This window comes from Phoenix dactylifera, unplaced genomic scaffold, assembly GCF_009389715.1.
Source record: "Phoenix dactylifera cultivar Barhee BC4 unplaced genomic scaffold, palm_55x_up_171113_PBpolish2nd_filt_p 000121F, whole genome shotgun sequence".
In the NCBI taxonomy this organism is placed as follows: Eukaryota; Viridiplantae; Streptophyta; class Magnoliopsida; order Arecales; family Arecaceae; genus Phoenix; species Phoenix dactylifera.
This window is the reverse complement of record NW_024067689.1, coordinates 460,351-531,276: the sequence shown is the minus strand read 5'-3', so window position 1 is coordinate 531,276 and position 70,926 is coordinate 460,351. Positions and strand designations below refer to the sequence as shown.

The 70,926-nt window shown below is 44.4% G+C and overlaps 4 protein-coding genes across 7 annotated transcripts; 2 read left to right on the top strand and 2 right to left on the bottom strand.

Moving 5' to 3' along the window:
• Window positions 1–35,834: 35,834 nt before the first annotated feature.
• Window positions 35,835–38,180, top strand: LOC103713491. Its single transcript, XM_008800445.4, has one exon. It carries the CDS (start codon window positions 36,601–36,603, stop codon window positions 37,561–37,563), a length of 963 nt encoding a protein of 320 aa, XP_008798667.2. The 5' UTR covers window positions 35,835–36,600; the 3' UTR covers window positions 37,564–38,180.
• Window positions 38,040–42,914, bottom strand: LOC103713493 (cytochrome B5-like protein). Of its 2 annotated transcripts, XM_008800446.4 has the most exons (6): window positions 42,648–42,894; window positions 40,898–40,989; window positions 40,779–40,816; window positions 39,410–39,487; window positions 39,219–39,310; window positions 38,040–38,405 (listed from the first exon to the last, which is right to left on the bottom strand). In XM_008800446.4, exons 2-6 carry the CDS (start codon window positions 40,974–40,976, stop codon window positions 38,339–38,341), a joined length of 354 nt encoding a protein of 117 aa, XP_008798668.1. In that variant the 5' UTR covers window positions 40,977–40,989; window positions 42,648–42,894; the 3' UTR covers window positions 38,040–38,338. The 2 variants fall into 2 exon arrangements, with proteins under 2 accessions (XP_008798668.1, XP_038972638.1); XM_039116710.1 differs by lacking the exon at window positions 39,410–39,487 and having other exon boundaries at window positions 42,648–42,914.
• A 9,368-nt stretch (window positions 42,915–52,282) lies between these two features.
• On the top strand, window positions 52,283–58,881 carry LOC103713490. 3 transcript variants are annotated; one of them, XR_605073.4, is made up of 4 exons: window positions 52,283–52,875; window positions 54,892–55,007; window positions 55,238–55,363; window positions 58,398–58,881. XR_605073.4 is itself a non-coding variant. In XM_008800444.4 (3 exons), exons 1-2 carry the CDS (start codon window positions 52,463–52,465, stop codon window positions 54,995–54,997), a joined length of 519 nt encoding a protein of 172 aa, XP_008798666.2. In that variant the 5' UTR covers window positions 52,283–52,462; the 3' UTR covers window positions 54,998–55,007; window positions 55,238–55,543. The 3 variants fall into 3 exon arrangements, 1 of the variants encoding a protein (XP_008798666.2); XR_605074.4 differs by having other exon boundaries at window positions 58,301–58,881; XM_008800444.4 differs by lacking the exon at window positions 58,398–58,881 and having other exon boundaries at window positions 55,238–55,543.
• Window positions 58,882–59,884: 1,003 nt separating this feature from the next.
• Window positions 59,885–68,292, bottom strand: LOC103713508 (ABC transporter C family member 10-like). Its single transcript, XM_039116708.1, has 11 exons — window positions 66,053–68,292; window positions 65,325–65,645; window positions 65,159–65,245; window positions 64,172–64,768; window positions 63,913–64,077; window positions 63,513–63,807; window positions 62,615–62,829; window positions 62,218–62,523; window positions 61,190–61,253; window positions 60,849–61,088; window positions 59,885–60,087 (listed from the first exon to the last, which is right to left on the bottom strand). Exons 1-11 carry the CDS (start codon window positions 68,078–68,080, stop codon window positions 59,960–59,962), a joined length of 4,446 nt encoding a protein of 1,481 aa, XP_038972636.1. The 5' UTR covers window positions 68,081–68,292; the 3' UTR covers window positions 59,885–59,959.
• Window positions 68,293–70,926: the final 2,634 nt, after the last annotated feature.

The following is a 70,926-nucleotide window of genomic DNA, read 5'->3' as shown; positions in this document are numbered from 1 at the left end:
CGCTTCTTCCAAGAGGTCCAAGTTTCCTCGGAGTTGCTCCGAATTGGCCTCGGGTCGGTGCGTAGCCACCCGGGGCGAGGGGAGTCCGAGCTCCACGGGGACAACCGCTTCCGTGCCATAGGTTAGGCTGAAAGGCGTCTCCCCGGTAGGGTCCGATGCGTGGTCCGATACGCCCAAAGGACGTTCTCGAGTTCTTCGACCCAAGCTTGCCCCGTCCGACCGATTCGCCGCCTTAATTCCTTGGAGGATTGTCCGGTTTGTCACCTCGGCCTCACCGTTGGTTTGGGGATGCGACACAGATGTGAACCGATGCTCGATCCCGAATTTCTCGCAGAAGTCACGGAAATGCTTGTTGTCGAACTGTCGACCATTATCCGAGATGAGGACCCGGGGTACCCCAAATCGGACAATGATGTTTTTCTTCACGAACTTCCGGACTTGCGCCTCCGTGATAGTGGCCAGCGGCTCTGCCTCCACCCACTTGGTGAAGTAGTCGATTGCAACAATCAAGAATTTCCGCTGGGCGGAAGCGACGGGGAATGGTCCGAGGATATCCATTCCCCACTGTGCGAAGGGCCAGGGTGCGGTGATTGGTGCCAAGGGGACAGAAGGGACTCTCTGGACGTTGGCGTGGCGCTGGCAGGCGTCGCATTTCCGTACGTGATCCTTTGAGTCCTCCAACAAGGTAGGCCAATAATAGCCTTGCCTCATGATCTTGTGCGCCAAGGACCTAGCCCCCGAGTGCGATCCGCAGACGCCCTCATGGACTTCGCCGAAGACGTAGGCCGCCTCCGAGGGGCGGAGGCACCTTAAGAGGGGGGCGGTAAACGAGGTCCGATACAGCCTCCCTTCATAGAGTACGTAGTGGGTGGACTTCTTGACGAGTCGCCGAGCTTGATCTTCGTCTTTGGGGAGGATCCCTTCGGCGAGGTAGGCGACGAGCGGGTCCATCCAAGACGGCTCCGGATCAATCGCCATCACTGCTCCGGCCTCGCCGATGCTCGGGGCATCCAGGGTCTCCAGGTAGATTGCCCTCGACAAGTTGTGCGCCTCTGCGCCCACCAAGCGGGACAACCTGTCGGCCCTGGCATTTTCACTTCTGGGGACTTGCTGGATGTCGACACTGCCGAGGTCGGGAATGAGTGCTTGCACCTTCCGGACGTAGTTCTGCATGGTCGGGCTCCGGGCCTCGAACTCCCCACGGACCTGCCCGACCACCAGCTGGGAGTCGGTGAAGACCTTCAAACGCCGGATGCCGAGCTCCCCGGTGAGTTTGAGTCCTGCGACTAGGGCCTCGTATTCCGCCTCGTTGTTGGTAACTGGAAATCCAAACCTCAAGGCATACTCGGCTATCACTCCATCAGGACTGGTAAGGACCAGCCCGGCCCCTCCACCCTCGGGGTTCGACGATCCATCGATGTGAAGCGTCCAGGTCGGGAGGTCGAGGCTGGGCGTTTCCGGCGGTCTAGGTTCCGCCTCCTGCACCGTGCACTCAGCGAGGAAGTCCGCGAGCACCTGGGCCTTGATGGCGGGTCGAGACTGGTAGCGGATGTCGAACTCACCGAGTTTCTACTGCCCACTTCACCAGCCGTCCCGCATTCTCGGGGTTGCTGAGGATCTGTCGTAACGGTTGATCAGTTAAGAGGGTGACAGAATGGGCCTGGAAATAGGGACGGAGCCTCCTGGTCGCGGTCAACAGCGCGAAGGCGATCTTTTCGGCCTTCGTATACCGCGTCTCGGCGTCCCGTAGGACCCGGCTGATGTAGTACACAGGCTTCTGGAGCTTTGCCTCTTTCCGAACCAGCACCGCACTGACCGCGGTTGGGGAGACCGCCAGATAGAGGTAGAGCATCTCCCCTTCTTGCGGCTTGGACAGTAGGGGAGGAGACGCCAGGTATTCCTTGAGCTGGTCGAATGCTGCTTGACATTCGGCCGTCCAGAGAAAGTCTTTTGGGTGTTTTAACACCTTGAAGAATGGTTGGCAGCGTTCGGCCGATTTTGCCACAAATCGTCCGAGCGCGGCGACCCTTCCAGCGAGCTCCTGAACTTCTTTTACTTTGGTCGGAGGGGACATACCTTGGATGGCCTTGATTTTGTCCGGGTTGGCTTCGATACCCCGTTGGTTGACAATGAAACCAAGGAACCTCCCGGCCGAAGCGCCAAAGGCGCACTTCGCTGGGTTCAGCTTCATGCGAAACTTCCGTAAGGTGGTGAAAGTCTCCTCCAGATCCACGATGTGCTGGTCTGCCTGGTGGCTCTTCACCAGCATATCGTCCACGTATACCTCCATGTTCCGGCCGATTTGCTCTTTGAAGATTTTGTTGACGAGGCGCTGGTAAGTGGCGCCAGCGTTCTTCAGACCGAAGGGCATTACCTTGTAGCAGTACAGCCCCCGGTCCGTTATAAAGGCAGTTTTCTCCTCGTCCTGTGGGGCCATCATTATCTGGTTGTAACCGGAGAAGGCGTCCATGAAAGACAGCAGCTGATATCCGGAAGTCGCGTCGACCAGTTGGTCTATCCGCGGAAGCGGGAAGTTATCCTTAGGGCACGCCTTGTTCAGGTCGGTATAGTCGACGCACATCCTCCACTTCCCGCTCGCCTTCCGGACAAGTACAACATTTGCCAGCCACTCGGGGTAACTCACCTCCCTTATGAATCCTGCCTCCAAGAGTTTGTCTACCTCCTGGTCGACCACCCGGATCCGATCCGGGGCACAGTGTCTCTTCTTCTGCTTCACTGGCCGGTGGGTCGGGTCGACGTTGAGGGCGTGAGAAATGACCTCCGGGTCGATCCCAGGTACATCGGCCGCCGACCAGGCAAATACATCGGCATTGGCTCGGAGGAATTCCACCAACCGAGCCCGAGCTCCCGGGTCGAGATTGGCGCCGACCCGGACCACCCGGTCCCGGCGGCCTTCCTCGAGGGGAACTTCGACCACACCCTCGGCCGGCTCCCCCTGCCGCAAGGCCACCTCGTCTCTGGCATCAAGAGACTCGACGCTTAGGGCTTCTGCGGGCTTCTTCCCTTTGAGGGTCGCTAGGAAACATTGCCGTGCGGTCGGTTGGTCGCCTCGGACCTCCCCGATCCCGACCGCCGTGGGGAACCGCATGAGCAAGTGGTACGTAGAGACCACCGCGCGAAGGGCGTTCAGTCCGGGTCGTCCGAGGATAGCGTTGTAGGCCGAGGGAACACAGACGACCAAGAATCCGAGTCGCACCGTGGCTTCTGCGGGTGCGACGCCCGCAGTCACAGGCAGCTCAACGACACCTTCCGCCGGGACAGCGTCACCGGTGAATCCCATGAGGGGGGTGGATATTTTGTGCAACAATTGTCTGGACAAGCCCATCTTTTGGAAGGCCTCGTAAAACAAGATATCAGCTGAGCTTCCACTATCCACAAGAACACGCCTTACATCATAGTTTGCCATAGTGAGGGAGATCACCATGGCGTCATCGTGGGGGGTCTGAACCCCCTTTACATCCTCATCACAAAAGGTGATTATGTTGCCGACCCTCTGCCTCTTTGCGACGGCCGCCCCTGACGCTTCCGTCGAGCCCCCTGAGTTCCTCACGGGCCGGGGGCAGCCCCCAGTGATAGTGTGGATCACGCCCGCAACGGGTCGATTCTGCTCCCGAGGCTCCGGAGGGGCCGGGTCGGCCGGATGCGGGTCTGCGGGGGGACGTCGGTCGCTCACATATCGACCGAGACGCCCCCGGCAGATGAGAGCCTCGATCTCGTCCCGAAGCTGGAAGCAGTCCTCCGTGTCGTGGCCGTGGTCTCGGTGGTACTCACAGTACGCCCGGGAGGGCCTCTTCTCAGGGATCCTCCGCATCTGTCTCGGGGCCGGGAGGTCCTCCCGCCCCTTGATCTCCATAAGGATCTGGGCCCGGGGGGTTAGGAGAGGGGTGTACCGGTGAAAACGTCGGGGCGGAGAACGAGGGCGTGGGGCGCCGTGGTTCTTCGCCGGCGACGGGCTTCTGCGCCGACGCTGAGGCGTCGGGCTCCTCCTCTGGCGTGCCTCTTTTCGCCTTTTCTTCCCAAGCTTTTGAGGGATCTCGGCGGCCTCCTTGCTCCGGTGGGCGGCCGCCTCCTCGGCGTCCGCATACTGGTTCGCCCGGGACAACAGCTCTGGGAAGCTCCGCGGCAGGCGTTTGTCTAGGGAGAAGGTGAGTCTGCCCTTCCGGAAGCCACGCTTCAGGGCTGAAAGAGCTACCTCCTGACTCAGGTTCCGGACCTCCAGCGTAGCCCTGTTGAAGCGGGTAAGATAATCCCGCAGGCTTTCTCCCTCGTTTTGCCGGACATCAAAGAGGGAGTCGGAAACCAGTCGCCGCCGGCTACTGACGGCGAAATGAGTGATGAAGAGGCGAGTGAACTGGTCGAAGGACCGGATTGAGTCAGCCTCCAGCCCGGCGAACCATGCCCTCGCCGGGCCACGAAGGGTTGCCGGGAAAGCCTTGCAGAGAAGGGGATCTGATGCTCCGTGGAGGAGCATAAGGGTCCTGAAACTCTCGACGTGATCCCGTGGATCCGCCGCCCCGTCATAGGGCTCGATCGCCGGCATTTTGAACCCCGGCGGATTCGGAGTCCGCAGGATCCTCGAGGCGAGCGCCGGCTGGGAGGAGATCTCTAAGTCGGCGAAGGGATCTTTGGAATGGCCCTTCAGGATCTGGAGTTGTCGGTGGAGATCGTCCACCCGCCGGTCCAGGGAGCGCGACCGGTGGGTGGGAGACAAGGAGCGGCGAGAGGGGGACCGACTGGAGCGCGGGTTCCTCGAGGACTGGGGGGTCTGGGAACGCGCCCGGGCCCGCCTCTCGTACCCCGCGCAGCTCCGGTGGGAAGGTCCCGGCAGAATGGAGCGTGCTCGAGAATCCTCCTCGCGCCGGCGCTCCTCCCCATGGGAGAGGAAGGAGCGCGGGTTGAGGAGGACAGGCGAACGCTCAGGCAGCAGCGGCTCCTGAGCCCGCTGCGGCGCCCGGGACATCGCACCCTGCAGATTCTGCACCGCATCCGCGAGGGTGCGAACCTGCTGGGTTAGCTGGTCAAACTGGGCGGCTTCGACCATCTGAATGGGCGGTGGGGCGGTGGAGTGTTGCTGAGAGCGTGTTGGAGATGCAGCGGCCTCCCGGCCAATGGCGCGAGAGGCCCCGCGATCGGAAGCATTGGAAGCTCCACGACCACCTCGCCGTGCCATTACGATCGCTCTGAGATCCGGGCCCTTCCTCTAGCGCCAACTGTTGCTGGGGGTCCAAATCGAGAATGATTGGCACAGCGGTGTGAACGGGGTTCCCTTTGAATTGCTTTGGTTGCGCTCCACCTTCCGCCGGGAAACCTGCAAGCAAGCCTCGCACCACCACTGGGGTAGTGGGGGCCCTCCGACGATCAAGTTAGAGGGAATCGAAGGAGAAGGAGAGGTAGCAGGTAAGATGATGCTATGGAGAATCTTGCTTACCCTCCCCCTTCCCCCCCCAGCCCCATATATATCAGGCTGGGGGGTTTTTCTGGGGATTGGTCATCGTGTGGCATGATGGGGTTGCCACTGACATGGCCGTTACAGGGCGTCGTGGGGCAGCGCCGGGTACGGCCATGGCAGGGCGTAGTGGAGCCCCGCTTCGTACGGTTGTTACAGGGGATCGTGGGGCAGCGCCGGATTTGGCCGTTGCAGGGAGTAGTGGAGCAGGGGGCCGCGACGTGCCTCAGGAGAACAGTCTGTTGTTGTCAAGAGATTGCCGACCCGAGGTCGGATTGCTGGATCAAGGGGCAGCCGACTCGGGGTCGGACTGCGGAGCCGAAGATATCCGACCCGAGGTCGGATTGCTGGATCAAGGGGCAGCCGTAGTCTTTCTGGGCGCGCGTGCCGGTCACGTGGGGCATGGTGGCTAAGTTCCCCCGTAACAGCAGGAGTTGAACATTTGGTCAAGGCAATCGGCTCGGCAGGGGTGCCGAGCCGAGCTGGTCGCCCAATGGGGTGCCCTGTGGCGGGGTTGCTTCTAATGCTTCTGGTCAGCGTCTTCTAATCGAGCGCTTTTCTGGTCGGCGTCCTCTGGTCGGCTCTTTCAAGCCGAGCATCCCAACTTGGTTGTGTTGGTTGGTCCGAGCGCCTCTTCTTGGCGCTCCCTCTGGTCGGCACTCTTGGGCCGAGCATCTTTTCGGATCGGCGCTCTCTAGCCGAGCACCCCTCTGGTTGGTGCTCTCTGGTCGGCACTCTTTGGCCGAGCGCCTTTCCGGTCGGCGCCTTTTGGCCGAGTGCCTCCGTGGCGGTATGACTTGGGGTTTTTCTCCCAACACTACCCCCCGACTCCCGAGTTCCAGTTGGCTACCAGCTGGAGCGCGGGAAGTAGCTTTAGTTGGGTCGTTACGAATTCCGAAAATTTTAATTTATTGCGCATTTTGAATTATCGGACGCTTCGAGATGCCTTTAATAGGCGGCGTCTCTTCTTTCCCGAAAATCCTCATTATTGGGACACCTTTTGCGAGGCGTCCTCGCGCCGTGGGCTCATGATGGGGCCGCACGATCCGATGGGGCGCTTCGGCGTTCGAAGCGTTAGCCCTAATTAAATGCGTCGTTCTGTCTTTTGGACCGACACGTGTGGTCATCTCAACGGGGTGCGGCTTTTCTTTTTGCCGATCGGGGCCGTTGGGGAGGTTTATATAAACTCTCCCCTGGCCCTTCGTCCCCTTCCTATTGCCTTCTGCTTCCGACTTTTCTTCCCCCAGCTTTTCACAGTCCGAAGTTCTTTTCTCCGACATCTTCCTCAGGTCCCCCTTTTTCTTTTTAATCTCTCTCTCTCAATGGGTTCTCTTCCCAGTGAGGTTGTATCTACCATGAGCATCCTGGAGGTCGAAATGACCGAAGAGTGGTTTTTCCCTCTTCACGGGTTCCGTTTGGAACCCGCCAGGCGTGGGGATCGGGTAACCGATCCTCCGGTAGGCCGGATTGGAGTGTACCTGGAGTCACTCTGGGCCGGTCTCCGATTTCCTCTTCACGGCTTCGTGAATGAGTTGCTGATGGTATGCCGGCTGGTTCCGGCGCAACTCGCTCCGAATGCCTGGAGGACAGTGATCGGTTTCCTGTCACTGTGCTTACTGCACGGGATTCCGACCTCTGTCAACGTTTTCCGGCGACTTTTTATTTTTAAGTCGAATCCGGGAGACGGTGAGTGGCTCTACATCGCCCTTCGGGCGGGTCGGCCACTCTTTCATGGTGCCCCCTCGTCCATTCATGACTGGAAGAAGAAATTCTTCTTCCTAGGTTCTGAACGGTCCTGGGGGTTTGACCCCAGGTGGGGGCCGGCCCAGCTCAGGTCCATCAACAAACCCCCCCAGCTTTCTCCATGTGAGCAGGGGATCATCGACACCATCCGCGGCCTCGGGGACGGCATTTTGCTGAACGGCCTCATATGTGAGGACGCTCTGGTGAACGTGGGCCTGAGCTCGGCACGTCTCCACGGTAAGGATAGTTAGTCTCTTTCTATTTCCTTACTGTTCTAATGTTCTAATCCTGTTCGCCTTTGCAGATATCGCAAAGATGGTGACTGAAAGCGAAGTCCTCTACGCCCGCTTCCAGAAGAGGGCAGCCGAGCTCTCGAGCGAGCCCACCGAGCCGAGGAAGAAGCAGAAGGTCTCGGCGACCTCAGCGACCGCGGCGACAGCAGTGGCCGAGGCGGGTCCTTCTCGCCCCGCGCATTCCGAGGCGGGGCCTTCTCGTCCCGCGCACCCCGATGCGGGTCAGAGGGAGGGCGCGGATTCCAGGGGCTCGGGCTCCCGGGGAGCTTCAGCAGTGCTCCCATGCCCGGTGCCCCTGGCACAAGTTCCTGGTCGGCAGGACGCACCAGTTGCCGACCAGGGGAGGAGTCCTGCGGGTCCCGCGCTTGCGCGCCCCGCCTCAGTCGTGCGGCAGTCAGATCGGCCGCTTGTCCGACCCCAGCCCCCTAGCTCCGAGCCGGGGAGCAGTCAGGGAGCCTCGGGGTCGGCTCCGCCGAGGCCAGCCAATGCTGGCCTTCCGGGCCCATCAGGCTCGGGGGAGCGAGTGCCTCTTGCACTCACCTGGTCGGTATTCGAGGGCGATTCAGCCCTCGAAAACCCTCGAGTGGCGCGCGAAGTATTTCGGGTCGCGCTGCTCCCGGCCGACCGGGCCACGATACAGTCCATGAGCTACAATGCCTTCATGGACGCTACCCGCTGCAACGCCGTCCGGGTAAGTAAAATTTTTCATCTGCGTAATTTGTAAAAGATTTTTACTCGCAGCGCCTTATGTTTTTCTTTTCGTCTCTTTTACAGCACTTGCACGAGACGGAAATGCTGATGCACATAGTCCAAGACTACCGGGAGCGGGCCCGGAGGTGCCAGTGCGGTTACGAGGAGGCCGAGGCGAGGTACCTGACCGCCGAGGCGAGGTACCAGGCCTCCGAGGCCGAACGTCAGGTGCTCCAAGAAAGAATTGGAGCATCCGACGAAAGAATTCGAGCTCTGACCGCTGAGCTCGATGAAGAGAAGGGCGCGCACACATTAACAAGGTCCGAAGTGCGCGCCGCCGAGGCTCGTTTGGCCGCAGCCGAGCTGGCGTCGGCCTCCCGCGAGCAGGAGATAGGGAATGCCCGCCTCTGACACTTGGAGCTTGAGCGGGAAATAAAAATCCTCGAGCGGAAGGCCGCATACCACGAGGCTCGGGAGCTCGCGGCTCGGGAGCAAGCCCAGAACACGGTGAGGCTCTTCCGCGAGTCGGAGGAGTTTCACGACCTCCTAGCAGAGGAGGGCGTGAACGGGCTAATTCAGGGCTTCCGGGACTTCCGCAACCAACTGCGGCGGCTTCTCCCGGATTTCGATGTAAACCTGCTCCAACCGGGAGCAGGGGTCAAGAGGCTGGAGGCGGAGGCAGAAACTCCGGGGGCCGACCAGGGAGGTCCGGCCGAGGCGACCGAAGCCGCCCCCGAAGCCGCCCCTGAGGCTACTCCCATTGCTGCCGAGGCTACTGAAGCCCCGACTGCTGAGCCTACCGCTCCCGATACTGCCGAAGCCGAAGTGGTCAAGCTCGAGCCTTGATGTAATTTTTGTTATTTTGTAAAGTCGGGATGGCCCCCCATACTTGTAAGGGCCGAACCCGAATTTTTGTACTCAGCCTACGGGCTTTTTGAAATGAATATACTTTTTTGGAAACTCGTCTGTAGTAGTCCAAGTTTCTCTGCTCGGATCCATTTTAGGTTCCGAGGATATGGGCTCTAGGGCCTCAGCTTTACCCGCCACAGGGTTTGGTTTTAGGTTTGGCTAGCCGAGCTCCATTGCTCGGTCCTTCGACCAGTGGTATAGCAACGCTTATGCTTATGCCAAGGGGATTTGGGCTCGGAGAATTTTTTCGAGCCTAGTCCAGAATTCGACCAAGCCCTGGGGCGGTCGCTAGGACTTGGATTTTTTAGCGTAGTGAACTTTGAATCCGAGCCTCGGGTTGCCGGGGCGGACCGGATTCTTTTCCAACGAATGGGTCGAATGCTCGTCAGCTCGTGACGGGGATTCAACAAACTAGGTTTATACCAAGTTTGTTGGTATCGTGAGTGTTTCACGCCGAGGCGACTAAAACATTCTGCTCGGAGTCCACTCTTTGAGGACGTCGGCAGAGAAATCCAAAACAGATAAGATAATGTAGAAACATTAAGTAAATGGGTACCTTGTACCGTGTGCGTCCTTGCGCCGAGGCGACTGAAGACGCTCCTCTGCTCGGGGTCCGTTCTTTGAGGACGTCGGCAGAGATCCAAGATTAGATAAGATAATGTAAAAATATTAAATAAATGGGTACCCTGTACCGTGTGCGTCCTTGCGCCGAGGCGACTGAAGACGCTCCTCTGCTCGGGGTCCGTTCTTTGAGGACGTCGGCAGAGATCCAAGAATAAATAAGATAATGTAAAAACATTAAATAAATGGGTACCTTGTACCGTGTGCGTCCTTGCGCCGAGGCGACTGAAGACGCTCCTCTGCTCGGGGTCCGTTCTTTGAGGACGTCGGCAGAGAAATCCGGTGATGGAGAATGAGCCGAGCTTGTTGGTTGAAGCCGGTGGAGAACGAGCCGAGCTCGTCTTGGTCAGTGAAGACCGCATCCCGACGCATCGGGGCATCCCGAAGAATCGGGGCATCTCGACGTCTCGAGGCATCCCGGCCGAGGTCGGGGTAGGAGAACGAGCCAAGCTCGTTGGCCGATGGAGCACGAGCCGAGCTCGTCGGTGGAAGTCGATGGAGGACGAGCCGAGCTCGCCGATCACTTAAGACCGTATCTCGACGTCTCGAGCCATCCCGACGGATCGGGGCATCCCGACGTCTCGGGGCATCCTGACTGTGGTCAGGGTAGGAGAACGAGCCGAGCTTGTTGGCCGATGGAGCACGAGCCGAGCTCGTCGGTGGAAGTCGATGGAGGACGAGCCGAGCTCGTCGGTCACTTAAGACCGTATCTCGACGTCTCGAGCCATCCCGACGGATCGGGGCATCCCGTTGTGGCAGGGCATCCTGACCGTGGTCAGGGTAGGAGAAATAAACCTGGGATCATGAGATAACCAGAAAAATCGGTGAGCTTGAAATGAGTATGCAGATCATAAGTTTATTATGAAATGAAATCCACAGAATGAAATTCAATAGTTGAATAATGAGGGACCCCTTGGGGTTCTACTGGTGGTACACGCAGAGGTTTTCTGAGCTCCAGCTCCGCGGAATGGGAGTCCCATCTAGAGACTCCAATTTGTAGGTTCCGGGTCGGCGGATGCGCGTGACTCGGTATGGTCCTTCCCAGTTCGGGGCCAGCTTCCCTTGCTCAGTTGGTCGGGAGGCTTCAGCTCTTCTGAGGACAAGGTCCCGTGGTCTGAAAGATTTGACTTTGACCCTGGCGTTGTAGTATTGAGCTGTCCTTTGCTGGTACCTCGCCATACGAACTCAGGCGGCCTCCCTTGTTTCCTCGACTAGGTCAAGGTTGCTTCTGAGCTGCAAAGAGTTGGAGCTGGCGTCGTGATGCTCGACTCTCGGAGAAGGAATCCCAATCTCCAGTGGGATGACAGCCTTCGTCCCGTATGTCAGGTTGAAGGGAGTCTCGCCGGTGGGGACGCGGAACGTGGTCCGGTAAGCCCACAGGACATTGTATAGGTCTTCGACCCATTGTCCTTTGGATTTGTCGAGCCTGGCTTTGAGACCCTGCAAAATCGTACGGTTTGTTACCTCGGTTTCTCCGTTTGTCTGAGGGTGCGCAACCGAGGTGAAGCGGTGGTCAATGCCAAGCTCGGAGCAGAATTCTCTGAAGTGAATGTTGTCAAACTGGCGACCGTTGTCAGAGATGAGGATGCGGGGAAGCCCGAATCTGCAGATTATGGACTTCCAAACAAAATCCTGCATCTTCTGCTCGGTGATCCGGGCAAGGGGCTCGGCTTCCACCCATTTTGTGAAATAGTCGATGGAGACGACCAGGAACTTCCTTTGCCCGGTGGCCAGTGGAAATGGCCCTAGGATGTCAATTCCCCACTGGGCAAAAGGCCAAGGGGAGTTGATTGAAGTTAAGGGAGCCGAGGGCCGGCGCTGGACATTGGCGTTCCTCTGGCACCGGTCACATCTTTGGACAAAGTCCATAGCATCCTTCTGGAGTGTCGGCCAATAATATCCTTGGCGCAGAATTTTATGGGCCAATGCTCGCCCTCCCAGATGATTTCCACAAATCCCTTCATGGACCTCGCGCATGGCGTAATCAGCCTCCGTTGGGCGAAGGCATCTGAGGAGGGGAGATGTGAAAGATCTTCGATAGAGCTTTCCCTCGTATAGTATGTACCGGGTGGTGGAGCGCTTTATTCGGCGAGCTTCTTGTTCATCAGTGGGAAGGACTTCATCTTGCAGATAGCTGATGAGTGCGTCCATCCAGCTCGGCTCGAACTCAGTGCAGAGGGTCTGCTCTGGCTCGTCTGTACTGGGCTTTTGGAGGTACTCCAGTACTGCCTCCTTGGGAAGCTCGCTCATGCGAGAGGACGCCAGCTTTGATAGCTGGTCGGCCCTGAGATTCTCCGACCTGATAACATGTTGAATGTGAAAAGAGTCCAGGGTCGAGGCGAGATCCCGTACCTTCTGAAGATACTTCTGCATGGTCGGGTCTCTGGCTTCAAAGTCGCCCATAATTTGGTTGACGACGAGCTGAGAATCACTGAAGGCCTTCAAGTCCTTTACTCCTAACTCTTTGGCTAGCTTGAGCCCGGCGACAAGCGCTTCGTACTCCGCCATATTATTGGAAGCAGGAAACTCGAGGCGTAAGGCTTGCTCAGCGACCACCCCCTCCGGGTTGGTGAGGATAAGTCCCGCTCCGTTACCCCCCGAGTTTGAAGAGCCATCGACATGCAGAGTCCATGCCAAACTCGGGGTCGGAACCGTTGGTGGCTCAGGTTCGGGCTCGGCCTCGTCCGGTGTGGTGCACTCGACTATAAAGTCTGCGAGCGCTTGTGCTTTGATCGCCGGTCTGGATCGGTACTCGAGGTCGAATTCTCCGAGCTCGATGGCCCATTTAGTGATCCGGCCCGCACGGTCTGATCTTTGCAGGATTTGCTTGACCGGCTGGTCGGTCAGTACAGCCACTGTATGAGCTTGGAAGTAGGGTCGGAACCTCCGAGCTGAGATGACCAGAGCATAGACAGTCTTCTCCAGCTTGGAGTATCGGGTCTCGGCGTCCCTCAAGATCCGGCTGGTGTAATATACTGGCTTTTGAAGTCTACCCTCCTCTCGGACCAGGACCGAGCTTACTGCTACAGGGGAGACGGCTAGATATAGATAAAGCAGCTCTCCCTGTTGAGGCTTTGTGAGCAGGGGAGGGGAAGCCAGTAGATGCTTGAGCTCCTCAAAAGATTGCTGGCACTCGTCCGACCACAAAAAGTTCTTCGGCTTCTTGAGGGCTGTAAAGAATGGAAGGCAACGCTCGGCCGAGCGGGAGATGAATCTCCCAAGGGCTGCCACTCGGCCTGTGAGCCGTTGTACCTCCTTGACCGTCCTGGGAGGCGTCATCTCTTGAAGGGCTCGGATCTTTTCGGGGTTGGCCTCGATTCCCCGTTGTGTAATAATGAAGCCGAGGAATTTGTCGGAGGTGACTCCGAATGCACATTTGGCTGGATTGAGCTTCATCTGGTACTTTCGAAGTGTGGAGAAGGCTTCATTGAGGTCGGTTATATGGTCTTGTGCCACCTTGCTTTTCACCAGCATATCATCAACATAGACCTCCATGTTCCGACCTATCTGGTCTTTGAAGATCCGGCTGACCAGCCTTTGATAAGTTGTCCCGGCATTTTTTAAACCGAACGGCATCACTTTGTAGCAGTAAGTTCCCCCGTCGGTGATGAAGGCTGTCTTTTCCTCATCTTCTGGCGCCATGCGGATCTGGTTATGTTGCCCAAGGTGACAACCCAAGAGGGGGGGGTGAATTGGGTCTTTTAAAAACTTTTAAACTACTTCTAATCTTTTAGATTAATTATGCTAAGTTATATGGATGGTTAGTGAAGCTTAACCTTAGCAAGAGTATGATTCTAATCTAATCAACTATTAAGCAGTGGGTTCAATAAAAGATTAGTCTAATTTTGCCCTAGTATGCTATTCAATTTAATGATTGAGTAAATTGATTATGCTTGCAACTAAAGGATGCACGAAGAAGAGTTAAGCAAGCTTAATATCTAAGTAAGTGAGTGAGGAGGTCAGTCAACAAAGAGCATCACAAACACAACAAAAATATAGTGGTTCGGTGCATCCCAGCACCTACATCCACTCCCCAAGACCTCTTGGGAATTTCACTATAATCCTACAGATTACAGCCGGTTGTTTTACAAGCTCACAACCCAACTTGTTGTTTTACGAGGTCACAACGAACTCGGTCGGTTTTCCCAGGCTCACCGACTAGAACCACCCCCGATTGTTTTTCCGGGATCACAATCGAACCCTTACACGTTGGTTTTACCCTCGGCTCACCAACAAACCTAAACCCCGTTGATTTTCCCTTTGGCTCACCAACAAACCTTACACCGTTGGTTTTCCTTTCGGCTCACCAACAAACCTTTATCCCCTTGATTCAATCCCTTGATTGAATCAAGTTACAAGATATTAAAACAAAGAATAAAAACAGATCAAAGCTTCTTAAACAAGCAAATATAACAATATAAACAAATACAGTAAAGAGAAGCCCTCAAACGAGTTTTGAAGATGGAGGAGCTCGACTTCTTCTTTACTTGACCCTCTTCTGATTTGGCACGAAGTAGAGGATTACCGCGGCAGCACACGGATGGAGAGGAAGCTTTGGGATACACTTGGAAGCTCTTCTTCTCTCTATTTCACTTTGAATGGCCCTTATTGTGCTTATGGGAGATTTCCCTTGGAATCTCTTCCCTAAATGTTTTCTCCCACTTCCATGAGTTCTCTCCTAGCTCTCTTCTTGTTTTTATAGCTTTAGATGGCGTGGAAACAAGAATATAGCCGTTAGAGACAAGAAAAAGAGCCGTTGGACACAGTCTGCATTTCCTGACAATGTTACCGTTGGGATCAGAGTCGACTCGCGCGATCAGGAGTCGACTCGCCTGTTGCAGGAGTCGGCTCGTGCTCTACTGGAGACGACTTGGCTACTGTTCCAAATTTGAATTAAAGTGCATGCCTTGACTGGGAGTCAACTCGACTTAACCCGGAGTCGACTCGCCAACATCTGGAGCTGACTTGGCATCTTCGGAGTCGGCTCATCCCATGAATCCAGAGGACATACTTTCTGATTTTCTTCCTCGAGTCGACTCGGATTCTCTTGGAGTCGACTCGGCTCTCAGAGCCCGAAAACTGATCCTCTGCATTTTTGGGGTCGCGCTGCCTTGGAGTCGACTCGAACTGTCTGGGAGTCGACTCGAATCTCAGAGGCAGTAACTTGGTTTTCTGTCTGTTGATGGTCGCGGAGTCTCGGAGTCGACTCGTGCAATGCGGGAGTCGACTCGAATCTCAGAGTCCCAAAAATGCTCTCTGACTTTTTCCTTGTGTTCCGCTGAGAGTCAACTCTTGCTTTCTTTGGAGTCGACCTACCAACCATCGGAGTCGACTCGCGTTCCACTGGAGTCGACTCGAATCTCAGACCCGAAAACTGCTCTCTGACTTTTCTGCCTGTGACTCCTAGGAGTCGACTCATACTTCTCCGGAGTCGACTCATACTTCTCCGGAGTCGACTCGAATTCCACTGGAGTCGACTCGAAGACTGTTCTTTTGAATTTTTCTTTTGATTTTACTCCTCCAATTTGAATCCTTTGAACTTTAAACTTTGGGCCAATAAATTGTAGCTTTCTTCCAACTTGAGAGCTTTGGAGGCCTTCTTGTGTTCTTCCAACTTGCTATGTTCCTTGCAAAATAAATATCTTTCTCCTTGCAACATAAACATTAGTATCTATACTTCAAGGTTTTGTGATCATCAAAATCAATCTATGAATCAATCTTTGGGTCATCAATCTCCCCCTTTTTGATGATGACAAAACTTAGAGTATATGCAATATAAAAGATATTGATTTCTAGAAGTAATACATAGCTAAGTTGCATGAAGTAGAAAACATATATATTTAAAAACATACTTCATGATAATGCTTTAGATTTAATCAGCTTAACACAATCAACATATTTAAATTTTAAGCTGATTTGTATTCAATTCACAGTAATAAAGCATTCTGAGTATATAGCATATACATAGATATTTCTCCCCCTTTTTGACAACATCAAAAAGATAGTGAAACATTAAGTACAAAGATCAGAGCAGAACACATCGAGTGTGAATTCAAGAGGTTTTTTAATTTGATACCACAGATAGTTTTCTAATCAAGTGTAGGTGGAATCTTCCTTAGGTTAATTCAAGAAGTACCACAAATGATAGTCAAGGAAAAATATGAGTGGAAATCTAACCTCTCTTCACTAAGTATGAAAGCTTGTTCATTTAAGACCTTTTGCCCAATCTATTAAGTATTTTATCAACATGAGAGCAATTTAATTAATTTTCAGAGTAAAAGATCAAAACTTATATATTTGGAAAAACATATCATCATGTTGGATCATTAATTCTTAATGATTTCAAAGTTCTTTTATGATAATAAGAGCATTGGGGCACAAATACCAAAATATGAGTTTATGCAATTTTTGATACATCTTTGAGCTCTTTTAAAGACTTTCTTTTATTCCTTTAGAAAATAAGCACAATTTGATACATAAAATAATGAATTGGCACAAAATAGAAGTTCTAAAGAGCAAGCCAATTAAAACTCATTAGTGAGGTTCAAAATAGATTTTCTAAGAGATACTCAAGAAAATTTAATACATTGTTCTCCCCCTGTTTTATTAAATTAGAGGCTCTTAAGATTTGTAATTTGGTTCATGAGTGATGCATAAGATATACTAACCAAATAACACGCCTCAAGGTGTATCATAAAGATTTTCAGATTTAAATTTCAGATGATACATATTGGAGAGTATTAGGATCACTTTTCATTTAGTATTCTTTTCCTCTCCTATAGATTCATGTAATTAAGTTCCATAAGACCTCTCCTTCTGAAATTTTCTTTCTCCCCCTCAATTGATCATTCCATTTAAGAGTTTAGAATCCTAAGATAATGTTCAACAAAATTGTCAATCTCAAAAATATATTTTCTATAAGTTTCAGCTTATTTTCATAAGACTCAAGGTTTGAGATAAGACAACCTTTATAGAACTCATCTTAAGGTAATTAAAGCATGTCTTGCAATATAAGGAGGTTCATCAAAATCAATCCATAAAATTCAAAGCATGCATCAAAATAAAGTGTCTTTGGGATAGGATACTGAATATCTAAAGCTCCCCCTCAAAAGATGCATTCTTCTTTAATCATTTTAAATTGTTGAATTTCAGATTATAGTGATAAACGGGAACCAATATTAGTATACTGTGTTTGCAATCAAGATCATCGAAAAACACATCATTTGAACCAATATTAGTATACTTTGAAAATAAGAAATGATATGTTTCGGATGCGTATCGGAGCAATCAACCAAGGCATCAAAATTAATTCTGTTTTTCTTACATTAAGAATTTATTTAAAAATCATATTGAGTTTAAGCTTTTATATAAAATCAGATTCTGAATTACATAAGGATTTTCAATAGAGGCTTTCAAAATCATAATTTGAGATATGTATCTTCCACATTGTAGCTCATCTTAAATCATTACGATTGAAAACACATATTTCAAACATATAAGAGCATATTCAGAATATTTGTATTTATGTTGAATTTTGGTGTGAATTAGAACATTATATACTAAAATTAGGCAAGTTGAAGGATAGAACAAGATCAATTTATTTTCCCTAAATAGAGATATCCTTCTCTTCTCCTTTATTCAACTTTCAGGTTTTAATGATGATTGTTAACAACCAATCTGAAAATTTCTTTTCAATAATGCCAAACAAAAATTTTATGTAATATTCCAAACATTCAATCAAGTTGTCCAAGCATGGAGCATTACAAAATATTGAGAACCCATAAATCAAGACATCATACCATATGCAAAATATATCATGTGTTGAGTCATGCATTAAAATACTAAGAACAAGCATGTCAAGAATCAAAATCTATTCCTTTTCAAATAAACTCCCCCTATTTATATATAATCTTGCACTGATTTTATCCTTAAAGTATGTTTTCAAGTGTTTAAAAAATTGACTTGATTCTTCTTATATACTTTTATTAACTTTGTCTTTCATTTTTACTTTCTTATGCTCTATACTCTATTTGCTCCCTATCCGGTGGAGTTGGGAAGGGGCACGAGGTACTACCACTAGCCTCCCTCTTGTGCCGTCCCTAATATGCCCTACACCGAATAGTTGGGTCAAATAGTGCCGGGTACTACCACTAGCCTCCCCATTGGCACCATCCCTATGATGAGCAATATAGAAAGGTTAAAATGTTCACTCCAAACTCTCCCTGTTTGAGTGTAATTAATTATAGATTTTATCCCTTCCAAATGTGCCGAATATATTATGCTTGTTTTGCTTTTCCTTAAGATTGAAGTACTTGCCTATGCTCAGATTTTTCATCTCTTGAACAATGTCCATTTTCTTTTCTTTATCTCTCTTTCTTTTTGTCATTCTCAAGTAATTTACATGAAAGAGTAGAATAAAGAGATAATCTTATGTATCATATAGATGTATATTATGCAAACAACATTTTCATTGTGCACAAGGATTCATAACTTCTCACAAGTTATTTTACATCAAAATTTTAAGCATATACTTGTGTATTTCATGGTTATGATGTAAGCTAAGAAATCATTTAGTTTGGGCAAACCATGATACAATTTCCAAAAGCATAAGTCAATTAATACATATATGGACATGATATCAAAAGATTAACAATTAATGATTTTAATCATGTCATAATAAGATTTAAAGTTATTGACTTTGCTCAGCTAATTTATGAGAGAGATATCTAGAATTACTTATTCATTATATGTTCTTCAAGCCAAACTAGATTTCTTATGTGTGAACTTTTGGCTGAAGAAGATCCTCTCTCTTGTTTGCATGTGAATGTTTATTGTATCTTATGTGGAGGTGTCCTTCAAGCTAAAATCACTCATTTTCTTGCTCAAGGATTCTGCATTATTACCAAACTCCTTTTCTTTCTTGAAAGAAAGTCTTTAGTTTCTTACACAACATTCATATAGCATATTTCTTAACTAGGTAACTCAACCTAAGATATGATAATAATTGAATGTTGAGTCACTTTACTCAAGAAATTGCCTAAACATAAGCAAACATATGTCACTTGAACTAAAGAGATAGTTTCATTAACCAAGACTGTTCAAGGACAAGCATGTGAGGCAATAGGCAGATTTATCAAGGTCAAATCAATTTAGTTTAGATTCTATTTGCTTAAGATAATTATCAATAAGATGTGTTAACTAAGTTTTAATCAACTTATCTTAAACGTTTGTTTCTATCAAAATTCAGATTATGACGTATTTGTTATCAATAAAATATGATTAATTAAAGTTAGATTGAAGTCTTGCACAAGGTCACATAATGAGCATACAATCTGGTCTACTAGCTGTATGATAAAATAATTACTCTATCATGCTTTAATACAGCTTTAAACAATAGATCTACTTTGCTCATCCTTTACAAATTCTACAAGATGGGGTCATAGACATACCTTCTTCATGCCAATCTTCTATCAGAGTTTTCTTGTGGACTAATGTTGGTCAATGAAGATCCCCTTTCTTGTTTGTCTTAATTTGGAGTTTGAGAGAAGATGTTGATTCATTCATCATATATATTTCAAACTCACTTAACATGAGCTAAGTAAAATCTTCATATAACTTTTCATTAGTAGAACCAAAAATTATGTATACTTTGAGCAAATAAGACCTCACAGGTTCTTCTTTTTGATGCATAGATTTATCACGATTACTTTCTATCAAAAAGGTTACTTAAGCTATCATGCTTTTGATGCTTGTTCCAAATCACATATTGCTTTATCATATATGTAATGTGTAATCTTTAAATATGGTGGTTATTTTATTTAGATCTCCTTTTTAATGAAATAACCACATAGGAGTGAATTCTACACATTCATTTGACAGAATATAAAGCTCATGAGGCAAGCAAATGATAGTGGTGATCTTTACTTTTAATCATGCAAGAATCAAGATCTATTACATCTTTTCTTGATTTAGTCTTTTAGTAGTCATCAATTTTTCTTCATTAAGTGCATTTCTGAAAAGCTCAATTTGGTTCTAATTATTAACATGTTTTCAGATTGTTATATGTAAAAGATTAACCATATACATATATAATTTGATTTTAGTATCTTGATAATAAATCAATAGTCTCATAAAGAATAAAATGAATTGATATTTCTGCAACTAAAATCTTTTCATTGAATATTCTATATGCATTGCTTGATGAATGATATCCAAGAATAGAAATATCTTTATCAGATTTGGCATTATTTTCATAAGACCATATCAAGCATAGTATGTACGACTGAAAAATATGAGAGATATGCAATGGTTCATTTTCTATTTTTCAGAAGATCAAAAGAAGTTTTCATCAAAAATAGATCTAATAGAAGTCATATGTATGACAAGCAGTGATGATAGCCTAAAAAAAAAATATTTAAGTAGATAACTATCATACACAATTGTCTTTTTCATTTCTTCAAGAATTCTATTAATCCTATTTTACTTAAGGTGTCCTTGGTGCTGAAATAATTAATTTCTGTATAAACTTTATCAGGATTTTGGTTTTCAACACTGTGCCATGATACTCTTTATCTTCACAGTTTGGAAACCTTTATCATTTGAAACATTTTTACAAGATTTAGCAAATACAGAAAATATTTCAATTTTATTTGCCAAGAACACATCCAATGTAAGCTTTTGAAAACTTAGTGATGGAAACAATATCTTTAGATTTAGAAATTGATTTTTGTTTGTTTCCTTAGTTAGCATACATAGTAAACTTTGACCTTTCAGAAGATAATCTAAGTAATCCAATGGCAAGATCTTTTGAGATTAAGTACATACTAGCATGAGTTGATTTTATATGCCAAAGATGGTTTCTTTAATCTTGGTATTCATAGTCCATATATTCAAAAGCACACCAAGTACACATTATCATATCTATGATCAATAAACAATAATGCCATGGATAAAAACTCTCAATCAAGCATATAGAGAATTCATAGAGTTATTCTTAATAAATTGATTAATCTTTTAGCAACTTATCCAATAGTGAGTAAAGTATACTATAAAATGAAGTGATTTGATTATATTTCCAAAAGTATTTTCTATATCACAAAATTGGTCAATACTTGCAATTCATATTTTAATCAAATACTAAAGCAAAAATAATGATGAAATGCAAGGTTTACTGATTTCATTATTATTATTATTATTTTATTATTTAAAATTACTTTTCATAAGTATGTTTTAAGTTTCATTTTTGACGTGTGTCTAGAACACCCATTTGTATGAAAGTTCTATTTATTCCATGGGTATCTTGGCACACCTATGTCTACATCCTCATATTTTCATTTTGAGTACCCAAGCTTGCTTGGGTCCTTGAGAGTTAGGACATAAGGTTCCTTTTGGAACCCAAATTTGTTTAATTGTAATAACTTTACCACTTGATTTAATTATGTTAGAACGATAGGTAAAGTTGTTATGTCCATTCTTTTCATGTTTGAAATATGTTATCTTATTTAATGATTTGCTTGGTGAATTGATAATCTTTTTCTCTAGAGATTTATTGTTAAGTAAAGGAGTCAAGCCAAGTTTTGATTTATCATAAGCAACATATTGGCTTTCAAACATCATTTTTAATCGCTCTGAACTTACCGTGAATCTGTTAATAAGAGATTTTGATTGGTTAATTTCTTCACTTAACTTTTGATTTTCTTTAATTAAATACTGGTTTTTTTGAATCAATTGTTCTGAATTTAACCTTAAACTTTCATTTTCAGAATTTAGTTTGTCTTGTATTTCAGCAATAGAATTTCTTTCTTTTGAAATTTGCAAATTTAGCTTTTTAAGATTTTTATTTTTCATAGCTAATTTTCTACATTCACCATACAAATCATGAAAAACATTTAAGAGTTCATCATAAGAAAATTCTTCATGAAGTTCATTAGATTCAGATTCTACTTTATCTTCTAGTGCCATAAAACATAAGTTAGTTACCTCTTGTAGTTGATTGTTGCTTCTAGCTTTCAATTTCTTGCTTGACTCTTCCTTGGTCAAGACTTTCTTGCTTTTTATCTTTTTCCTCCTTTCTTCTTGCTTCCTCTTCTTCCTTGTCTTTAGGAAGCTTTTGAATCTTTCGGTGTTTGCGAATGGATCCTTGTTTCCATCACCGGACTCTTTGTTTTTTGAACTAATCTGCCTCAGAGTCGACTCGAGCCTTGTTGGAGTCGACTCGGCTAACTTGGGAGTCGACTCAGAAATACTTGGAGTCGACTCGTTCACATGGTCTTCAAGACTGTGTCTCTGCCTTTCAGACTGTTCTTCTCTAGGAGTCGACTCGGACAAACGGGGAGTCGACTCGGCTACTGTGGAGGATTCAACACCTTTTTCTGCAGTCTCATTGTTAGTATGTAATTGAAGCACATGTGAGCTAATCTGAGATTTATCATAAATATTTTCTAATGTATCCCAGATCTCCTTAGCAGATAAGCATGCAGAAATTTCATTAAACTTCGTTTCATGAATAGCACAATATAATATGTTCATAGCATTAGCATTCAATTGTGCTAAGTCCTTTTCATTAATAGTCTTAGAGAGTGTATGAAGGTCATTTATTATGATTTTCCATAAATAATAGTTTTGTGATTGAATAAAAATGCGCATGCGTGCTTTCCAATATGTGTAGTCTATGCCATTAAACAGTGGAGGCCTATCAATTAACTGTCCCTCTCCTAGAAAACTATCTATTTGAGTTGTCATGATCTTTGGCTCTTGATCGTGAGATCAATAATTAATCTTGAGCACCTGCTCTGATACCACTTGTTGCCCAAGGTGACAACCCAAGAGGGGGGGGGGGGTGAATTGGGTCTTTTAAAAACTTTTAAACTACTTCTAATCTTTTAGATTAATTATGCTAAGTTATATGGATGGTTAGTGAAGCTTAACCTTAGCAAGAGTATGATTCTAATCTAATCAACTATTAAGCAGTGGGTTCAATAAAAGATTAGTCTAATTTTGCCCTAGTATGCTATTCAATTTAATGATTGAGTAAATTGATTATGCTTGCAACTAAAGGATGCACGAAGAAGAGTTAAGCAAGCTTAATATCTAAGTAAGTGAGTGAGGAGGTCAGTCAACAAAGAGCATCACAAACACAACAAAAATATAGTGGTTCGGTGCATCCCAGCACCTACATCCACTCCCCAAGACCTCTTGAGAATTTTACTATAATCCTACAGATTACAGCCGGTTGTTTTACAAGCTCACAACCCAACTTGTTGTTTTACGAGGTCACAACGAACTCGGTCGGTTTTCCCAGGCTCATCGACTAGAACCACCCCCGATTGTTTTCCCGGGATCACAATCGAACCCTTACACGTTGGTTTTACCCTCGGCTCACCAACAAACCTAAACCCCGTTGATTTTTCCTTTGGCTCACCAACAAACCATACACCGTTGGTTTTCCTTTCGGCTCACCAACAAACCTTTATCTCCTTGATTCAATCCCTTGATTGAATCAAGTTACAAGATATTAAAACAAAGAATAAAAACAGATCAAAGCTTCTTAAACAAGCAAATATAACAATATAAACAAATAGAGTAAAGAGAAGCCCTCAAACGAGTTTTGAAGATGGAGGAGTTCGACTTCTTCTTTACTTGACCCTCTTCTGATTTGGCACGAAGTAGAGGATTACCGCGGCAGCACACGGATGGAGAGGAAGCTTTGGGATACACTTGGAAGCTCTTCTTCTCTCTATTTCACTTTGAATGGCCCTTATTGTGCTTATGGGAGATTTTCCTTGGAATCTCTTCCCTAAATGTTTTCTCCCACTTCCATGAGTTCTCCCCTAGCTCTCTTCTTGTTTTTATAGCTTTAGATGGCGTGGAAACAAGAATATAGCCGTTAGAGACAAGAAAAAGAGCCGTTGGACACAGTCTGCATTTCCTGACAATGTTACCGTTGGGATCGGAGTCGACTCGCGCGATCAGGAGTCGACTCGCCTGTTGCAGGAGTCGGCTCGTGCTCTACTGGAGACGACTCGGCTACTGTTCCAAATTTGAATTAAAGTGCATGCCTTGACTGGGAGTCGACTCGACTTAACCCGGAGTCGACTCGCCAACATCTGGAGCTGACTTGGCATCTTCGGAGTCGGCTCATCCCATGAATCCAGAGGACATACTTTCTGATTTTCTTCCTCGAGTCGACTCGGATTCTCTTGGAGTCGACTCGGCTCTCAGAGCCCGAAAACTGATCCTCTGCATTTTTGGGGTCGCGCTGCCTTGGAGTCGACTCGAACTGTCTGGGAGTCGACTCGAATCTCAGAGGCAGTAACTTGGTTTTCTGTCTGTTGATGGTCGCGGAGTCTCGGAGTCGACTCGTGCAATGCGGGAGTCGACTCGAATCTCAGAGTCCCAAAAATGCTCTCTGACTTTTTCCTTGTGTTCCGCTGAGAGTCGACTCTTGCTTTCTTTGGAGTCGACCTACCAACCATCGGAGTCGACTCTCGTTCCACTGGAGTCGACTCGAATCTCAGACCCGAAAACTGCTCTCTGACTTTTCTGCCTGTGACTCCTAGGAGTCGACTCATACTTCTCCGGAGTCGACTCATACTTCTCCGGAGTCGACTCGAATTCCACTGGAGTCGACTCGAAGACTGTTCTTTTGAATTTTTCTTTTGATTTTACTCCTCCAATTTGAATCCTTTGAACTTTAAACTTTGGGCCAATAAATTGTAGCTTTCTTCCAACTTGAGAGCTTTGGAGGCCTTCTTGTGTTCTTCCAACTTGCTATGTTCCTTGCAAAATAAATATCTTTCTCCTTGCAACATAAACATTAGTATCTATACTTCAAGGTTTTGTGATCATCAAAATCAATCTATGAATCAATCTTTGGGTCATCAGGTTATATCCGGAAAAGGCGTCCATAAATGCCAGCAGCTCGTGACCTGAGGTGGAGTCCACGAGCTGGTCGATGCTAGGGAGTAGGAAGCTGTCCTTTGGGCAGGCTTTGTTCAGGTCGGTGTAGTCCACGCACATGCGCCACTTCCCGCTGGCCTTCTTGACGAGGACCACGTTGGCGAGCCATTCCGGGTAGGATATCTCCCGGATGAAGCCAGCTTCAAGGAGCTTGCCGACCTCTTCGGCTGCTGCTCGCTGTCGTTCAGGGGCAGCGCCTCGTTTCTTTTGTCGCACGGGCTTGCTGGTTGGCTTCACTTGGAGCCGGTGGACCATGATCTCCGGGTCTATCCCCGGCATGTCTGCAGGCGACCATGCGAAGACATCCATGTTGTCCTGTAGAAAATTGATGAGGCGACCCCTCTCATGCTCGTTGAGGCCAGAGCCGATCTGCACGGTTAGTCCGGGAGAGTTCTCTTGTAAAGAAAATTGAATTAATAACTCACCAGGCTCTACCCGCTCTTTCTGAGGGTTGACCCGTGCCTCCAGAGTCTTAGTCGAGGGCCGATCGGTTGCTGGGACGGGCACCTCGGCTGGTCGCTTTGCCTCGTGGGTCGCCAGGTAGCATCGCCTTGCCACCATTTGATCTTCTTGAACTTCGCCGACTCCCTGGCCGGTGGGGAACCGCATGAGCAAGTGGTGAGTTGAGACCACTGCTCGGAGGGCGTTGAGGCCTGGCCTTCCGAGGATGGCATTGTAGACTGAGGGAAGGCATATCACGAGGAAGCTCATCCCCACGGTGCTTTCACGGGGGGCGAGCCCAGCTATGACCAGAAGGTCAATCTCACCCTCTACTGGGACTGAATCCCCAGTAAATCCAACTAACGGAGCATTCATCCTCCGTAGCTGTTCTTTAGTCATCCCCATTTTACAATAGGCACCATAATACAAAACATTCGCCGAGCTTCCATTATCGACTAAGATGCGCTTTACATCAAATTTGTTTATGATCATGGAGATGACCATGGCATCATCATGGGGAGTTTCGACTCCCTCCAGATCATCATCTGAAAAGGAGATGGCTTCAGAGGCGCGCAGGCGCTTCGAGGAGATTCCTTCCCCTGAAGTTTTTCCAACCGAGGCCCTGCCTCGGATGGTGTTGATGACGCCGGCGATGGGCCTGTTGGCATTTGAACCTTCAGGCCGTGTGGCTCCTTCGGCTGGCTTCTTCTCCTCACGCCGGCCTTGCACAAACCGATCGAGCGCCCCTCGGCGGATGAGTGCTTCGATCTCGTTTCGGAGCTGATAACAATCCTCAGTATCATGGCCGTGATCCCGGTGGAAACGGCAATACTTCCGGAAATCACGCCGGATTCTGGTATCTTGTTTCGGAGGTGGAAGCCGGATGCGATCCCGACCCTCGATCTCCATGAGGATTTCAGCCCGAGGAGCATTGAGGGGAGTGTATTTTTCATACCTCTCCTCGGGTGCATGGGCCCGCAGTTGGAACTTCGGGCGGAGTGGTGACCTTTGCTGTGGCGGTCCCCTCAACCGGGGTGGACTCTTCGGGCGGGGCGGATTCTTAGCTCGTCGCGGGGACGGGCTTCTGGGCTGGCCGCGCTCCTCGCGGCGTCTCTTCCTGGGGTTTTGCTCGGTCCCGCCCCGCCTAACGGCCACGGCTTCCTCAGCCTTGGCGTACTTCCGCGCCCGGGCGAGCATTTCGGGGAGGTCCGCAGGGAAATTCTTCTCGATCGAGAAGAGGAACTTGTAGGACCGGGCTCCAGTCTTCAGTGCTGACATTGCGATTGACTGGTCAAGCTCCCGGACCTCCCATGTTGCGGCCGTGAACCGGTCCAAATACTCCTTGAAGGATTCTCCCTCCTTTTGTTTGATATCAAGGAGGGAGTCGGATGTCCGCCGCTGGGGCTGGCTGGCGGCAAAATTGCCAGCAAACTGTCTGCCGAGCTGCTCAAAGGAGGAGACAGTATTCGGCTTCAGCCCGGTAAACCACAGCCGGGCTGGTCCTCGGAGTGTCGCCGGAAAAGCCTTGCACATCATGGCCTCCGAGGCTCCTTGTAGGGCCATTAAGACCCGGTAGCTTTCCAGGTGGTCAAGGGGATCAGCCTTGCCGTTGTAAGGCTCCACCTGGGGCATCTTGAACCGTAGCGGAATCGGTTCATCTTCGATCTCCGGGGAGAAGGGTGACTTCGTAGTGAACTCGAAGTCGCCGTCACGTCCTGATTTTCTCCCGTGGAGTGCCTGGATCTGGCGCTCCAGCTTCTCGACCTTCTTGTCGAGTTCGTCATTCTGGAGGATTGCTGCAGCGGTTCGTTCGGGTGCAGGTTGCCCCGGAACCGACTCAGCTTCTGAAGGTTGTGGCCAGCCTCCGTGGCCTCTGACTGGGTGTTCTCTCCAGAGGGAGGCCTGGACTTGAGAGTCCTGACCTCGAAGGAGAAGTCCGCTTGTAGGAGGCTCCGGTTGAACTGGAGCCGGAGGAGGTGATGCCGTTGGGATGCCCCTGGGTTGCAGGCTTTGGACAGCGGTGGCCAAGGCCTGCACCTGTCGCACCAGGGCATCAAACTGCTCCGGCCGAACTTGAGGTGCTGACTCGGCCGGAGGTGGTGAGTTTTGGACAGAAGTTCAGGACTGGGTGGAGGACGTCGAGAGGCGTTGGAAGCCCCTTTGCTTCTTAGCTTCATGGCAGCGACTCGGGCCCTTCCTCTAGCGCCAACTGTTGCTAGAAATTGGACCCGGGGGCCGCCACGGAGCCAGGGGAGGAGGAGCTCCGCCGCAGGGAGGGCGGACGGCGGTGCGCCGGCCGGCTGCGTCCTCCTGGAGGGTGAGCGAGTGAGGGAGAGTGCGTCCTGTCCTGTCCTGCAAAAAAGCCGGTGGCCGGGCTCCCCGGCGCCGGCCCTCCGATGCTTAAGTCAGAGGGGGCAAATATGTGGAGAGAGCAAGGAGGAGATATGGGGAGAAGATGAAGAGAATATTGTGCTCAATTGTGTCTGTGCTGTTTACTTGTGTTCCGGTCCCCCCCCTTCTTTCCTCCCAGGCTCCCTTTTATAGAAGGATTTTATGTTGCCCGGGAGGTGATAGGGGGTTTGTTCTCTTTTGTAATAATTGGGCACGATTTGGCCCATTAATGACGTAGTGGAAAATAAGGCCGAATCAGACCGGAACCAGGGAGTTGTCACGGTCGATCGGACCTGTTGGAGTGGTTGAACCGCCGGCCGTGGTAGGCCTGGGGTCCATGGATGGTAAGTGCATTTATTACCGAGTGAACCGGCGGTCAGGGAGAGCCATACGCTTTGATGGTTCAGTGATCCAGAGATCGTCTTGAGCCGCGTTCATTAAATGACTGAGTGCATCGGAGACTTGAGGGGGTCTCATGCATTAATGGCAGGTCGTGCCAAATACCTACGGAGATCTTATGCCTTGATGGCTTGGAGATAGCGGCAGGTTGTAGTGGAGTTGTCAGGTCCCTCAGGGGGTTAGGCAGGAGTTGAACATTTGGTCAAGGCAATCGGCTCGGCAGGGGTGCCGAGCCGAGCTGGTCGCCCAATGGGGCGCCCTGTGGCGGGGTTGCTTCTAATGCTTCTGGTCAGCGTCTTCTAATCGAGCACTTTTCTGGTCGGCGTCCTCTGGTCGGCTCTTTCTAGCCGAGCATCCCTACTTGGTTGTGTTGGTTGGTCCGAGCGCCTCTTCTTGGCGCTCCCTCTGGTCGGCACTCTTGGGCCGAGCATCTTTTCGGATCGGCGCTCTCTAGCCGAGCACCCCTCTGGTTGGTGCTCTCTGGTCGGCACTCTTTGGCCGAGCGCCTTTCCGGTCGGCGCCTTTTGGCCGAGCGCCTCCGTGGCGGTATGACTTGGGGTTTTTCCCCCAACAATACTCAAGACCAATGAAGAACAGCAGCACTGAGAGGGGCATGGCAAATTGGAAAGAGTAGGAGAACGCCATTGTTAGACTTTGAGATGAAATATGGAGGCAATTAAGCGTGCATTTAAGAAGAGAACTCAAGCAACATGGAAGAGAATTCAACCTTTCCCTAAAAATCCACCACATGTAAGTATTGACTACAGAAGTGAGGGGATATATCAAAATTCAGAGGTAATCTATTCGTTGCCACCATCAGAACTCGAACAAAAACTTACTGGGATTTAAAAACGACATAACATGGTTAATTGGTAAAAAATGTCGAAGTTAATGTAACACGTACAGTTTTTTGGTTTACATGCCGCTCCTGCAGTAAGAAAACCAGTCTAGTGAATGCTTTAAAAGAGATGAGTGTGGCAGCAGCAGGATTAAACGATAAGATTATTGATATTAAAAATGAGAAGCAAACCTTATCCTAAGATCCGAGGGTCAGCTCTGAGGGGTTGACCAGACACCAGAGTAAAACAGTCAAAAAAAGTGATTTCTCACAAAAAAAAGTCAAAGAAAGCGGTCCTGACCAATTGGTTCTATGAGAGTGCTCGGCCAAACAACGCATTCCCATTAATGGAGGAAAGAAGTCTGGAAGTCAACATCCATCCAAACAAGCAGCAGACTGTGGATGGTTCTTTGTTTCTTCGTAAAGTTGGTACTGCAGCACTCTCCATCCTCAGAAGTCTGGAAGTCAACGTCCATCCAAACAAGCGGCCTCCCCTCCGGTGATCATTTGGATGTGTGAACCTTCGGTTTCTCCTAGTCGAATTTAGATACGTGAACCGGCTTGTCTTCTTCTTCTTCAGAAAAAAAAAAACCGGCTTGTCAAAATTACATTCCTTGGACATAATTACAATTTCCAAAAATCCTCTGACCATTTTGTCTCCCTCAAAAATCCCCTAACTATTATGTATCCCAAAAATCTCTTTTTTCCAACTCATGATGAAGGTCGTACCTCGTCAACTAATAGTCTTACCTGAGCTGATGGGCATCTACTTGAGAGAGGCTTAGGTTCATGATTCCATAAACTAAGGGTGCGAGTAAAACCATTACTTTGTTGGACCTCAGTATCATTGTTCAGCCTCCAACCGGTGCCTAAAGGCTCTGAAGAGATCTAGCTCCGTCCATGCTTCATCATTCAGAGTTTCAACACTACAACCACAAAAAAGAGCAGCTCTGCAGAAAATTTAAAATGGTATAATTCCCCCTTCATCAAGCAGCAGCCTCCGCCACAGTCATCCAGTAATTTTTTTTGGGTAAACACTAATTTATCGATGTTATTACTGCTGATCAGTTTTGACTTAGTTTCGGATGTTCTACCATGTGATTGTGATTTTTATCTAACGCACATTCTACATTTTATGCCTCTTATCTGACCATCACCTAAGCACTAATCACCTATATGCCATCGAAGAAGTGAAGGATTTTGTGTTTAGTTTCAAAGGAGGTTGCAAGACTCAATTATGCCATCCTCACCCTCATTCCAACCATCTCCAACCTTTTCTTAATGATCCCATTGATCCAGCTTAGACAACCTATATTAAAGGAAAGTATATCATGGACAACATTCAATGTGCCAATGAAATTCTCCACTACTCAAGGAAATCGGGCACTGAGGGGGCGATTTGCAAACTTGACTTCATGAAGTCTTTTGATAGAGTTTGCCCCTCTTATCTCATTAGACTTCTTGTTAGGAGAAGTTTTCCCACAAGATGGATTAATTGGATCTCCAATCAACTACTTTCATCCAAAATTGCAGTTAATGTGAATGGAGAGCTTGGTGGCTGGATTTTCGGCAGGAGGGCTCAAGCAAGGTGACACACTCTCTTTTTTCTTGTTCATGCTTGCAGTGGATCCGCTTTATAGAATGCTTAATGCTACGGCTTCGAAAAAAGAATATGAGGGATTGGAGAACCCATACATTTGTGGAGGCACCAAGATACTACAATATGCAGAGGATACATTGGTGTTCTTTAAGATAGAGAAAGATCATTATACGGTATTGAGAACCATCCTCTTTTGTTGTGAGCTAATCTTAGGGTTGTCCATCAATTTCCAGAGAAGCTCAATCTTTTACATTGGCTATATACATGAAGATGGGCCGGTGCATGGTAGGAGGCTCAATTGTCCTCAGATTCCAACCCCTCTCAAATACTTAGATTTGCCACTCAATGGTGCAAAACCTTCTAAGTTGCATTGGCTCATTCTATTGCAATGAATTGATAGTAGATTGGCTTCTTGGAAAAGCATGTATCTGTCATTTGGAGGTGGGCTTACCTTGATCAATTTAGTTTTTACTTCACTACCTCTATACTTCATGTCTGTATTCAAGCTACTAGCTTGGGTGATCAAAAGGATCAATAAGTATAGGAAAGCTTTTCTCTGGATCGATACCTTTATCACTTATGGCTTCTCTTGTAAGGTCAACTGAAAGACTGTTTATTTGCACAAGGAAGAAGGAGGGCTAGGAATCAAGGACATTTAATAGTTTAACAATACACTTTTGGCAAAATGGGGTTGGAGGTTTATTGTGAAAGACTCGAGCATTTGGAGAAAGCCAATTTAATTTGCATATCATAGGAAAGTGAAACTATCAATGTGTTGGAAACCACCAAAGAGATGCTCTAACTTTTGGAAAGATGGCATTAAGGCTCTATCGGCCTTCTAGAATCTAATTCACTTCAGGATCGATAATGGCCAAGACACCTTTTTTTGAAAAGACAGCTAGCTTTGTGATGCACTACTCAAATTGATCTTTCCTGCCCTCTATGCTCGCAGCACAAAGAAAAATGGCATTGTATCTGATTTTTTAAATTGCATAACTATGTCGTGAAAATTTAGACCATCGAGCAATCAATTGGCAGAGATCTTTCAATAACAAAATCAATTGCTCTCTTTGCTTGCCTTGGTAACTTTGAATAAAGATGTGGATAAGATTGTTTGGAAACTAAGCAGTAAAGGAATGTTCACCTCTGCATCCCACTATTAGTTCATTAATTCTAGAGGAGTGAAGTGCAATTTTGCCTCCTCACTTTGGAGCTCATTGCCACTTAAAGTAAAATGCTTCTTATGGCTTTGTTTGAAAAAATGGCTCAATACTAGCGTTAACATCGGAAGGAAGCTTGGAAAAAATATGGATGGATGTGTATTATGTTGCGATTCTATTGAATTTGTAGACCATTTGTTCTCGGAGTGCAATATTTTTGCTACCATTTAGAGAGAGTTTTGTCTTTTAGTTAGTGTGCTGCAATCGCATAGAACTTTTGAAGGATTATATTTGGATTGGAGGAAGAGGAATTTTTTCAAAACTGCACAACCGATGGTTCGGATGCTTATTGGCGTCATTTCATGGTCGTGCTGGAAAGAAAGAAATATCAGAATTTTCATGGATAAGCAATCTTCTATAAGCTCGATTTCATCAGAAAGTTTACGGCTATTCTCTTTTTGGTCCAACCTCTATAACGCAAAGTTGCTTAATGAGCATGCAAAAATTTAGCACAAAATAAGAAAATTACCTATCTTGTTAAATGGAGCCTGACGTTGCTGGTACTTGGCAGATGGATTATTCAATGTGGGACAACAAGCAGGTCCTTTGTTGAGTTAAAGTTGCTTCGTTTGTTTCTTTAGGTTTTTCTTCGCTTTTCTATTTCTGCAACTACCTTGTTTCTGTTATATTGTCTTGCTCTAATCTCATCTCCGTTAGCTACAGTAACTCTTTCTTTTCTTTTGTTGTAATTACTTTTGCTCTTTAATAAAAGCTGGGTGGCCGAGTCGGCCCCGAGGGGGTGGTCCGGAGGGGGCACATGTGTTCCTTCATGTGGCGAGAGTTGGAAGGTATCTACCCACTGCCGTGGCAAATACCAAATGACTGATTGGTAATGAGTGGAGTATCGATAAGACAGGTGATCCATAGGTGGATGCCCTCCCTTGAGGTGTTGGCCAACTACGGTCAACGTCGAAGCAGCGGAGGGTCTAAGGGTGAGCGACCTTCTCGACTTCAAAGGAGCGGAGTGGGATGAGGACAGGCTGCGTCAGTTGTTCGGGGAGCATCATGCTGAGCGGCTCCGGTCTCTCCCAATTTCGTGGTGCGCCGATCCTAATATCCGGGTTTGGAGCCATTCATGCAGGACCAGCATGAGGGTGGAGGCTTCCAAGTCCTCCGACGGGAGCACGAGTTGGGTCGGAGTGTGCTTGGATCTAGCGATTTGGACTTCACCCGAGGCTTGTATTATTTTTATGGAAAGTGGTCTGGGAGCGCCTTCCGACGAGTTTGGTATTCAATAGACATGGCCAGAGGATTTTTTTAGAGTGCGGGATATGTGGTGTGGATGAGACAGTGAATCATGTGCTTTTCCAGTGTGCGAGGGTGAGGGGGACTTGGCGGATCACAAGAACTCCATCGGATGTTTGGAGTCAGAGGGATCAGTTCTTATAGGCCATCCGTTGGTGGGCGAGTAGTCCACGACGCGCTGGAAGGCTATTAGAGCAATTTGTACAGCATACCAGATTTGGCAGGCAAGGAATGCTCGAATCTTTGGAGAGTGCAGCATGTCACCGAGATTCGTAGTGGAGTACGCCTAAGCGCAAGCTGCGAAGATCAATCATGACATTGGTTCAGACATACCTTTGACAGCTAGGGATATCTAGGATTTCCATTCTGCTTTTGCAGCTGCCCGTACGGTGTTCTTTACTTGGGAGCCCCCACCTCCGAGTTTCCTCAAGGTCAACTTTGATGGATCCGTCTTGGATAGAAGCATGAGGAGAGGTGCGGGTTTTGTCATCAGGGATCTGAACTCTATAGTGGTGGCAGCGGGCGGCTGCCAACTATTTGACATCTCGATCTCCGGCGTTGAGCTAAGGGCTGCCTGGGCGGGCTTTTGACATGCGCGGCAAGTGCTATGGGCCAGCTCAATCATCTTGGAGAATGACTCGGCCACGGTGATCAGTTGGATCCAGGAGGGCTTGAGGGGTGTTGGCATGGACCACCCTTTACTCTGGAATATCTGATGATGGTTAGGGATGGAGGGGTCTTTTAGGCCAGGCATATATTTAGAGAAGCTAATGGTGCTGTGGATTAGGTGGCTGCCTATGTGGCCAACCATTCCAAAAGCACTATGTGGGTCGGGGAGGGGGAGCTGCTCCGGGCACTTCGTGATATTTTGTTTTTTGACTTTATTGGATATATTTGTATACGTACTGTATGAAATACCTGCTTTAGAAAAAAAAAAAAAAAAAAAAAAAAGCTGGGGGGCTGCTTTACCAGTCACCTTTGTCATCAAAAAAAAAAAAAAAATCACTGCTGGTAATGCATGTTTTTCTTACCACAAACATACGTGATCACATGATTTGCAGAGAAAAGATGCATCATTTGCAGCATTAACTTTAAAGTCCATCACATATACAAGAAATTTCAATCACTTACAGACAAATGGTCGTAGATATATTTATATATAGACAGTATAGTCTGTCCCGCTGAATCTTGGATGCATGTGTCGAAATGATCGCAGAGTCTTCCAGTGCAGATCTTGGCTTATCTTTCTTCCTCACTTTCTTGTGGTCAATGGAATTTAGCCCAAGGATGGTGACAAGTTCATGACATTCGATGACCATCAGTCCTCAAGTTGGGATCATTGAATTAATGAAACAATGTTCTAAAATTATTGAATGAAACAGTGTTCTGAATGATGCCTTTGCTTCTAAAGTGACCCTTCGCCAGCAACATAAGATCTCTTTGAAGCCATACCTACTGTGAAGGGATCAAGCATCTAATTTTCAGGCAATAATCAGAAACCATGTTGGATGGATCTGCCAGATCGTCCTCTTGACCAGCTCGGACCAGACCAAACTGGCTAAAAAATAGTAATAGGTTCTACAGTTTTTTCATAAAAAAATAATTCTTTGGCTTTTAGGTACAAAACCAAAAGGATAAATATATTTCATTTTATTTTTTGAATATTTCAAGTATTACTATTTAAATTAGTTAAAAAATAAGCTTTAATATTTTTCTACAAAATATTTTGAATTTTTAAAAATAGATAATTCATGAGTGTTTTCTCTTTATGCTGCTATTTATGAATACTGTAAAATGTTGGCTTATGTCCTTTTGTATGATGAGGATAGTTCCATATCATTTAAGGGTAGTATTTAGAGCTGATAATATATCATTGATTATGCATATACTTCTAACAGTCAATTTCTTCCATAATATTAACATTTTAAAATATTTTTAATTATAACTTAGGGTACAAAATATTTTTAACAAAAATGCCCCTTATAAATAACTTAGGGTAGTATTTAAAATATTTTTAATTATAACTGATGACTCAAGCACAATCTTCTTACTTATAACAATGGCTAAAGTTTAACTGCATTTGAGTCTCTATTATAACTTTGAGTTAGGTGATCAGCCGGTAGCAAAAGCGAACAGCAAAGGCATCCATGTAAAAATTTTATATGTCTGTACGTGTTATATTACATATATTACAAGCTCAAGAAAGATGCTTCTTATCTAAATAATCCTCTAATAATTTTCTAGTTGTAAATATTGATTTTTTAAAAAAACAACTATTTAGCCTTTTATTTAGATGCTCGTTTTTTTTTTCTTTTTTTTGTTTAGGTGAAAGGGAAAAGGGGGGTAAGAAGAGCCTCACCCACATAGTAACCCTCACTGGGCCTCCTCTCCATTAGAGAATGTTCGATGCGGGTAGAATCTTTTTTATTCATACCCTTTCCACCCGTAGCAGAGTTCCAACAGCGTGGCAGCCCTATCCCCGTATGAGTACGTCACACCAGCACCACCTAAGTAACGGCAGACCATATAGTGACTCTACCGGACAATCCAGGCAGGGGGCGTCCGGTCCCCACATTTAATCGACGCCCACGCGTTGCGAACTTAGGCCACTTCGGTAGAATCAAAGTCCCGTTCTCACCGTGCTACCATCTCGGTGGTATTTAGATGCTCATTTTGATGTGTTTGTTTAAAACTTTTTTTTTTTTTTTTTTTTTTTGGGGGGGGGGGGGGGGGGGGGATATACTATTCATCCTCCCTATATTCACAACCATATTCAACCTAATGATTTGGGGGGGGGATATACTATTCAACCTAATGATTTGCCAAACCACTCCACAAATCATGACAATGCCCTCCTACCCTATCAAGATTCTTGAATAAAGTGATGGATAGTGGTGCTGCCTAACATTACTTTTATTAAAGCGATACCTGCATTATAGAATTAGATCAATTTAAAGCGAATCAGCCTGAGCCGCAAATGGGTTGTCATTAAAAATCATGCAAATTTTCTCTTGTAGAAATCAAATAGATTCGTACCAAGCCTACGAATTCAATCATTATTTAATTGATCTCTTAAAGTTTTGGCTTCCCATCTCCTTGTTTATCACGCCATTGACATGTATTTGAAACATATATTTTGAAAGGATAGTAAATGATCCTTCAATTGAACGTATCATGCTGAGCCCATGTCTAAACAATTGAGCAATGTCTGAAAGACTCTGTAAGGATCAAGGTTGACATGAGATTGTGCGAGTGGATTTGATCCACGCCATCGGCTTTGCAGCCGTTCAAAGCTGGAATAATCCGCTGCCATCCACGGGGAAACCGTCCGAAACGCCGACCGCACCCACCGCTTTAAAGTTTGGAAAAACGACAACCATCGCCATTGTTACCGGCATCACGCGCCTGTTTGTCTTCGTTTATATTTAGAGCTTGGCCAGCCGTTTTCTGTTCTCTTCTGCGTGTCTTGTTCCTTCCGCCACCCCTCGTTGGCGTCGTTCTCTCGTTGTTTTCGAAGCTAAACCAAACGCGTTTTGACAGCTCTTTCGACCATGAAAACATTCCCACACCCCCTTACGAAGAAGAGATTAATCCCGAAAATAGCGGTTTAAAGCCCTTCTCCTCGCCTCCCATGGAAGCAAATTGTGATTTGTGATGGCTCCCTCTCTCATCTTTCCAGCTACCGGTCCTGTGACACCCCTTCCTGCCTCCATTTTCTCGCCCCATCTTTTCTTTCAACCCATCCAAAGAGCTTCTCATCGACGAAAGAAGTTGCGAAGGATTCAATGCATGGGCGAGCTGAGATACTGTTGAAGAAAATTCAAGTGCTTTCGATTGGATCGATGGATCGAAGCCGCTTTTGGTTCTCCATATTGCTGCTCTCCTCTTGCTTTCTCCTGTCGTCGGGCCAAAGCCCGAGCAACATCTCCGCCACCGACGCGTTGGATTCCGTAATCCGAGATCACGCTTTCCAAGCGTTGGAGGGGCATCGCACTGGCGTTGTGTACGACATCTCCCTCCCAGCGAATCTATCGGGCATGACGGCTTCGGTCTTGAGGCTGAGAAGCAGGAGCTTATGGAGGAAGGGTGCCAACTTTACTGCCTTCCATATTCCACCAGGAGCTGCTGCTGTGCCTTTCGTCAGGAGGCTGGTTGTCGTCTCCCAGGACTGGGGCAATTGGTCTGCTTCTTATTACAATGTGACGGGCTATAGACTCGTTGGGTCCGTCATTGGTCTCCTAGCTTATGATGCATCTGATGCAAGCTCCAATAGCACCATGGAGCTCAATTTCAGGGCGACTGGAGCTGCCATCTCCATTAGCTTCCCCGGAGCTGCATTGCCAAAACGGTCGAATTCTACAGCAAAGTGTGCAAGATTCGGACCAAATGGAACAGTGCATCTTGGCGATCTAGCATCGTCGAATGTGTGCACGACGAGGAGCACAGGCCACTTTGCAATCGTTGTGCCATTGGAGGAACCGGACAGTCCTCCGGTGACGGGACAAGGGAAAGAGAAGGAGTGGTGGATTTGGGTGGCGGCAATTGGAGGTGGAGTAGTTGGGTTGGTTTTGGTGAGCTTGATCGCCATGGCGATGTTTAAGTTGGTTAAGAAGAGGAAAAGGGAAGAGATGGTAAGGCAGGCTGAAGAGGGTGAGGCTCTGGAGGCAGTCTGGATTGAGAGGAGCAGGATGCCTTCTGCAACAATGATTAGAACTCAACCAGTGCTCGAGAATGGATATGCGCCATGAGATGTCTTCCTTTTCCTTGCTCCTTCTCTTCTAAGAACATCTTGATGCAAAAAAGTGATGAGGCAAAGGAGATAGATAGGAAGCACCTTCCTCCGGGTGGCTTAGAACGCAGAATTGTTTCCCTAAATGCAGATGCCAGAGACGGCCTCAAAAAGAGAGATGTGGGTAATGATGATGAGAGCCCAAATTTGTTTCATTGGTTTTCCAACTTTGGTCCTTCGCAGATTGTGCATGATTGAAATTGCAGATTTCTTGCATCCATAACATTTTTCACTAGTGTCAGTCCAAATTTCTTGCATCTTGCGCTTTCTCTTCCATATATACTAAAATTCTTTCTGTATTTTCACTCTTTATCAACTTCCCAAGATAGAGGAACACAAATTTGCCATTCTGTAAAAATAAAGAGAAAGAAGTGATACATATTAAAAGAAAATGAAGTAAAAGACCTGATAAAAAGTTCAAATATTACGAGGTCATAGATTGAAAACTGTTTTTGCTAGCAAGCACGTTGAGTTAGCAAGAAATTCGCAAATAATTTGTTAATTCTCAACATAGTTTTTGAAAGTTGCTCGAATCAGTTTAAGAGGTAGACTGAAGAGTACCTTCCCACAGGTCATTGCAGTTCTACGAAAAACTACACTAGCACTACAGGGAACATAGCACTGTCTATCTGCTAACTAGACTAGTTTTGAATTAGGCCTGCAATACTCTCGAAGGCATTTGATGTGGAGCTCACGGAATTTTTCTAAGTTTCAGATTTCAGATAGCTTAAACTTCAGCTCTTCAGGTCCCCAACGTAGAACTCATCAACCATGTCAAAGACACGAGTAGCATGTTGTGGCCTGCAGAAACAGAAAAGAGAAAATTAAATACCCCAGGAGTAACAAGGTGAAAATTTTAAAAGGAAAATAAAATTAAGGTAGTATTACATTTCTTGTCATCTAAAAAATAGTATAAATCAATCAGATTTCATCAAAATGAGATTTCCCGACCATTCAGCTATAACTAAATTATTCTACCTAACAAAAATACTAATAACTTTTATGGGTTATTAACCAACAGAAAAAGCCTGCTTTAGATCAAAAGGTATTTTTCTATATATTAAATTATTAACAGACAAGCATGTTCAATGGACAGATGATGAAGCAAAGCCTAAGCCAGATCTTGTCAAACTCCTATCTCTTTTAAGACTCAAGCTAATATAGAAGAGGAAGTCCTGAGTTTTGACAAAGTTAAATTGAGCGAAAGAGTGATCAGCTTGATGATATTTGATCATGATGCACTCATATTTGATTTTGATAAATTCCACTCAATGCTTGACATTGTCCTACTATTCAGATGGATTGAGACAAAAATACAGGTGGGACTTCGCATACATCAGCTGCTGCCTGGAGCCAACTGACTGAAAACACAAGGCAAGTAACACATGTAACAGATATATTAACAAAGAATCATTAGTAGGAAATCATCAAATTGTTAAAATTTTCTATATTTCAATTATCAGAATTGGAGTGAAGAAAGTTTTGATGATTATAGTGCAAGCAAAAAAGGCTGGAAAGAAGGTCATTCTGCAAAGTAACACCAATCAAAGTTTAACTTACAACAACATGTTATTTACGAAAAATAAAACATGACTTTCCATAACAGGCACAGACCCGTAAAATCCCTCGGTTGAATCACCTCCAGCATTGTTTAGTATAGCATCGCCACCTGGATGTTCCTCCACATATGGAGTAACATCATACACCTACACAGAGAGCAAAGATATTGCTTTGTGAAGCAGACTATTTTGCTATCATGAAACTTTAAAGAAAAAATAGTGTGAATACAAACTACATCATACAACCTTTCCTTTGACAATGATCCAACAATCATCTCTCTTATTATGTAGGGAGACCTCTTTCTGTGTGTAAGTCTTCAATGTCTAAGCAACAAATATAAAGAAAAGAATTGCTCAAGAACCAATGTCTAACAGGGAAATTCTAATTTGTAACAAGATATTCAAACTACATGAGTACTACATTGTACAGTCAGAACACATACATGTCACATACATAACGTACATGGAAAAAGAAAAAGATGTACAAAAAAAAAAGTTTCCCTCCTCCCATGTCTGCAAGCTTTTTCTTTAACTTAAGCATGAGATGTATCAATCTAGTGCACAACGATCCATATAAAGCACTATGCTTTCATATATTTTGTGTGATAAGTGCTATATGGAATTGGCATATCGTTTAAAGATTAAAGGCTCAGTGTTCGGATCTTATAGTGCTTAAAATCTTAAATTCCTTACAGGTAAATTTAGCTGACAAGTTGGGAAAAAAAATTGAGAGATACAATTGCCAAAAGTTAGATTTGGAAAACAACAGATACTATGACATGCCTAACTCATCGTACAAAGGCAGAATAGAAGCAAAACTACTAGGCAACTGGACAAATTGGTATATTTACTGGATCCCATTCCCTTGGTTTGGATAGTTTAGACCTAACTCCTTTCCTGCATTCTGTATGGCATGACCATCACAACTTGACCAGAAATGGGACACCTTGGATTGGCTTAACAGGGATGAGTTTGTGTTTATTGCAGGGATTAAGGTGCAGCATGATCATAGCAGGATAGAAGATTGAGCAGTCTCAGAAAAGTCCTCCCACAAATGCTAGACATGCCATCCAAGTTCCTAGCAGACTGAATCAGAAACACCAATTTCATGAGCGGGCACTAAATTCACTCAGCTGCTTCCTGCTTCTGTCCCCTATGTTCTATTCTTTCATTAATAAAGATTTTACTAGCATGTCTCATGAATCTTCTTAATCACTGATTTATGATTTCAAAATGTAGTTATATGGATTCAATTTTTCCTTCCATCCAGCTCGTCTATACAAGACATAGAAGATACATGAAGACCAATATTTACAAATTCATCAAATTAAGAAATGATGCGCAAGATTGATAGACAGTCCTGATTGCATGGGAAAAAAATCAATTCAATTAATATATGCAGATATAGTTTGGATAAAGAAGAAATTAAAGAAATTTTCTAATTGTATAGATGCCAATAAAGAACAAGTTAAATTTTAGTAATATATTTCACACCCTAAGCCTTAATCATTTTTTATCATAAAAATTAGGCATTCTTAAGTATCTCAAGCATAGGAAATAACAAAACCAAAATAAATATCCAACAAATTGGTAATTGTATGTTTAATTAATGTACCTTTGACGTAGCACTGGTATTAGTTCCTTTAGCTTTACCTACATGGATAAAATAAGGTGGAAAATTGGCATGATTAGAGCATATATCGCTCAAAAGATTTAGGATGTGAGTGATGCTACCTTTATTTTTTGATCTTGGGATGAGATAAAGAGCTCCAAGTACAATAAGTACAACCAATGTCATGACAATCATCTCCATTTGAATCAAGACTCTGCTATTGAACAATAAATTAAAAGAGGGATCCCATGACTATAAAATTAAGGAATTAAAAATCGAATTACAAATGAATTAAAAGAAAGAAATACTAGAAACAGACTTCATTCAATCAGATATCTGTAAGAAAATCTTCTCATGATTGTCATCTACATCAAATGATGAACCACAAATTGCATTCTTAATCAAAAAATCTTCTTAGGAAAAGGCAGTTGTTGTCTTTCAGAGCTCCAGTTACCTTATTGAACTGGCATTTGCCCAGCTCAGATCAGAACCCACTAAATAGAACAGAATTGGAGCTAATGAAAAGAAGGTTTCCTGGAAAGGTTGTCACCACAATAAACATAGATCTTGCTAAGTTTCTTAAAGAACATTACTGTTACTAGCCAAAAGGAGTACTGAATCAAAGTATTCTACATTGACAGAATAATTTCCAACAGAATGTATCAATAAAATTACACTGTGTAGTTTTCATGATTGGAGAATCCTGATGCACATAAATTCTATTGATGTAATCAGTTGTTCTAATGGAAGAATTTCATGTTCAGATTTTCCGAGCAATCTTATTGTAACAATCGAGGACCTTATCCCAAATGGCTAGCCGAAAGATAATTTTTTAGTTCCTTAATCTTGTATAAGTACGCAAGATCTTCCTAGCGAATAACCGATGTGGGATTAAACACATGCTCGCATGAGTCCTCACATTCTCTTTCCGTTTAAAACATAACGTTTTCGTCATGCTAAGGATCTAAATCCATTCAAATCTAATCACAAACACCACGATTGGCCCATGGTCAGCCTTAATGAGCCCATGTTGGCTATAGGCTGGGTCTGCTCTGATACCATTTGCAACAACTCAGGATCTCACCCAAAAAAGCTAGCCGAAAGGTATTATTTGGATTTCTTAATCCTGTATAAGTACCCAAAATTTTTTTGGCGAATAACCGGCGTGAGACTAAACACATGCTCGCATGGGTCCTCACACTTACGCTGGGCCAGGAGTGTGTAGATCATTGTTGTTTTTGTGTTTTTGCTTTTCTACAAATTATAGCATCTGCACAAAACTTTAGCTATCTCTTGCCTTTTATTTTCACTCTTGAAAGCAATAAATCTTTGCTATCAAACATTCTAAAGATTTACAAACAATTTAGAAAAACACAATGGCTTCGTCATGCATGCTGCTCAGGTTTGGTTCACTTTTCTTCTTGGGTTTTTGAATTCAAAAACAGAGACAAAAGCAATACAAAACAGGCCCTGATATCCTAACAGTACAACATACATTCGTTTTCTTCCACAATCCCCATCGAATTCCACTTCATCAGCGTTTGCAAAACTATAAGCAGATCACATAACCTCTCCCCCCTAATTACGAGGCCTTATCAGGTGTCAAATTATCTTTTTGAGCGGAAAACCAGAACCAGGAGAGCCTAAAATTAGAAAATCAAATCAGAAGGTCCCTAATTCAAGGAGAAAAACTCCGAATACTTATTATCCTATTAAATCAACCAGAGACGAACTGCATTAATGTTTTCCTCTAAGTCTACAAGCTCGTCAGAAATCCTCACATTCTCAATCATCTTTTGGACAAATTTAGCATGCTATAACGATCCAATAGAAACAGAAGTGCACCAAGAGAAGATGGAAGGATTGACGTACCAGAAGTCCCCAAGATCGAAGCTAACGCCGCCGGATCCGCCCAGGTTCTCGTCCCTGGACGCGGGTTTGATCTAGGGTTTAAGATTTTAGCGGCCCCAGAAGTGGGAGATGGGGACGGAGTGTGCTCGAGGGAGGGAGCACGGAGCGATGATGGGCTTTAAAGAAAACAAGCTGCTCGGAGAGAGAGAGAGAGAGAGAATCTTTTGTGCTGACGAGCTGCACGGCCAGCCACAACTGGGGACTGGCGTCTGTGAATTCTTCCAAGTAAAAAATTTCGAGGTCACGAGCATCCGGACAGGTGAAAAACCAAGATCCCGGGTGGTTTTAGCGGCCAACCGGTGGCTCGGGAGCCTACAGTTTTACATAACGTCCGTCACGAAAACGTCAAGCCTCCGTTAGGATGAGGCTTGGGTTTGTAACCGGGCGAAAAATAGCTAGCGAGAATGCCCAATATACTCATTCTAGCTAGGGGTGGCAAAATATGACTCGACCCGCCAACCCGATCCGTATTCGACCCGCTATAAATAGGTTTGGGTTTGGCCTAAACAGATTCGGATCGTAAATAGGTCAACTCGTTTAACCTGTTTATTAATTGGATCGGATACGGATTTTAGATGTCTGACCCGTTTAAACCATTTAATCCGTTTAACTGTTGGGCAGGTTAAACAAGTCTAAATAGGTTAAACGGGTCTAAACAAGTCTAAACAGATCGGGTTGGGCCGGTTAAACAGGTCGGGTTGGGCGGGTTAAACGGGTCCAAACAGGTTAAACGGATCGGGTTGGGCAAACAGGTTAAACAAGTCGAGTCGGATTGGGCAAACAAGTTACCTATTTATTAAACAAGTTAAACGGATCGGGTCGTATTACCTGTTTATTAAATATGACAGGTTTAGGTTGTAATTCTGACCTATTTTTTTTTTTTTGGTTAAAACGGCAATTCATATAACTCTAACTTGAGTACATCCTGCCAAATCAGAAAAAAGCAAAAGATACAGATCAGGCGGAAGCTCTGCCGTGGATGACCAGCATAACTCCCCGGAATGCCGTGCAGCATAGGAGGCGACCCAGTCTGCTGCCCTGTTCGCCTCCCGGAAAACATGTACTGCCTGAAACTCCTCCATCTCCGTAGCCAGCCTGCGGGTCTCCCGAATAAGTGGGTGGCCATCTCCATACCTATCCGCCCCTCGGATCCAATCTATCACAATAGAAGAGTCCCCCTCAAGAAACACCCGCCCGGCCCCGAGCACCCGCCTCACGTAGGAAATGCCGACCCATGCTGCCCATAGTTCTGCTCCCACAATCGAGAGCCCTGTCGAGCCCCGGCCACCCGCCGCAATCAACCTCCCATGGTGGTCTCTGATAACAAAACCAACTCCTCCTGACCTCCCATTCCTCGCCACACTGCCATCGAAATTCACTTTGAGATAACCAGGGGGTGGGGGTACCCAAGAAACAACCGCAAAACTCGGTGCTGAAACAGCACTACGGATACCCCAGATGTCCCTAGTCGGCCCAAGTGAAGACGAGGCCGTGCAAGAAAGGACCTCCTCAGCCTGAAGCACAGCTCTCTCCACCACCATCATCGCCGAGAGCCTCCTACCCTCAAACAGTCGTGCATTCCGGTCCAACCAAATATGGTAGGCCATATATGCTCTAAGTATCCCAGCCTCTGCGAACATAGGGCTCCGCACCGAGGCTCGCAGCAAGTGCAACAAATCCTGTGCCGTCTCTACCGAGTGATGAATAGGAACGGGAGAGCGCCTCCAAATCTCCCTAGCCCTATGGCAGTGTAGCAGAACATGTCGAATAGTCTCCTCTGTATCCGAACACACCTCGCACCCCTGAGGGACCCGAACACCCCGCCTGACTAGCATACTCCTGGTGGGGAGGCATCCCCAAGCCACCTTCCATAAAAACAGTGCCACCCTCGGGTGAATCCTCATCCGCCAAATCCATCCTCCCTCAATCACTTTCGCTGGCTCCCCCCTGAACAAAGCCTGTAGGTCCCTGGCTCGCACCTGTGATCGGCCCGACGGCGCCCAGACCAACCTGTCAGTCTCCCCCTGAAATGGCACCGGGAGGCCCAAAATCGTCTCAGCCAACTGAGCCCCAAACGCCTCTCGAATCAACCCCTCCCTCCACCTACCCTCCTCTGAGTCCAACAGGTCGCTGACCCTCCGGCCTGCTAATCGCATCGAGTCCACCATGGTCGGCATACGGCTGATCGGCACTGCAGTCACCCAACAGTCCTCCAATATATCAATAGAGCGTCCATCACCAATAGCCCATCTGATCTCCGAAAGGACCACCCCAGCTCTGGCACACATCTCCCTCCACATCGAGGAGTGAAAACGGGCCGCTCTCACTCCGGGCACCAGAGCGCCATACTTGGCCCTCATCAGTGAGGACCACAAACTATCGGGCTCCATAACATATCTAGCTGCATGGCGTGCCGCTAGAGCCTCCCTCTGCACCAACAGAGACTGCACCCCTAGACCACCACATCTGGTAGGCTGGCACACCACCTCCCATGCCAACAAATGAATACCACCTCTACCACCTTGCCTTCCCCAAATAAAGTTCCTAACTAGCTGCTCAATATTCCTCAGGGTCGACACTGGAATAATAGAGTGGGAAAGTAAATAAACAGGGATCGAGGAGAGAACTGACCTAACCAGAGTAATCCTCCCCATCATAGATAGAGAACGCATCTGCCAACCCTCCATCCTCTGCCGAATGCTGGCCTCCAAATAGGAACAGTCACTCCCACGCAAGCGCCGGCCAGAGAGCGGGACCCCCAAGTCTCTCATCGTGCCATCCTGCTCACCTATCCCCAAGATCTCCCTAATAGAATATCTCGTCTCCTGTCTGATCGATGGGCTAAAGCACACTGCAGATTTCGAAAAATTGACCCTCTGACCGGACATAGCACAATAGTCCTGAAGGACTCTAGTAAGAACCAAAGCATCTCGGCTAGTCGCACAGGCTAGCAGCAAACAATCATCCGCAAAGAGCAAATGCGAGATCGATGGGGCATCCAACGCTGGCCTGTAAATCTCCAGCTCCTGGGCGAGCACAACCTGATGCAAAGCTCTGGATAGTGCATCCGCACAGAGAATAAACAGATAAGGGGATAGGGGACACCCCTGTCGTAGCCCTCCCGTAGACACAAAATAGCTAGAAGGCGTGCCATTCACCAAGATGGCAAAAGAAGGAGCCCTGACACAGCCCATAATCCACTGAATCCACGCCCCAGGAAAACCAAACCCCAGCAGAGACTGATATAGAAACTCCCATCGCATCCTATCATAGGCCCGCTCCATATCTAGCTTGACACCCATCAAGCTCCTCCTCATCGGAGCCCTCTCCAAATCAAACATGAACTCCTGGGCTATCATCACATTGTCGGATATACTCCGACCACCTATGAAAGCACCCTGCTCCGGACTGATCAATCTCGGCAGAACATCCCGCAACCTAACGGCAAGGATCTTCGCCGTAGCCTTGTACAAAGTGGTACAGAGGCTAATCGGTCGAAAGTGACCCGGCTCAGAGGCATCCTGCCGTTTCGGTATCAGGGTAATAAAAGTCCGCTGCCAATCCGAGGACATCACTGCCGTAGTAAAAAACTGCTGTATGGCCGTCGTCACATCCTGACCCACTATCCTCCAGTACCTCCGAAAGAAAAACGGTGGAAAGCCATCCGGTCCTGGCGCCTTGTCCCCCTCAAGAGACCAAACCGCCCCCCGAATCTCCTCCACCGAGACCGGCCTGGTCAGCTCAGCAGCCTCCTCCACCGACACCCTCACTCCCGGCACCGGCAGCTCCACTCGGCCCCCCTCTCCACTTTGCTCCGTCCACCTCGCTCTGAAGAAGCACTCGACAATCCTCCGGATAACCACCGGGTCAACTGATAACTGGCCGTCCTCACACCTGATGGCTCTGATCCTGTTCTGGTTCCTCCTAATCACCGTAGACTGGTGAAAGAACTTTGTATTTCGGTCCCCCTCCAAAATCCACTGTACCCTGAACTTCTGTCTCCATAGTGTATCCTGCTGTCTGAGAAGGGAGTCATGCAATGCCAAGTGAGATCTAAGCTCCCCCATCAGAACCTCCGATAATCCTCCCATCTGTGCCTCCTGAACCTGTAGTCTGGAAATGGCCTCCTCTTCTTCCTCTGTCCTCCTGAAGATGTTCCCCACTTCCTCCCGATTCCACCTTCTCAACCTTCGCCTAGTCAGCTCCAACCTTCGGGATACCCGATACATAGCATCACCCCTAACCGGGGAGCACCATGCCTCCCTCACCATCTCCCAAGAGCGTGGATAGCTAAGCCAGAACTTCTCAAATCTGAAAGGGGGGCGAACAGGGATGTATATCTCAGTACTCACCAGCAATGGATGATGATCCGAGGCAATCCTCGGCAAATGTCTGACATGATGATCCGGAAAGCACTGAACCCACCCAGCTGTAGCACAGGCTCTGTCCAACCTCTCCCATACTCGGGCCCGCCCCTGCTGATTGTTACACCATGTATACCTAGGCCCTGAGAAGCCCAAGTCAATCAAACCATTGGCAGTGAGAAAATCCTGGAAGTCCTTGATCTTCCTGTTGAGAGTGAAAGGGTTCCCCCCCAACTTTTCCGAAGCATCCACAATACAATTGAAATCTCCTGCTACCAACATAGGGTGACCATGACTTATCAGTCGCGTAGCCTCCTCCCATAGTGTCCTCCTGACCCTATAATCAGTACTAGCATAAACTGCTGAGAGAACCCAAGGACACCTGTTACCCTCTGAAATCACCAAGATCACCTCTTGGGAGCAAACATTAAAACACTCCAATGTACATCGACCCAAATCCCATGTGACGATGATACCTCCCGACAATCCTTGAGAATCCACAGCATAGAAACCCCACGCTCTCGGAATCACCCTTCTCACCTTCTGCAAACTACTACCACAAAGCCGAGTCTCAAATAGCACACAAATATCCGGGTTGTGCTGTTGCACCAACCGATGAAAAGCCGGAGCAAAGGAGGGTTTCCCCGCCCCCCGGCAATTCCACAGTAAGATCTTCATAAATCACCCAATGATCCCGCACAACTCTCAATTCCGGAGCTGTGGCTACCCCCTGCATCCTCATCCATGCACCCTACACCTCCTAGTGAGTCACTTCGCACCCCCTTTGCCGAAGCCATAAGTTGAGCCAGAATTTGAAGATGCTGACTGTTGCTCTGTGCCATATGGCACAAACTGTCCGCCGAGCCCGTGCCAATTGTGCCAGTCTCCCCCCCCTTCCCTACACATTCAGAAAGCTCCTTCCCTCCGCCGTTTAGAACCAACTCCCCTGCTTCAGAAACCACCATTTTCCCTTTCTCCTTTGAAGAATCTGGTTCACTGCACACCCGTGCCATTTGGCACGGACTGTTCATCTTCAGAGCCGATGTCAACTGCCCATCCGAGCCACTCCCAGCACCACTAGCATCACCGGTCGGCTCCGTCAGCACCTCCCCCGAAGCCATCGCCTGCGACGCCGTCCAGCCGAGCTCCGTCAGGTCCGCCGCTAGCGACATCGAACGAGACAGTCGGCCACCTGTACTCGCGGCCGGCTCCAGCCGCTGGTCACCGCCCGCCGGTTGCTGGTCCACCCGGGGAGGTCGTTCACCTGCAGGCGCGAGGGGCGGAGGTGAGCTCCGACTCCTCTGCCGGAAGAGCGCCGCCGGCCTTCGGCCCTTCACCTGGACAGGTGTCTTCCCCTCTCCCGAGGTCGCCGGGCCGCCCGTAGACGGGCCAGCGCCCACAGCTCTCCTGGGCGGGCTTCTAAACCGCTTCAGCGGGCTCTGAGTCGGGCCCCCCGGTCGAAGGCCCCCATTGGCATTGGGCCGCCCTTCAAGCCGGCCCAAACAAGGAGTCACCCGGCCCGAGTCCTGAGTCATCTCGGCATCTGACCCGGAACCCGCACCAGGTTGACTCAGTCCACCCATCGGCCGGCTCGCACCCGCCTCCGACACATCTTTCTCCGGCGTCCTCCGACGAGCCACCTTGGATGGCTTCTGCCACCCTTCAAGGTCGATCGGAGAGACCGGCCCGTCCCCCGACCGGCTCGGACTGGACCCGGACGCCGCTAGCCCCGCCGTCTTCCTAGCATCAGGACGTGGTGTCTCCTTCTTCCGAAACACCGACGGGGTTGGCCCAATCCGATTCGTCACCAGCCATGGACCAAAGGCCCCTGCCTCCCGGGGTCGTTCCCTCCCTGTCTCCGCTTGCTTAGGCGTCTCCGAGGCGTCTATCCCATCGCGGACCTCCTCAGAACCACCACTTTCCTCCGCCGGATTCAACCTCCCCTCCGCCGGAGACACAAACTCACATCCCACCGCCGAATGGCCTATTCGTCCACATCTAGCGCACGGGACTGGCAGGTTTTCATAAACAAAGCCCTGCCAGAACGCCACCCCTCCATCCGCCGAACTCCCCCGCACCCATGTTCCGGGCACAAGCGGAGCAAAGGCGTCCAGTTCCACCTTCACCCTTGCGAAGCCATACCTCCGTCTCTGCTCTGTGAAGCCATCCAGCGCCAGGGGGGTACCGGCCCTCGCCGCTACCCTAAAGATCGATTCCTTCTTCCAGAAGTCCATCGGCAGACTGGGAAGCCGTAGCCAGACAACCACCCGCCCGAAGCACCCGGGCCTCGGAACAAAGTTGGGCCGCCACCGGTCCATGGCGAGCACCTGTCCCGCCACCAACCACGGACCATTCCGCATCGCGGCTTCCCGGTCGTTCTCATTAGCGAACCTGATGGCAATGACCCCCTCCGACAGGGTGAAGCACTCGGCGTCGTATTCCAGCTTCCCGACTCGCCGTATCTCCTTCACCACCCAATCGGCCGGTAAGCTCCTACCCAAGCTCCTCACGAGTACAGTGGAGCTCCTCCATTCTGACCGCACATCCTCCAACTCTTCTTCCGGAACTTCGACGACCTCCGGGAACCTGTTCTGCAGCTCTTCCAGCTCGCGTGAAGGGGTCCGGTGGCAGGTCCATGTCGGAGGCCTCGGGACACCTTTCGCCACCTCAGCCCACGAAGGACGCTTGGCCACATTCCCATTTGTTGGCTTCCTCTGTGCTCCCCCCTTCCCCGGCGCCGGCGTCCCCCCAGCTTCGGCCATAACACCCCGCCGGCAGGTGTTTGACGAAGTGCTCGAAAGATCACCCCCCCAAACACAGATCTCAAAGCACCCGCTCACTCGCTCACCTGCCTAATAAATAGATCGGGTTCAGGTTTATGATTTTCTAACCCGACTTGCATGTGACCCGACCCGTTTATGATCCGACCCGCCCGATTGCCATCCCTAGAACGCATTATTGCTATTACACACACAAAAATTATTATTATATGCATTACTTTTTGGTTGGATTAATTAGATTGGTCCACAGTGGATCTGATCCAACTAATAATTTCTTGCAATTAAAAGTTGCTAGTTGAACAATAGAAAGGAGGGATAACATGATGATCCGGATTGCGCGTCTTCTAGTTACAGTCATCCATAATTGATAGAATAGCTGTGATTACATAGGACCATCATGGTTAATTATAGATGGTCATTGAAATAACATAATAACATGCCCTCTCTAGTCTCGACAACCGCAATTGATGTAATAGCCATGATTAAATTAGACCAACTTAGCTAATTGTAAAGCGTCGTGATTGAAAAAGAGGGTGAGATGAAGCTCCACCATCCACTGTGTTAAGGGAAGGAGCGAGGTACAATATATAGCATATTTTATTTATTTTTTAGTTTTGGGTTCACTCCAGCAAATCCGCAAACTCAGTTTAGCTTTTCGGCTCTTATCAAACTGGCCTCTTTATTAGACCGAGTAAAGCTCAAGATTTTGAGAATAAAGATCAATAAATCAAGTTTCAACTAATTCAATTGGTAAATTGTTGGACAATATGTCATGAGTCTAAAAGTACTCATGTATCTTTTTTATTCTAATTGGATCAATCTTGATTAAGTTAGGTCAACTCAAATTTGACTTGTTATAGATTTTGAGAGTAAAGATCGAGAATTTAGGTTTCAATTAATTACTGGTAAAGTTGTTGGACTTATGTTTCAGTCCCACCCATGTCACTATAAAATTTATTAGTTCATTAAGGGCTTAAAATCCCTCTCTTTCTCTAAAGAAAATCAAAGCTCAAGATCTAACTTTGCTTATCTCTAATCTTGATTAAGCCTGGTATTAACCCTAGCGTCGGCCATTTGCAAGTGGCTTAATTTGATCACCATATGGCTCAAAACAAAGCAAAGATAAGGTTACAATTATGCTCGTAATTAAGAGTTACGAGATCTAACTTACTTTTGCTTGATATAACAATTCCAAGAAAAGCCTCTTTAGAAATATCCAATGAACCTATTCTGACAAAAAAAATAATCTTTGTAAGCTGTTCAATTGGTATATGTCTATCTCCTTTTATCTCATGATTAAAAATATCATCAGTGAAATTTTATTTCAAATATTATAACGAAGTGAGAATAGACATAATCTATGGCATAACCATTTCAATTGGTATTTGTTATAATTTACATTTAAAAAATAATATACATCTAGCTCCTCCTGGATCCCATAATTATGGAAGCCTCGTGCTGAGCCATCTTTTTATTTTACTCAACCAATCATTATATATTTAGACTTTGAGGATATAAAGTTCCTCTTATTATATATAAAATTCCAGAGTTCTATCCGAGCAACTCGTGCTAGTCTATCTATTAGGTTCTTTTTTGACAGGAAATTAATATGATTTAAATAAGAACAAATCTAAAAATAAAATTATAAAAATCGAAAAATTGGACAATATCACTTGCGTATGACATCACTATATTATTTCTTTAATATAGAAAAAATTAAACTTCACCATTGACCAACAAACCAATTTGAATTTAAATTTTGGAAGATGTAGAATTATCTCTTTATTCGTAGAATCATCCAAAGTCTGAGTAAGACGGAGTTCTTTATCCTTGTAGTCCTCGTCAGAATAAAGAATTTTTAGAACTCTTTTTTAATTGGAGTTTGGTATGATCGTATATTTATGAAAAAAAATAGAATTGTTATGAAAATTGAATATTTGAAAATAGTTATTTTTATATAATTTCAAAATTATAGTCATATAAGGATAGAAACATCATGCGGCATAACTATCTCAACAATGTAGAGTCTACGACACCTCGGCCATTGGAGCGGAGTTGCGGGCGGTATGGAAAGATGTCGTCTACACTAGGTGCACTTTGGGTACCGAGTATATTTATCTGAAGAGCGACTCGGCCTTTGTAATTGAGAAGATCGGTGGGCGGCACACCATAAAGGACGGGCTGTCGCTGGTATAGAACATACGGAGGATGACTGAGGACTGTGGTGCTTTCAGGATAACACATGTTTATCGAAAGGCAGATATAACCGCTGACTGGGTGGCCTCCTATGCGGTACATCACTCAGGAGGCTTTCTCTAGGTGAACCAGGCGGGTGCTTTCGACCCGTTTAGACAGCTTTTTTTTTTTATTTTTTATTTTGTTGGTTGTACTCATATACCAAAGGAAGGAGCATGTGTACAAAAAAAAAAAAAAAAAAAAAAAAAAAAAAAAAAAAAAAAAAAAAAAAAAAAAAAAAGCAGGAATTCCATCTTTGCTGGGAGAAGCGGCAAATCTTCTGATTCAATCCCTTCTCCGCGGAGAGAGCTTCCTTTCAGCCGCTGCCCGTTCAGCTCTCGCTTTCCAATTAACCGGGGAAAACTATCAAGGAAGCAGGTCAGAATTCCAAGAAAAGATGCCGGCAATTACGACACCGAATCCCATTGTAAACGCTAACCTCTTTACCGCCTCGCGAACCACCCTCCCGGAGAACGCCCATCGGCTTCTCGCCTTCTGCCCTCCCCCTTTCTCCCAATTCCTTTCTCGTCCCCAAACCCTAGCTTTCTCCCTTAGGAGGAGGAAGAGGAGGAGGGGAACCCTAGTCTCCTCGAAACCCTCGTCGGCGGAGCTCTCCGCCGCCGAGGAGGAGTGGCTCAAGAAGCTCCCGGACAAGAAGAAGCCGCTCTACTCCCACAGCCTCCCTTGTATAGAGGCGTGGCTGAAGAATTTAGGGTTCTATCAGAGCCGCGAGGACCGGGCGGTGTGGTTCGTGGAGAAGCCCAATTGGCACGCCCAGCTCTCCCTCGATGTCACCGATCTCTACATAAGGTCCCCTGAAAATGATTTCTTTCCATGAACTTAATCTTGTTTAGTTTGCTATTTGGTGGTTTGATTTATCATGCTTTGGAATATGTAGTATTCGGTGAGTTCTTATTCGTTGTAGTGGTTTGAGTTTGTTAAGGATGGAAACTTTCGGTTGATTTCCTGGAAAAAATGACAATTTTTGGTTCGAGTTTGTGCGTAGACACCATTGCATGTGAACGAGAGATGTAATGTATTTAGATTTGTAGAAGATGAGATTTTATATGTCAGAAGTTGTTTATGGCTGTAATTTATATCGGGTCATTCGATGTATGTTCGTTCGAGTTATCGTAGTTTTGAATCTTTAATATTTATTTAGGTTTCATCGACCTAGTTTAAGATGTATCGGTGTTGATTTGCTTAAAAAGATGCTTACTTTTATTTTGATTCCACCATGGATACTTGCATGTGAAAGATCAGATTTTTATAACTTAAAAAGTTGATTGAGATTATTATATGCTTTTGTGATTCAATATATGTATTTCTTGATTACTGCTGGTTTAGTGGAACAATATACGGATACACGGCCACATTGAAATAGATGTAGAAGATGCAACCTGTAGATTTTGTGCTCCCTGCCTTCAGTTTATATGGAGAGAGAGGTGAAGAGATATCCAACAAATTAGGTGGATAGTGGCTGAATTGTGCACAGGAATTGTTTCATGAACCACTTATGCCAACAGGTGACTTGACCTCGGAGAATTTTGAGACAATTTAATTTGGGTTTGATTTTTTGAGAAATTAAGGGGTTTGGGCACATAACTCGTGTTTCAGAAAAAATGATGTGTGTGTATTGTAACTAGGATACTCATTGTTAGAAATGAGTTGATTATATGAAGCTTAGGAGTTGCAGTAAAATAATGATTCCTTCATTCGCTGCTGTTGATTTTCTAGGTCTATGCACTTTGATTTTCTACGTCTATGGAGACATCTCGCACTTAAATGAGTCATCTAGCATGAGAACTTTGCACACCTGCATCCTTTACTGAAGAGGATGTTGGCTGCTGTTGCCAGCACACTTCAACAATTCAAGTGCATTGAAAATATCATCTCTTATGTGTAATTCATGATTCACTCTGTTTCTTTTTAAGAGATAAATGTAGGCAGAATTGTGCTTTGAGGCCGTGAACTAGAATGTATCTGCTGTACTGGGTGTAATCTGTTGAACCAAGACTCTTCAAGAGCTCATTGTGGAGTGTCATGCCCTTCGGAATGAAAACAGAAGGAGCATTACTTTTCTTTAAGATATTTGCAAATTCTGTTGAATACATCTATACTAATTATAAATGTTTGAACACCGTGTGGTCAGGCCAAACCTAGAGAACACAATTTGAAGAACTGCTTTACAATGGGTTGCCACTGTACTGTTCCTTTTGGTTTGTGTTATTAGCTAATTTTCTCAGAAACAAAAAATCCTATGGCTTCCACATCTTAATGGAACTTAGAGCACTTCATTTTGTTGGTTAATGTTGGACTAAACATTTGTTGGCAACACATTCAATTAAAGTTGAGTCTCGAGTTGAGTTCATGGATGAGAGCATTGAATTCCGTGGCCTACATAAAGCCAAATTTTTGCATTTGATACATACTGCTGACAGGGTACAAGTACAGGATCAGTATATTATTTTGCCTAGGGGATACCTCTGGTTACAGTGTGATTTCAATATTCAATCATATAGCGTTAAAGCAGGGGTTGGATGCATTGTGCAAATTTTATTGAAAGTTGGTTTGTAATGTTAGAACATGATTTGATTTGGCTGGATCTACTTTTATCATAAACTAATACATTTTTTCAGTTTTATGTTAGATTTTTCAATTGCAAGTTAATCCATCTAGCATATTTGAACTTCTATATATGTTCCTTGAGCAGCGCGCGCCTCTGTGAGAAAAGTTTTTCCATCTGACCTGGCTATTGAGTCTCTGATGAAATCATTGTCTGATGCTGTTAGCTAAATTGGCTGGTTATGGTTTTTGATGTCACAGGTACCTGAAGAGTGGACCTGGAGATCTTGAGAAGGATGTGGAGAGGAGATTTAGCTATGCATTGAGTAGAGAGGACATTGAGAATGCTATAATTGGTGGACCATGAAGACAAATTGGTAGGCACTAATTTGAATATTCTTTTTGATGAACAGATGTCATTTTATCTCCCTTTGGGATCATAGAAGCAAGGACTTCACCTGTCAACTAATTCTTCTTCTTCTTCTTCTTCTTCAAAGAATTGCTTTCTTTTTTTGTGTTTTTTTAAGCTAATCAGGTTGAAAGATGAATATGCTTCATAATTGTTAAGATCAGTATTTTCACAAAAAAATTTCTTATCTTTCTGCAGGGTCGGTGATGTATAGATGGATTTCCTCGTAAGTCAAGCTAGGCCTTGCAGTTGTCGAGAATTTGGACTATTTTGGGGTGTCAAAGTGACCCAAGTTCATCCAACAAGTAGCACCTATTGTTTCTGGTATCTCAAACAATTGAATCTCTAACTTCTATATATATATATATGTTCTCTCAGAAATACTATATCTTTTTTTTTTTTTGGAGAAAAGTGGAAGGAGTAAGGTACTCCCCGCACTCTAGGATATCATTAATTAGATATGGGTAAATAAGAACAGGCATCCTATGCTTCTCGATGCGAAAATCACAGTATAGTCTCAAAAGATGGACAGACTTGATATGTAATACAAGAACCTCACACTTCTAGTGCTTCGTTGGCACTGTATTCTTGAAGGTGACTGATCTGGCAATGATGCCGATATCCAAGGTCTCCATGACCTTGTGAACTATCCAAGCTTTTTCTTTTAGTCTGTGCTAGCGGCATTTTCAATGGATCCTCCCAAGCTTCTAAACCTCTCTAGATAAACAGCACTCTTTCATAACCCAGTCTTATGGTTTTAACCATTCCTCTGCTCATAGCTGCTAGTCGCCTTCATCAGCCTGATTTGATAAGGTGCTCGAACTGTTTCTTTTACTTCATAGCTTCGAACTGAAAAATCTGCTTATTTCTTTCTTTCCATATGCACCAACAGCATGTTGCAACCAAACATTCTAAAGCCGGTGACCATTTCTTCATTTCCTCCTCTGCTCTCCATTTTCCACAAAGATCCTGATAAGATGATGGTATCTCCGGTATCCTAAGGCTTAACAGCAGTATGTGCCAACACTCTCTTGAGTATCTACATTGCATCAGCAGGTGATCCGTTGTTTCGCCACTATTAGAGCAGAGTGGGAAGGAAGCTGGGCCTCTTATTCCTTTCTTTGCTAGATTCTCGGCTGTCAGAATTTTGTTATTGTAACAAAGCCATGCGAATAGTTTAGCTTTCTTTGGTATGGGTAGCTTCCAAACAACTTGTCCAAAGTCGGAAACAATTCCCCCATGCATGAGGAAGTGATAACATTGACTAACAGTGTAAGTGTTCCTGATGCCCCATCTCAATTTAGTTTCCTGAAGGCATACAATCCAACACTTTTGAGTCCTTAATGGTTGCTCTAATTATCCTCCTTTTAGAGGTCAGCCCCCATCAACATTCCAAAACAGTAGCTGCATTATTTGGATGAATTAGGCCCTGTTTGGGGGAGCTTTTGGAGGGCCAGAAAGCACTTTCTGGCCCTCCAAAAGTACTTTTAGATGAAAAACTGTATTTGGTAAATTTTTCAAAAAGCTGTTTCAGCTTTTGCGGGAAGCTGAAAACAGCTTTTGGGAGGAAGCTCCAATTTGGAGCTTTTGGGAGGAAGCTGTTTCAGCTTTTTCGGAAAGCTGTATTTTTGACAAAAATGCCCATATTAAAATAACATAATTACATAGTTTGTCCCTTTATAAACCTAAAAATCTGCTAGAGCCAAGAACCCTAGCCGTCAGACTTCCTTCCGTAAGAAAAGGTTTTTTCTTTTCAATTTTTGTATGCATCTCTTGAACCACATTTTAGAAGAAAAAACTTTTAATCCTTTTCTATACCTTCCAAAATCAATCTATTTTTTTTTTTATCATCAACCTTGCGGCCCACGCTGAGGTCCTCCTCGAGCGTGGACCACGAATAAGAGCCCCTGGACCGCGGAAAATTATTTTATGAGAAATTATGAAAAATTATTATGAGAAATTATTTTATACTAATAATTATAATATTTTATACCTTTATTTTTGTATTATACTATAAATATAATATCATATTATATTATATCATAATACATTAATATGTTATGTTAAATAATTTAATATTATGTTATATTATGGAAAATTAATTTATACTAATAATTATAATATTTTATACCTTTATTTTTGTATTATACTATAAATATAATATCATATTATATTATATCATAATACATTAATATGTTATGTTAAATAATTTAATATTATGTTATATTATGGAAAATTAATTTATACTAATAATTATAATATTTTATACCTTTATTATTGTATTATACTATAAATATTATATTATATTACATTACATTATAATACATTAATATGTTATTTTAAATAATTTAATATTATGTTATATTATGAAAAATTAATTTATAATAATAATTATAATATTTTATACCTTTATTATTGTATTATACTATAAATATTGTATTATATTACATTACATTATAATACATTAATATGTTATTTTAAATAATTTAATATTATGTTATATTATGAGAAATTAATTTATACTAATAATTATAATATTTTATACTTTTATTATTGTATTATACTATAAATATAATATATATTACATTATATCATAATACATAAATATGTTATGTTAAATAATTTAATATTATGTTATATTACTAAATATTAATTTACTCTAATAATTATATTACTATTATGCTCTATTAACATAATATTATTTTATATTACAATAATATTATACTATATCGTATATTTATGTATTAATTTATGTTATATTTTATTATATTCTGTTGTATAATACTATGCAATGTCCTTTATGGTAATTTTGTCATACAAAAGTACTTTCTCAGTTTGTTTACCAAACACAAAATAAAGTACCACAGCACTTTACGAATGTAGTTACCAAACAGCAAACAGCTTTTTATAACAGCTCTACTTCAGACAGCTCTACTTCCAACAGCTCTACTTCTAACAGCTCTACTGCCAACAGCTCCCCCAAACAGGGCCTTACTCACCAGAGGTTGCAGACACCAAGTTCCCCATTTCCTGCTTATGAGGACTCGTTTGATAATACCCAGTGAATACTGAAAGCCAATAACCCATATATATTCTTCCATTCAAAACTTGTTGTACAAAACGCTTGCGCTAAGGCACGACAAGGAACAAAAGTGGAAGAGTTAGGATAATCATAGAAGGAAGCAAACATTGCACAAACTGCTCAGCTAAGTCTATAGCACTAGATTTTCAGGTTTTCCATGTTCTGAATATACCCTGCAGAATCTTCCTCGCCCAGAATCAGCCCACACTTCTTCCCCAACTTTGCAAGGTCTCCTGCTGTGAGAGAGTTGATGAACAAAGTATCTTCTTCTTTCAGCCAGCTTTCTTCCAACCCAAGGGATTTGATCTTCTTGCTTCGAAGACGGACACTTCGTTTTGCACTTGCTGAAGATTGCAGAACTGGTGTCGGCTGTGGAAGACTGATAGCTGAGGGCTTGGCACGAGCTGTAGGGCTGAGGACTGCCCACAAAGACTGGCACACTCGAGATACTGCAACTAAATCATGCGAACTCTGTGAAGAAGGTTTTTGTAACGGCTGTCAGTGTGGGGGTGTTAGAGGTTTTTAGATCCATCCGACCAGTGGTCTCACAGGATGATTTAGTGATCTCAAAGGACAGAACAGGGATTCGTTTGGCTAGGTAGAGGTGCCTGTTCCTAACTTTGCTTGAGAACGTTAAGTCCCAGCTTCCAAAATCCTGTAGGAATGAAAAGACTAGGAGGGGCCGTGTTTAATGAGATAGCAGAACTACTATATCTTTGAATATCGGTTAATTTTGAAATAGTTTCATGATTTACACATAGCATTCATTCCTTTTTGTTCTTAAACGATGAGGCATGACCATTGAAACTTTTAGACAACTATCATCAGTTTCTGTCAAGTTCCTTTGAGGGCTGTGAAATCCTCATTATCAAATGAAATTCTGTACATTTCTCAAATGATGCTTGATGCACATTAGTTGGGTCGAGTTGTGGTCCGCCTCTAACTGTGTGGAGTTAAATAATAGCTTATTACAGCATTTCGCTGTTGACATGGTTTCCTCCTGAGAACTTAGTTGGAAATATTCAGAAAAGGTTTCTCAGCTGGTCGGAGGCATGTCACACAGATTCCACAGGACCATGTTCTAAAATGAAGGCTTGTGGGTGACTGGCAGCTTCCTTGCAGCATTATCTCTCAGTCCTACTTGAAATCATACAGTCGGATGATCGGACCGTTGAGATTCGCAAGAGCAGATGAAGTTACTGCAATAAAGCCTTTGCTACTGTGATTAGGAACATCACATTTGGCATGCATGTCACATGAACTGGATCAGAAGATTGGAGCTGAGCCCTAGAATCGGCACTCGATCAAAGAATAAGATGCACAGCAAGGAAAAAAGGCTCATGAAATCACATTTCTTGTTTTAATGGGAGGTCTATGCATTGGAGAGCTGAGTTTTTACCACATCCAATTCATAAAAGGAGTTGCTGGCAATATGAGAGAACCAAATCAGTATATGCAGGTGGAAAAGAATAAAGCAATGCAAAGGCTTTAAGATAAAGTCCTGTCTCCATATATACTCGGCCAGCAATTTTCCAGAAAATAGTAGAGTACTATGAAATACACGGCATAGGTTGCTACAGTATCCTGAACAAGCCTTTTAAATACATGAGCAAATAAGAGAAATGCCATATCAGTATTCCTTACCCACTTCATGTCCAAGGTGCAGTCAGTCAGTTAATCACCGGGTGTGGATGGAGATAGCAATTTGATTTCAAATAACTGGAAAAGATGATGCAGCTTTATCATGTATTTATAGAATGAGAACTGAGGCACCTCCATTTTCCTGATCGAATCCGGGTTTGGAATGCAACCAAAACTGGGAGCAAGAAGTTTTAACTTCACTGTGAATTTGTGGACTGGATTTCAGCATTTGCAGTATGAGAACCATACTCCTTGACAAGCTCCGCAAACAGAGACCCCTCACTCTTCATCAGTTTCTGTGGGCAATCGTACTCCACTAATTTCCCTGTCAGAAAAGGAACAGCTTCCCATGAGATGAAAGATTCTACCCATCAATCACAGAATGTACCCATTAAGACTGTGGTTTGATAAAAGGAGAAAAAAGAGGGGAGACAAGCTGTCTTGGAATTTTTCATAGCAAAAGTCGCTCAATTTTGTGATGGAGATGGCTAATTCATTACCACCAGCAGAATAAAAAAAAAAAAGAGGTCTTTAGAAGACCGCAAATAGGATTAGACGAGTCAGAAAACGCCATATAAATGTCTACCCATGAATTAAAGGAAGTTACTAGCGACAAGAGACAATTATCTACAGAGTTTAGCTCATGACAATGCCATATAGCATGGTAAAGAAATTCTGATATTCATGACAAACAGGACACCAAGTAGGCTTGACAAAATGTGAAAATTCTTGAAAATTAAGCATGGAGACTCGAAATCAGGTGACACAGTGACAGTACATGCATTTCATCCTTTTGTACCTCAAAAAAAAGAAAAGATCAAGGCTTTGCTACTCGTCTGATCAACTTAAAATCTAATTTTAGCCCTTCTTTTTAGTGATGAGTAATGCTTGGTAAAAGCATTTTGGACTAGAATCTATACTGGCAAGAAATATTATCTGCTCATAGCTGGTAATTAGTCTTATTAATTATGCTGTTTTCCTTTTTTTTGGTTTATATACATGCATAGACCTTAAAAGTTTCAGGGCAGAAGAACTAATTTTTGTTGTGATGACTGAGCTTGCATTGCATAGACACAGGGAACTCACCATCACTAATAGCAAGCACCATTGTGCAGTCCATCACTGTTGGGATTCTATGAGCAACAGTAATGACTGTGCTACCTGCAAATTCTGTTCTTATGGTTCTTTGAAGAATTGCATCCGTGGCATTGTCGATTGATGCAGTGGCTTCATCTAGCACTAGCACGCGACTTCTCCTTAACAGGGCACGTCCCAAACAGAATAATTGTCGCTGCCCCATGCTCCAATTCGATCCATCCTCGACAACTGCATGACATCGCTGTTAGTATAATTTGATGATAATGAAGATAATGTCGGTCGCTGTTAATATTATATACAAAAAACATACGATGGAGATCGATTATTACCTAATGAATCCAGCCCCTGTTCTTTCTCTTGAACAGCTTCTCGTAGCTGACATTTGTCAAGGACCTTCAAAACATGCAAGAAAATGCATCCAGACAGCAATAATAGTTACAATGGCAACTAAAGAAAGTATAGTAATATTAATATCCCCTAGAGGTTTTAACAACCATAAACTAGTCTGAATTACTTGAAAATTTGTCATTGTCTGAACACACACATAAATATAGAGCTGTTTGGTGAATATATAGGTATAAAGGCGAAGAAAACAGTATGTAATAGTTGTATAATGCATATGGCTTCAAATAAGCAGCCCCGGTAGATATTGATGGTGTTGAGTTTGGTACTCTATCATCCATATGGCAGTCATTTTAAAGCAGCCTCTGTAGACTTTATCTTGCAAATAACCCTGAAATATCTACTGATTTGGATGTCATTATGGTAATCATCTCCTTTTAGACACAACAAGACCTATTTTAATTGTGTAAACTATAAAGAGACTCCCCCTTACAATTGCCTTTTTATTTTTTTTGCACAACTTACACTACTCCAGCATGAGTACAACCAATAGAATTAAAAGACAAGAAATGACAAAGCAATGAAGGAGAACCCTGTTGGTGTATCCAGAGGACCTCGTCGGAATATTAAGCAGCAAATGAGGCGACCTAGTTTGCAGCCCTATTCGCATGTATGTACGGCCTGAAAGGTCCTGCAATTGCCTGCTATCCTCCAGATGGCACTCAACAGAGGATTATCACCCTCCTCGGTCCCCCATCCGGATCTAATGGATCACTATGGTTGAATCCCTCTCAAGCAGGATACGCTCTGCCCTCTGCACCCGTTTCAAAATAATGTCTTAACAAGTCCACTAATCAACTCGGATCATTCACCAGATGAGTCGCCGATCTGAAAGCCCTTTTTACTTAAAACTAGCAAGTTTCCACTCAGATAGTGGTAAACATCATTCGCTAAAGCAGCTCGCAGTTCCTAAAACTTATAGAGATCTAACAACATGAGAAGAAAGATTTATTACCTCCCATATTTGCTGATCCGTATGTTGTCCGAGAGGATCCAAGTTGTACCGAACAGATCCATTGAAAAGGGTTGGATCTTGAGGTATTATCCCAAAACGAGACCTCAGATCATGGAGGCCGATTGTGGCGATGTCGAGGCCATCTATGATGATCTTTCCTCCAGCAGGCTCAACAAGACGAAACAGTGCACTTATTAGAGTAGTCTTCCCACTTCCAGTTCGGCCAACCATCCCAATCTTGTGCCCACCTTCAAATATGCAACTGATTCCCTGAAGTACAAGAGGAGTATCCGGCCGATATCTGATCTGCTAAAATGTAGGATTTGTAAGCACAAACAACTAAAATACAGTGTTTACAATGTTATTTTTGAATCGAACATAAACAAGAGTTATTCACCACTAAATCTTGGAGCTCCACTCTACCAACAGCAGGCCAATTGGGTGGAGGCCGGTTGCCTTCTGCAACTTCTGGGGCTTCACTTGAAATGTGCATATACTGATTCAGCCTTTCTACAGAGATGATGTAATTTGCAAGTGTGCACTGATTTTGAATCGAGAAAACAAGGGACATGTTTAATGAGAAGCCATAAGATAGTGCCATCCCAACGAATCCTGCCCAGAAGTGAGCAACCAGATAAGTATATATTTATTCTCAAAGACTAATAATTTTTAAAAATACCGATCTTGATCTAGGCTCATAAGGCATGCATGAAGAAAAGTATGTGTTCATCATAAATGCCTAGATATTGGTCAGTATAATAATGCATCTGTGCATGTTCTTAAGATTATACTTTCAGGAAGTCGAGCACTTTCGCTTCCTTCAGAAAAGAGTCTTTTGTATGTTCAAATAATTGTCTTATTTCTGTTGTAATAATACTATGAATTCTGCAAGAAGGGTATAATACTTTCGTGAAACAATGAAAGAAGCCAACTTTTATCAGTTTATCATTTTCGAGATGCTGCTCTTAGTAGTTATATTACAAATATAATGTGTCATTCAACCATATAGAAAGGAGCTAACTTATGGTAGTCTTATCTTTTTCCAGAGATGGTGCCTGCCCTTAGGGAAGATTTGTCTTTCGAGAGCACTGCTAAATTGTAGTGGCTGCTCGGCGAGGAAGGGACTTCTTTGCTGCTTTGATTTTTCTGTGAGTAATATAGGTATCTTGTGTGGAGTTGTTCATTCTAAATAAAATGAGTATTATGGAAGAACATGTGCATGATCCTAAAGGACATAATGAATGGAGGTTGCAGCGGCAAAGTCAAGCATTTGTTTGACACAAAATATAACTCACCAGAACTAAAAGTTCCTGGAGGAAGTAAAGCCATCACAAGGGCAGATGTTGAAAGAACAGCAGCACTCATAGTCTCTAATCGTTGGATCAGCCACTCGCTCGCCGCGAAGTTGTGGAAGAATGGACTGGCGTTTCTGTCAATAAGTTCCAGATTTTTGGCAAAGAACCGATCTTCCTCTTCAAAGGCCCTGATCGTAACGGCTCCTGCGACGGACTCGGCTAAATGATTTGCCACAAGAGATTTTGTGGTGCCATTGATCCGCATAAGCTCCTTTGCAGAAGCTAAGTAGTATGCCTGTGAATCCAAATATACAGTTGCACCATGGTTGCTTTTTTTTAAATAAACAAAATAGGATTTCTGGAACAACCTAGCACCAAATACTGCAGTTATAAATGTTACCTGCAAGCGAATGGTTAGATAAACCATTGGTATGGAGACAAATAATACTTGCCATGTAACAACAGCTAACACCACAAGATTGCTGTATACATTCATCATAGCACTGATGCTAAAGATTAAGCTGAATGGCACATCAAGATCAACTATACTCAAATCAGAAGAGACCTGCATAAGATCCAAACATGTTACGTTATCGAAATTCTCCAGAAGGCATCTCAAGAGATATGTTATAACTAAGTTTTGCTTTTTAGATTTTTACCCGACTCAGAATCCTTCCCAGAGGAGTAGAATCAAAGAATGACATCGGCGCACGGAATAATGAGTTGAGAAGAAGAGAAAACAGGGATTTTGATGACTGGAGACCCAAGACAACTACAAACACAGATCTAGATAACAAGAAGATAGCTGTGCTGCACCCAATTGCCAAGTACACTGTAATAAGCCGCATTGTGCTCACTTGAGGATTTTGAACATTGGCAGCCATCCATGAGTTCTGAGAAATCTGCCCAGCTATAAATATCACATGAGAAAGAACTGCCAATGCAGAATACAAGAAGCCTTTGTTCTGATTCAAATACTGTAAGTACGGCTTTAGACCGGTGTCACCTTTCTCTGTCTCCTCTTTTTTAATCAACTGAACTTCTCCTGATAATTTTGCCATCTTTTGCTGTTTATTACTTGAAGTGTTATCAATCTCACTCGTAGACATCCCGCTATCTTTAGGAGAAACAACCTTCTCAAGCCTTTCAGGACCAACAGTGTCTTTGTGCGCATTGACAAGATCCTGGAATTCTTTGCTTGAAACCAAGAGTTCATGATAAGGAGCAGCTCGCAGAACCTCCCCGTCAGACATCAACTGTCAAGGGCATGAGTCATTTATTTCAGATAGCGTTCTTGGATTATTAGCTAAAGTTACAGCACACTATATTAAACTGCAAAGGTGGTTTGAACAAATAATACTACAGCACCAGAATTTTATGAAAAGCTTGTTGGAGAAAAATAACCAGTTTTAAGTAAGAGTGGTGATGGTGTTCACTGTTCCGGGAGAATCCAGAAAGAAAATGAATCGACATGAAAACATGGTTATTCGAAGTATTCATTAAAGTTAGGAAGGAAATCTTAGTGTCGCAGATAATTCCTATGTTACATATAAATTACAAAGTTGGACATCACTGGTGGTGGAAAGAGCACTTCACATAGGGAAGAAGCAGTCAAATAATTTCCTGGAGATTGTCTGATGACTAACCAATATGGAATCAAAGGCTGGAAGGAAATCAACTTGATGTGTCACCAATAGGACTGTCTTTGCTGACAGAGCTCCCATGACATATTCCTGCATACGATCGGAAAAATCTTATACAGCAATCCAAAGGAAAATTAAGCACAAAGCAAGCACACAATGTAACCATTACCTTAAAGAGGCTAGTAGCAGTACGGGCATCAACAGCACTGAAAGGATCATCCAAGAGATATACATCTGCATCTTGGTACAGCGCACGGGCTAGCTGAATGCGCTGTTTCTGACCACCACTGAGATTCACCCCTCTTTCTCCTATTTCAGTAAGATCTCCAAAGGGTAGCATCTCAAGGTCCTTGACCAAAGAACATTTCTCTAGTGCTTCCTGGTATCGTTGCTTATCCATAGCAGACCCAAAGAGGATATTCTCTTGTACAGTTCCGGTCTGAATCCATGCGCTCTGAGAAACATATGCAATTTTTCCACAGACTTGAATCTGCTATTTCAAGAAGAAAGGACATGTTACTCCTAAATACATCAATTCAGTATAGTTAGTGGAGAACTGAAAACCACAAAAGAAAGTTAGTCGAAAACATCAACATCCTGTGAGCAAGTGCATAATCAAACCTTTAACATGCATTTGTACAAGATAAAGGTATGAACATGCAGCCCACAAGTATAATTCTGAAGCTTTATTTGCAGGATGGAAACTACATATAAATGCACGAGTGTTAAGGAAACAGAACATTAGTATGTCTTGCAGACAGACAAACTTGTCGGTATACACACACATACTAAGAGCCTCGTATTCTTTTAAAGAGCATGACAGAAACCATTTAATGTGGAAACTAAATACTCTTAACTGCCACAAAATGGAAGGTTATATCATTGATCAAAACTTACCAAGCCCTCTGTACTTGGAACCTCTCCAAGAATGGCTGCCAAAAGAGTTGATTTTCCGGAGCCAACCTCGCCACATATAGCCACCTTTTCCCCAGGTTTAAGTTCCAAGCTTATGTCTCGGAGCGTAGGTTTTGATGGGTTGCCTTGCCAAGAAAAGTTTGATGACTTGATTACTATCGGGTGCTTGAGGTCCACGCTGCGCCTCCTTTTAACATGCCAATTCTGCAGCTCTGCTGCATCGAGAAACTTGACTATCCTTCCAAATGCGACCTTTGCTTGAATCACAGCTCCAATAACATCAGGAATAGATCTCACTGGATCTTGCACAAGACGTAATGTGGCCACAAAGGTGAACACATTGCTAGGATATAGTGGAACCTCAAGAAGATAGCAAGTCAAGAAAGTTGCAGCTGAGACCACTACAGGAGATGACCAGAAGAGGAAGCTATTATATGCCCTCTGTAGCTGAAATGCTGATAGCCACCTGCACTCCTCTGTTCTCAACCCTTCAATGACCTTCCTAAAATGTGTTTCCCACGCATAGAGCTTTAGCACTTTCATATTCACCAGAGCCTCTGACATAGCCTTTAGCCTGTTATCCTGAGCTTCCATGAGCCTTGTCTGGAACCTGTGCTGTAGTTTGGCCACAGGAGCATTACAGAGCACAGTAAGTACTATCACAGCCATGGAAGAAATCGTCGCGAGACCCACAGCATGGTAGAGAATTACTAAAGCAATACCAAGTTGGAGGCTTGTTGTCCATGTTTGATGAAACCAGACTGGAAACTCGCCTATCCTATATGCATCAACCGTAACGTAGTTCATTATCTCCCCTGAAGAATGGATCAGTTTGGCAGAGCTTGACAGCCTCTGCTGCTTCTGATAAATAGCCGCAGATAGCAATGACCTCACCTGCAGTCCCAACATTCTGGTTCGGAAGTACCACTGCCTCTGTGACAAAGATTCTAAGAATTTTGCCACAAACATTCCAAAGGCCAACACATAACCTTCATATTTAAAAGTTCCCATGCCTACAGACACTTTGATGAAGGCATTTAGAAGCATCGGGCCAGCTGACAAGGTAAGGACCCTAAGCAATGCAAAGAACCCAGAAACTAGAATTTCTTTCTTATGGCAAGAAACTATTACCCATAAGAAGGATGGTGAAGTTGTTTGCTTAGTCTGTTTTTGTCTGTTCAGTTGCTCCACAAACAAAGAGTACCGGCTCTCAGTTCGATCTAGCTCACCTAACTGAGGTATGTCTTTCTCCTCCAGGGGTTTCTCATAGCCTTTCTTCATCAGAGGGTTCAGCCACCGGAATGACATTCTATTGAAGAAGCCAGCAGTTGCAAAGGGAGTCACAGAACCATCTGAATCATTTGAATTGGCATAGGACTTGATATTCAGAGGTGCATGAAGAGAGTCATTGATGATCTCACAGTCATCGGCATCTTTGGATCCTTTGAAGGCAGAAAGCAGCAAAAGAACGGCACCAGGTAGCGACAAGACATCAAGAGCAATCTTTATTGATGTTTTCTTCTCTACAAGGATCCATAAGATGGAGGAGATACAGAGAAATCCAGCAAACACGCCTGTGACTCCTGACCAGGCCCTGACGAAGGCCTCTCCTAGCTGTTTGGCTCTGATGCTCACCGCTAAGCCAGAAAGAGCCCAAGTAACACCTTGAGACAACACCACCAGCCACCAATGCAGAGGGAAAAGGCCCTCCCCCCTCCTAAATTTTTCCTCCAGCATCCATAACCCAAGGCCTAGATAAGCCAATCCCAAGGAGACATTGAAGATCATAGAAGATATTTGTATTGATGAAGAGAGCCGGAAGAGTGTCTGCATGCGAACTACTCTCGATGACACCTTGCGGATGAAATTCAGGAAGAATGTGAAGAAGAGAAGCACAGTGATGGAGATGACCAAGAAGTGGTTCATGCAAGTGTTGGAGTAAAGGATTCTGCCAAGACCACAGGTATCTCCACCATGGTAGGAGCATATAGAACCCCCACAGAAAGCCATTCGAGCACCTAGTTAAAATACACAAGTTTTTCATGAGAGTAAGATTTCGATGTAATCACATTTTTCTAAGGGGGGAGGGACACAAAAATGGATTCATGCTTACGTGCGAGTGCATCCATTGTGTGTGATCCCACTCACACGCTGCTACCAATCGACCCCCTTCAATCTATTGGTGAGCCAATCTTTGTTTTTCAATATTTAAGAACACTGCTGCAAGAATTCTGATACAAGAGAGCCATATGGTGAAATTTTACATACTCAAATAATTCTCTCTTAAAAATAAAAAATAAAAAAAAAAGAAGAGGTAACAAACTCTTGTCATTCAAGCAGTACAATTTATAACTATTAAAATTAGAGAAAAATATAGAATCCAATCATCATTATCAATACCTTCTAATGCTATATATCCGATTTGTTCCGAGTATGCGCCAAATTGCATCACTCTTCACAAAGTTGCCAAACTCTAATGAGAATCTGGAGCTTGCTTTTAAAAGAACTGAAAATTACTATTTCACTTATAAAAAGCATAAAAAAAACTGGTCTGCTGGAATGATTAAAAGAACACCAGAGCAACAACTATCTGTTCCATCAAATAAACTTGTAGCTAGCACTTGACCTCCTTTAAACAGTAGAATCGCATCCCCATCACCAAGCAAGATTTCAAAAGTTTCCATCATACTATATGAATATCTAAGAAATAGGAAAGATGGCCAGAGGAAATTCTTCACTAGCTAGTCCATTTTTTTTTAAAGAAAAATATTTAAAAATGTTTAGAAGCATTCAAATCTGAAGTTTATTTCGAACATCAACCCATTAAAAACCAAAACATTTAAAAAAAAACAACATAATAACAGAAAACAAAATAATAGGATGCAATAACTCACCTTGCTTCGTATATTACTGAATGCGGAGCAGATAGAAGGTGATGAAAAAGGGAAAAGAGCCGCAGCAAGAGATAAGACGATCAAAACCAAAGTATAGTAGACAGAAGCCAGACGAGTCCTCTGTATGATGGGAAACAGCAGCGAAGTGGTGCGGAAGAAGAGAAAAAAAAAAGGAGGGAGGGGAGGCCATGGAATTAAAATAAGGTCCCCCGGATGGTTTACAAGAAAATTGAGTTCCTCGTGGCGGTAATTCTATCGCCCGCGGTGATCCTATCTCGAGGGAGGCCGCACGGCCGAGGCGCACCGCAGGCTTTGGTGCTGCGCAAGCGAAGGGATCGCCGCGGGCGGTGACCATATCCGAGGGGGGTGGAAGATGCGGCGTTGGTGAATGGCGGGAGCTTCGCTGCGGCCCGCCCTTCGGTTATCTTGTCCGTTAAATCGTGCCTTCTCGTGTACCGATGATATCTTTGTTCCGTAGATACCGTACTTATGGATTTTGTTAGATATAAAATTTTTTTTTTCTCGCATAAATACCTTCCTAAATATCAAATTTTGCATAAATATTCTTTCAAAATTAATATTTACATATATACCCTCTTCAAACATTTATTTTACTATTCTACCTTTTTTTTTTATTTTTGCATATGTACTCATGCAATCTAACGCCGTTAAAAAATTAACTGTTTCAAATTAAAATAACTAAAATACTCTTAATAGGTAGATGTGCAAATAGAAACATTTATAAAAGATCGCGATTGTGATCCCAATGGTAGGAGAAAAAGATAGAGTCAATAGCATAATTTCAATATTTTATTTTATTTTTAATTAATATAAATATGATTTTTCTTAATACCGTTAGAACAACCGTTATATTAGAAGTATTTGTACAATAACAGAGTTTTACGACGGTATACATGTAAATATCAATTTTGAAAGAATATTCATGCAAAATCCGATATTTAGAAGGGTATCCATGCAAAAAAATCCTAAAAAAATTGTTAAGTGAGTATTCTTCTAAATATCAAATTTTATATAAATACCTTCTCAAAATTGATATTTATATATATACCCTCACAAAATACTTATTTTTGCTACTCTATTCTTTTTGTATTCTTATTTTTGCATATATACCATGCCATCTAATGCTGTTAAAAAATTAATAGTTTCAAATTAAAATAACAAAAATACCCTTAATGGGTAGACATGCAAAAAAATATTTATAAGGGTTACAAGCAAATAGCAATTTTACAAGGATATTCAAATAATTTTGCATATTTATAAGAGAAAAAAGGTAATTTAAAAAATTTATTTTAGTTTTAATTAAAATAAATATGGTTTTTATTAATGGTATTAGAAGAACTGTTATAATAGGGGCATTTGCAGAAAGTAGTATTTTTTAAAGATACAGATATAAATATAGATTTGAAGAAGATATTCATGCAAACTTAAATTTTTAGAAAAGTATTTATGCAAAAAAATTCTAAAAAATATATATATCAAGGCTCTTCTACCCATCACTTATTCTAAAAGAAAATGTTAAGATTATTTGCTATCTAATGCTTATTTAATGAAAGTTTGGGCTTATAAGATCACGAGCGCGGGTTTAAATTCGTATATTTCAGATCTCGCGTATAACTATCGTTTCTTGGTATGTCCTGTGATTTGTGAATATGATAAATTAATGACAATTTTATGAGTACTTATGCATTTATTTTTATTTTTATTTTTATTTTTTTGGTAGAAAACTTATGCATGTATTCGAAGCTGGATGCGTGTACCAGTAATCCAAATATCTAAACTTAACCCGCAAGGCATTCTGTAGCAGTATAAAAAAATTGTGGTTAGTTTTTGTTATATCCCTAGATTTGGTCTTAACCAAAACTTTTTTTCTTGATTGAAAGGGAGGCAAGAAAACAGAGTTCACTAAGAAAAAAAAAAAAGGTAAAGAAAGTGTTGGGTTGC

Coding starts and splice junctions, on each gene's coding strand:
- LOC103713491 (XM_008800445.4), top strand. CDS start 36,601: ATGCATGGGCGAGCTGAGATACTGTTGAAGAAAATTCAAGTGCTTTCG.
- LOC103713508 (XM_039116708.1), bottom strand. CDS start 68,080: ATGGCTTTCTGTGGGGGTTCTATATGCTCCTACCATGGTGGAGATACC. Junction 63,808..63,912: donor ATCTAACCATTCGCTTGCAG/GTAACATTTATA, acceptor TTGGATTCACAG/GCATACTACTTAGCTTCTGC. Junction 62,830..63,512: donor TCCAGGAACTTTTAGTTCTG/GTGAGTTATATT, acceptor ACTTCTGGGCAG/GATTCGTTGGGATGGCACTA.
- LOC103713490 (XM_008800444.4), top strand. CDS start 52,463: ATGCCGGCAATTACGACACCGAATCCCATTGTAAACGCTAACCTCTTT. Junction 52,876..54,891: donor GTCACCGATCTCTACATAAG/GTCCCCTGAAAA, acceptor TTGATGTCACAG/GTACCTGAAGAGTGGACCTG.
- LOC103713493 (XM_008800446.4), bottom strand. CDS start 40,976: ATGGAGATGATTGTCATGACATTGGTTGTACTTATTGTACTTGGAGCT. Junction 40,817..40,897: donor CCCAAGATCAAAAAATAAAG/GTAGCATCACTC, acceptor TTATCCATGTAG/GTAAAGCTAAAGGAACTAAT. Junction 38,406..39,218: donor TCAACCGAGGGATTTTACGG/GTCTGTGCCTGT, acceptor CTGTTTCTGCAG/GCCACAACATGCTACTCGTG.